Source organism: Vigna radiata, chromosome 9 (genome assembly GCF_000741045.1).
Source record: "Vigna radiata var. radiata cultivar VC1973A chromosome 9, Vradiata_ver6, whole genome shotgun sequence".
Taxonomy (NCBI): Eukaryota; Viridiplantae; Streptophyta; class Magnoliopsida; order Fabales; family Fabaceae; genus Vigna; species Vigna radiata.
This window is the reverse complement of record NC_028359.1, coordinates 20,805,938-20,878,026: the sequence shown is the minus strand read 5'-3', so window position 1 is coordinate 20,878,026 and position 72,089 is coordinate 20,805,938. Positions and strand designations below refer to the sequence as shown.

Sequence of the window (72,089 nt, the reverse complement as noted above, 5' to 3'; positions counted from 1 at the left end):
ACTAAGAAAAGAGGAGAATAAATGACTTTATGTGACAATCCAAGTTCTCTTTTTCCACATCATGATGCAAACATACATTTATTAGAACCACTTTTGCAATTGAAAATTCTAATTAGTTATTCAAATATTATTTCATAGGTTTTTTCTTTCACAAATTAGATTTATGGGTTTTTATTTTTCTAATCTACAACCATAAAATATAATTGATCATGCCTTTTACAAATAATAATATTTATTTTAATTTATTTAAAGACTGTATTGCAATTCTACTGGTTCATTGGAGAAAACAAATTCAATATATTACGTAGTTATTCAAGTCTTGATGATATATGTATCTTTTACTTTGCAATAACCGATGTCACCATGGTCTGACCAATTATAGTTATATCATAATAAATTAAATAATTTTAAATAGAAAAAACAAACAGTAAAATATATTTTAGGAGAAAATAGATAAATTCTCAAAACTATAATTTCCGTTTCACTTATTTATTTTTCAAACCAAATTTAATTATTTACAAAATTTCATTCATTTTATTCTCCCTCTACCCATTATCAATTTAATTAGAAAAAAAATCTTTTTAATAACACTTCTCTAATAACTTTTTGACAACTCATATAGGATAGTTTGTTATTGGTCCGTTTTAAATATTTAAATAACATTTTTTAACTAACATTTGAACGTGTCAATCTGTGATTGGTCAAGAATTACTTCACAATAATGTTTATGATTATTATTATTGATTGTGGAGTAATTTTTTATTAATCACAAATTGACACGTAATCAATGTTTGAATGTTGTCAAAAAAATGTTATTTAAATATCATTATCTATTTTTTAAATATAAATTCAAATATACTAATAAAGTGATAAGACATATTCCGTTGTAAAAAAGTATTATCAAAATATCACCATCCATTTAATTATTTACTCACCCATAATCGAAAGCTATATATAGTTTAATTAAAGGTAAGCGTATAATATTTTTTCTACTTAGCTGGATTTTAATATTTTAATTTAAATGTTAAGTAACCACTACCTCAATTTGTTAATAACAAAATACTTAAAAAAAATATTTTTTAATAAAATTGAATTGAATATATCCAAATTTATAAAGTATTTCAAACTTAATTAAAATAAAAATACTTAATCTCTCCTCATTGTTCTTTTGTTTCTGTAATCAATACTCTATTTTTTTTTAATTTGCATTATGTTTACCTCAAAATAATCTTCTATTAATTAAACTCCTTTTGGAGTAATTTCAAAAGTGTAATGCATCAAATAATTAATATTCTCTTAATTATTTTTAACTTATATGTACAATCATTTAGTAATCTTAGTTTCCAATTGTGCACAAGCAATATCTTTTCAAGTATTCCAACTATTATATAGTTCTTCCTTATGGAAAGTCTTTCTTTCAAATTCTCATTCAATGATACCTTCTTTTTCCTTTTCTTTCATTTTTTTTTCCTCTCTTTATTCTTCATTCAAAGTCACTGACCTTATATTTATACTATTTTGGTCACTGGTCAATGATGGCTTCATTGACTTTGTATATCAAAATATTATGGCTGGTTCTTCTTGTATCTCATTTTTCATAAATAATGTTTAAGGTAATTTTGACTTTTGCATTATAAAATTAAGAAGTTATTTTCTGTAATTTTTTTTTTATAGATTGTACAATTTAAAAGTTACTTTTTACTGTATTGTACAATTTAAAAGTCATTTTTTTATAATGTTTTTGAATTGCACAATGAAAAGATTATTTTTTACATAAAGAAAGCTTCAAGGTTAATCTAGAATTCGTTGTTGGAGATTGGAAATACCTCCATCAAATATGTTGAACTCTAAAAAAAAAATATAGGAGCAAAAAAAAAAAAGCAAGATCAAAGGGTGTTGAGGAAGGACCATGGGAGGTGTTGGAAGAAACTACGGGAGTGCAAAACGAAATCCCCAACAATATGTGTAGGCCCTTTACCATTTCGATTACTTTCTCTGGGTCCAACACAAAAATCAAACAGTATAGCACAGGAACCTGATTTAAAAGAATAAACCATGATAAAAAATAAATCAAAACGGTTGTTTTTTTTTTTTCAGAAAACCATAAGAATGTTATGATTTAATCTCCTTATAATGATTTTGTGTGCAAGGGGGTTAAGTTCAAAATAATTCATAGTTAAAGAGAGATATGTAGTAATTGATTACAGGTGATCGTATATAATAATCTTTAGTTATTTCTAGAAGAAAATAAAAAAAAATGTTTTTTTTTTTTTTATAAACTTGTGTTGAAACTCTTCCATAGAAGTTTATCTAAAATTAAAAAAAATCAATGTCTATAAAAACCAGTTTATTTTACACGTATATATTCATTTTCCTTGATTTTTTTTTCAAAAATTGTTTACGAGAAAGTATAGTAATTATTATACCTTGTTTTCGAACTGCGAAAAGTATATATTTAAATATAAAAAATAAAAAAGTGAAAGCAATGAAGATATCTTAAATGAAGCCATTTGTAATGATTGCAATGAGTTGCAAAGTCCTCATGTGAGATCTTTAATATTTTACCAAAAATGTAGAGAGTGGGGTAATTTGCAAGACGAGTAACAAATGCTTTTTATGTTGATTTTGCTTATATAATTATAATAAGAATAAATGGTTTTAACAAAGTTATAAATAAATGTTAAATTGAATAACTTAGTATCAAAATTAAAGTTTAGTCTGTAGATGATTTGGTGTTATAGTGATCTTGGATTCCTAATGTACACAAACACATAGGAAAGTTCTTGAAGATGAATTAAGGGTTTTGTTAGTAAAATGTTAAAGTTTTTGTGTTGGGATTACTTAGAATAATGAATGGAGGAGCTAAAAGGGCATGATAATGAATGGATAAAGCTTTCAAGTGGTAGTTTTTGGAGAATCCCATCAAAGTGAGATGATAGTTCAGATTGACATTTAGCAATAGGGTTTTGAAGATAGAGAGGAAGCTAATAATGTCTAAGTTGTAGTTTTCTAATCCCTTCTAATACCTCCAAATGTTCGCATCATTGTCTTAACATAATGTTTGAAGGGTGTGGGGAATCATGGGACCCATGGCCATGTGTTAGAAAGAAGATCATAACACAAAGAAATAGCTCATCCAATATATATATATATATATATATATATATATATATATATATATATATATATATAGGAAGAAAGAGGCCCATAAGATAATGTCCTAAAGCCACCAAAACTTCCATTCCCTCTTTCTCATACCCTTTCATTTTCTTCACTTTATTACCTTCGTCCACACCTAGTATTGGGATTTCATCCATCACACCTCACGTCTTTCCATCCTTCCCCTTTCTTTATGCATAACATTAATCATTTCACTTATGTCATACCTCTAATAAGACAATTCATGTTATCTATAATAATCTTTTTTTCGGTAATTATTATATTATGTATGATATAGAGGAAGGATAAGGTAGTGCTAATAGTAAATATGTTATATAGGCTGAAGAGGTTACATTCATAACCGTTCAGTAGGAGAAATGGGTGTGCGAATGATTAGATTGTAATTAGGTCAATATAGATACAACTATTATTGGTCCGCTCTAGTAATTGTATTATTGGACAAATAAGCTGGACAAATAAGTAATTAACAATTTCTTAATAATAGATTGGTTAAACATAATAATAACAAATTGGTTAAAGAAAATAATAATATATTGACGGTTGTTAACATATTAATACTATAATATCATTAGGACTGCAATAATTTAAAGTCTACAAAACACCAATAAATCTTACTTGAGCAGAGTATCTTTAGCAGGTACCTCTACTCGATGCAGACTTAAAGAACTTGAAGTAGACAGATTCAGAGGTAAGAAGACCAAACAAGTGATAGAAGAAAGATGTGTCTCTCAGCCTTATTAATTATATACAAAAACATATTAGAAGTAATTTTTTGTGATTTTTATTACTACTAATTAGATCGAACACTTATTTTTAGTCCACAAACTATTTTTTTTTTTTTAAGTTTGAGTTTCTTTCGTCTTGATACTTCTTATTGTCATTTTTATTACAGTAAGATACATTTATCTTAAACTTTTTGTTAGATTCCTATGTTAAATTCATGCTCACCACACCATTTTGTTGGATTTTTTACGTGAAACCAATAAATCATAAACATTTTTCATATAAAAAAAACCAAGACACCACTTCCAAACAATAGGTAACTTTGCTTTCTTTCTAATAAACCACTATTTAGGTTATTTCTACTCATTATAAGACTAAAGCCTTAGAATCCTAACAAGTCTAAACACCACAATTTAATTGTAACTTCACTTCATTAATGACACTTACAACAATGTTGATGCATGAAAAAGAGAAAAAGGTGATTCATGGAAAAACTATGAATTGTGACACATGGTCACAAAAGTTTGGTTCAATTGAGCCTTGATGGGGAGAGGCATAGAATATGAAATGTATGTAAAGTAAAAAAGAAGAAGAAGGAAATGTAGGAAGGGAGGGCCCAAAGGTGTGGAATTGTGGTGAAATGTCTGCAATAATATTGGCAATGGGCATTGATTGAAAGCAATTGAAAGTTGCATTAGAAGTGGCCAAAACAGCTTTTTACCCACACATTCATGCTCACTGTTAAGATACTCATATCCATTCTTCACATTATTCTCAAATATCTAAGTCTTCTTATCATACACATATTCGACATGTCAATTTCTTCACACCATCATTCACTTTCCAACTTCCTCAAATCATTCTAATCTTCCAAACTTCACTCTGTTCACAAACAGTACCCACTTTATATTCTTGGAAAATAGATACCATAATATCCCCTCTTTTCATCCTTTCTTTCAACATTTTCATTCATAAAAAGAAAATGTCTTTTTAACAACTATTTTTGACAACCGATAATGTAATAATTCGTGATTAGTCTGCTTCAAATATATAGACTAATAAAATAGTGACACATAGTCTATTGTCAAAAATTTGTTAAAAAAAATTAGGTTTAAACCTCTTTTTGATTCCTAAGTTATAAGTGGATGTTCATTTCAGTCCCCGTTTTTAAAAATATAAATCTTTGGTCCCTAAGTTATAAAAAATGTATCAAATGAGTCCTTTTTTGACTTGAAATATTGTTTTTGGTTGTTTCTTAACAACTGCTATATCTTTAGATTGCTCTTATTTGTTTTTTAATAATAACAGCACTTTAGATTTCTCTTTGTACTTTGACCATGAACATAAAAAAAGTACCCATTTGATACATTTTTTATAACTTAGAACCAAAGGCTTACATTTTTAAAAGCGGGACTAAACTGAACATCCGCTCATAACTTAAGGACCAAAAAGAGGTTTAAACAGTTATTAACATATCATGATCCATTGAAAAAAAACTCAAAACCCGTTAATATCATAACATATTCCGTTTTACCATTTCTTACAACTTTTAATCTTATGTTTAGTTTTTTAAAATCTCCTTACTTTTATGGAATTTGAACTGAATAAAAAATGTTTTAAATTCAAAAACGATAATATATATTTAAGATATAGTGATTAATTTTAACATTGTTATCACTTATTCTATTTAAAATTGATATAACTATATCACTTTTGTCATATTTAAATTTTTAAAATTCTCTTATTCTGATTACATATGAAGTATGACTATCACATTTCATAAATGATCGTATGAGATGATTGAATTTAATGAATTTGAGTCTAGAACGTCTAAAATTAATATAACTTTTGTTAAAGTTGTTTTTATTTATCACATTAATATTTTATATGAAAATTTTTCAACGAGGTCATCATTTATTCATCGTGGAATGGGTTTTAAAATAATGGATTTGTTTTTTCCTTGAGAAGAAAATTATTATTTATATAAATACAATATTTAAAAATTTGTGACATTAATTGAGGAAGATAAGTTGCATGTGTGTAGTCTACATCATATTCAAATCCAATGAATTAGGATAACATTTCATTTAAATATTTAAAGTATATATATATATATATATATATATATATATATATATATTTTAGATAGAATAACATTTTCTCTTTCTATTTATATCTTTGAACCATTTCAAACTTTTGTATACCTTTATTATCTTAATTTCTTGAACACTTCCTTTGTAATGATTATTATAACTCTATATATGGTATCATTAAGCAACATTTGTCAACCTTAGTCATAGGAGTAGCCAAACAGCAGTGCCATGATTGTATGTCCCATAATTTGCTATTAATATCTTTCCTCAAAACGAATAAAAGATATTTATGTTATACATTTTATACTTAATTATTACTATTTTATAAATTTTATGATTAAACTTTTCTGAAAGTATATTTTACTATTTTTTTTTCAATTTTCATATATTTAATTATTTTATTAAATGTTTAAAATTTTTTGAGCCTGCTTACAATCAAATAGTGACAGTTTTTTTTTTTCTTTTTTAATAGTTTAACCCATTTAATAAATATAGCAACAAATTTTCCTTAATAATCACTGACAATTCTCCTTTCACAAATTATTGGGTTAAGAATAAAATATTAATAATAATTGTTGAACTCATCATTTATTAAAAAAAACTATAGTTAATAGTGATTAAATAATTTCATTTTATTTAAAAATACTTACACCTTTGATAGAATTATAACTTAAATCAATCAAATCCTTATTCATAGAACCACTCATGCAAACCTATACCAAAATTAATATATATTTTTATGTTATTAATTTAATTTTTACACTCTTATTAGGCAAGTTAAATAATATTTTTTCTTTTATTATTTCTCTAATTAAAAAAAGTCTGTTGTAGAAAATAAAATTAAAAATAAGGTGAAGGTGAGATTTTAATCACATGTCATTTTCTAATACAGACAAAAAGGGATGAACTTTTAATCACATGTCATTTTCTAATACAGGCAAAGAGGATGATTGATTTCAATGCCTTACCTCAAACTCTCATCACATTATTCTTAAAATAGTTATATGGATGCTTTATAATTGTTTATTATTGTTGTGTATATTTAGATTAAAAAAGAAGGCTAGTTATTACTTACACTCAATCTTGTATCATATAATCTACAGTTAAAAGATTATAATTGTTTAGGTATACTTAATAAATTTCCATAGAAGTCCAAACAATAATAATTATATATATTATATATATTAAGTCTGTATTAAAATGATGGGAGAAAGTTAACTAGAAATGAAGTAGGGAAAGGTACAGGTATAGGCAATAGTATGTATGATGATGATGGTATGGTAGGCACAGTGATAACGGATTAACATCAAATCAAACGGGTGGGTGATGGTGCCAAAACGGCGTTATCTTGAAAATACCCAGTGTTGTTTCACTGTCAGATAATGCTCCTTACTAAGGTGGTCGTGTAAGATTGTTATTGGATGAATCAACAAAATGCCATAACCTTTGCATTTAATGATGCCAACGCTTCCTCCAACACCTTCTGCACACTCATTTAATGCATACCAGATACCCTCACTCTCCTCCACCACCATTTTTATACCTATTTATCTCATCATATATTATAAATAAATATTTAAAAAGTAAAAATACTTAAAAATCAATCTTAAAAACTCCACAATAATATTTTAACTAATAAATACTAACAAAACCTTTTATTTTTATGCTTCTGTTTTTTCCATTCTCTTCCGAACAAACAAAAGGTCGACCCGAGTCAATACCCGAACCACGACCCTTGCCTTGTGCTAAGGAACCTCATCCGACCCGCTTCGGATCCTTACCACCGTGCAAGGAGCTTTTTCTTTTTTTCCATGCGCGGTTCGTTCTTGACTCAAACAACCATTCGTCATTCACACGCGCTCCACCCATTACACGTTCCAATGTCTAAACCTTCAAAATCTCAACAAATGAGAAAAAAGAAAAAACACACTCACGTGACTGAGAGATGACAATGACATGATCTATCACGTGATGGTGATGGTTAACTTTCACAGTGGAGTGCAGCTTTGATTTTTTGAACGGTGCATGATATGAGATTGTTCACGGTTTCCACGGACTCTACTGTGAGTTTGGCTGTAGGAAGACTATTCACAAGGATCTGAAAAGCAACCGTTAAGAGGGACCCACTCACGCGTGCAGCACCATTATCACCACCGTTTGTTGCGGCAGTAGGCCCATTCTGTGACCCACGAGACCCAGGCCCATCGGGAACAATAGCAAATCCCGATGGCAACAGTGCCACATAAGCTGAATCACCACCGTTCATAACCACATGCATGGCCGGGATATCCACCGGCGCGTACACCACAAGTGACCCCGCCTCGTCTATGCATGTCTCCTGTAGTATAAGCATGCTGCTCTGGCTGGAGTTTATGGCCTGAAAAAAAAAAACACAAATTAAATAAAACCCAGTTCAAAGTTAAATAATATATTTAGTGTGTTGTCATTTTCCAGAGGCAGGTCAAACCTGAATCCAAATTTTTTATTTCACTTTTTTAAATTTTTGTGTTTATTTCTTTTTTTAAATAGAATAAAAAACAACGAAGTCTGAAACTGAAGTCTTATATTTTGACTTTTTTATTTTAGTGATTCATCAAAATCTGCCTCCATTGATACTTCCAAAACTTCCATCGTTGTCCTTCTCAAAGTTTCAGCAGCTCTCATCCAAAAACTAAACGACAATCAACACCATTCCCCATCCAAACACTAATGACAACAAAAACATTAACGCAACCTTTACATGCCCTAACAAAGAAATTATCGAAAAAAACATTCACACATCTAAAATCACAAAAAAAAAAAAAAAAAAACTTTGTTATGAAGATGATAGGAGTGAGAAGAAGCGTACACTGGCTCGGAGGAGAGAGACGCAGTTGCCGTGGTCTTGGCCCTTGGCGATGTGGGCCATCTCCTGCATGGGCCCGCCGTTGGAGAGTATGTCCCACTCGCTTCGGAGGCGCTCGTCCCGAAGGAAGTCAAAGAGCCTCTGCGGCGACACGGGGAGCCAAACGGAGGTGGCCGCGCTCAGCACAATCCCCGGCGGCTCGCCGGGATCATCCACGCTCTTCCTTGTCATCACCCTCACGTCCTCATCCACGTTCCCGGGGTTGAGCTTGTTCCACTTGTGCACCGTGGAGGCACACACGCCGGCACAGAAGTTGTTGGTCATTCGCTGCGCCAGCTTCACCATGCTCCGCCTTCCCCCCGCCGTTATTGCTGCACCCACCATCAAAATCATGAATCTTAACCACAAAACGTTTGTGATGTAAAAAAAGATTGATCTTTTAGTATGCCCATATCAAAATACCTGAATGGTCTCGAGAGGGTGCTGCTGAGGACATTAAGATGGCAAGACACTCGCATTGGCGTTGAAGGGTAGCCACCCAACGCTGTGCACCGAACCCCATGCCTGAGTTCAACGATGGTCTATAAACCTGGTGAATTTGGCTCTCATCGTATTCTGCGTGCTCCACCCATGTCACCTTCAAGCCACATGCAACCAACCATGTCAAAATTCATGCATGTCACAAAATATTTCAAAACCACTATTCTCTTAATTAATTAATTAAGTTCATCATGTTGACTAATTGAACATTATGCATAATAAAATAAGGTTATGTATGTATGTATGTTTGCTTAGGGCGACACTATATAAAAAAATGTGTAAAAGCAAATCTTGGAAAAGCCTGAAGACTGGGCTCAGCAACAGACATAGGTATCTCTCATGGACCTCGACAAGTACATAAAATATTGGTACTATATAAAGTCAAGATGCAGTATTTACAGGAGCAATGGGGTACTGTGAGCATCGAGATTTACAACCAAACAAAAACTCAGAGGAAACAGACAAAGTACTCAGTCTCTGATTTTTTACTCCAAGGGTCTTCTTTCAATATTATATGTAACAGCCCTATCCGATCATAGGTCTGGAACTAGGCCACATTCGATCTCGTGAATTAAATAATGCTACAAGATACTTATTATGTGGTGTCAAAGATTGGAATAGAAACATCATATGTATTCTTTATAGAATCAGAAAGTGCGTGCAAGATCATATGGCCGATTTCATACAAATGGATATCTTATTAATGTCTTCAAGATGGCATAAATTTAAGTGATGGAGATTTTTGTGAATAAATTAATGGATTGATTTGGATTTTATACCACACAGGGAATACTCTCTATTCCAAAACTAACACTGTTATCTTATGAGGAATCTATGCATAGATTAAAAAACCTTTAGTACTTCATAGATAGTTGAGATATTTATAAATTGATTATTTTGTCAAAGAGTCTATGGGATTGAAGATCAAACGTTGAAAACTCCACATTGGAATATAATTGTTAAATTGAGATCCGACTCTGCTGCAATGATATAATGTAAACTTTTGGAAAAAATGAAACGAATTTTGTGTGAAAATCATCACTGACAGAATAGTTATATAGAGAGTAGTCACTAGACTAGCCAAGTTACTTCGAAACAGGAGCTCTTAAAAAGCTTCGAAAAGCAAAGCCCCGTGATTCCTTGGCATGGTGTTTTGTTTCTCTTGAATATTCTGTACTTGGCTCCAACGACCAGTAACTTCCATGAACAAATGTGATTAAAAACCAAAGGGAAAGAAAGATACCCACTTCGGTAGTCATAATAAATTCAATAAAAAAAAAAATGAAAGCTATTAAATACTAGTTTATATTTTGGTAATAACAGTGGCTGCATGGTCAATAGTTTCTATGGAGGAATATAAATCATTTTTGCAGTCATCAAAGATTAGGATTCTGAAGAAAAACACATTATAATTTTTGTAAAATACCCTTCTTTCTTCTTACCCTTTTATGCTAAGGAGGATATAGTAGTATAATCATTACTCTTTTGTTTTCTTTGGAGTAGGGAGTAGGAGTTAGAATAGAATCATCCCACACTAAAAACTAGAAAAAGAGTGTTTCAATTTACCTTGGAGTAACCATTGGGCATGTCTTGCACAACACAACCAGAAGGAAGCCTCCTACAGTTGACAAAAGTGGATGGTGCTCCTGAACTTTCTCTGATGCTATCTATGGAAACATCCACCACTGCCCAAACCCCTTCTGCGTGCTGCTTGCAAAACCTTAGGAAATTGACCTCACGAACAGGAACCAAAGGCGAAAGAACTTGAAGTTCAGCATGCATCTGAGCACCAAATTTAAAGGGTCAGAAACCTTCACCAAGAAATTAAAAAGAACTTGAAAGAACATAAACCAAACTTACTAATTGAAGTGCTCCATTTCTTGTTCCATTTATCCCGTTAGATATCACTTCAGTAGTGGAGGTTCTTGCAATGATACAAGGAAACATCTCTGCCCATCGATTCTGTTGAGGAAAAAATGCAATTCAGTCATGCATTTCTTGGTGCATTTTCAGCATTTCACCATTTTCTAAGTTTAGGCCAAGTATTACGTACTTCACACACTATTTTCTAATTAAAATTGGAGTTTAGTGAGATGAAATTTCAATTGGCTTACCGCGTCCATGAGAGTCTCAACAAGTGCCAAACTGTTAATGATTACCATTCCATTTTCCCTAGAGGCTTCGGACACAAACCCATTTGGTCTCAAACCAATACAAGGAGTGAAGGTTCTCGCGTACTCCTCATGGTTCATGATTTCCCTCCCACCTTCAACATTCCTCACCCAAAGAGGCTCCCCAGTTTGAGCCATCTTCACCAACTCATCCATGGCAGCCAAAGCAAGCTCAAGAAACATGGACCTTTCCATGGACCTATCAAACCCACCCACAACAGAAGTTGGTCGGGTACTAGAGGGAGACACCATAGCCAAAGGGTTGTTAGACACAGACATCGACATTCCCATCCCAAAATCTTGTCCCAAAGGCAATGTAGTGCCAATGCTGATTCCACCAAACCCGTTCCCCCCAACGCCAAGCTCCAAACTTGAATTCGGTAACGAAGAAACGGGGCGACCCAGAAACTTGCCCGTGAGTGCACACACGCGATCGAGCTCGTCCTTCAACCGGGCGTTCTCAATCCGAAGATGCTGCTCCTCCAGCGAAATCTCGCCGATGATGGCAGGGCCACCGCAATTGGAGCACATGGGGTTCCTCATTGCGTCCCTGATAGACATGTTCTCCGCTCTCAGCTTGTCGTTCTCTTGCCTCAGCAAAGTGTTCTCGTGCCGCTCCAACTGGGTCTGGTACAACCGTACGTAAGAAGGCAAAAGTTTCAAACTGCATCAGAAACCTCAAAAAGGAAGAAAAGGAGTGTGAAAGTGACTTTGTGAGAGTTTGAAGCGTGCCACACCTTCATTTGGGTTCTCCGGTTTTGGAACCAAAACTTCACCTGTCGAGTTTCCAAGCACAGCCTCTTGCTAAGTTCGAGTCTTTGCTTCTCATCTGGATGAGGACACTCCTTGAACAACCTGAACCCCATTAAAAAAAAAATCAAAAAAATCACCCACCTTTCAAATCACAAATTACATACACGTACAACGTGTTTAGGAAGTAAGAAACTGTTTTGGAAACAAGGTTATAACCATTAGCCTCATAGAATTGCATGTTAGTATGTATAAGAGTGAAGAAGAAGAAGAATAGAAGGATTGAATGGTGGGATAAAAATGAAAATGAAAATACGCTTCAAGTTCTTGTATCTGCTGAGGGGTGTGTCGGTGATAGCGTTTTTTCCTCGGAGGGTTGTCGGCGGCATCTTGTTCATCGCCGGAAGCGCCGTCGATGTTGTCGCTGCCAGATCTGCTTTCATGTTCTTCTTCTCTGCTTCTTCGCAAACCGTTTGGTTCGAAGCTATTTTCGACCATTCTATTCACATCTTCTTGTCCATCTATATTGGTTTGCTGCTTTTGTTTCATTTTTTGCAAACAAGAAAGGAAAAGAAATAAGGAAACACAGTACAACATGGTACCAACACGTTAGTTTTTAAAGTAAAGTAACAAGATCTCTCACAAGTGCCAGAGATAGTCCTGGGGAGTTGAACATGGATTTGGCCAGGGTTGGAGTGGTGGTGGTCACCAGGCGTGGCTGAGAGATTGCACCAAAGGGCATTCTATCGTCTTCGTTGGTGTTGGTATGGTTGGTGGTGGTAACGTTGTTGTAAGGAATATCCAAAAGGTCGTGTCTGGCTGCGCCACTACCCGATTTGTTCTCAAGAAAACCCCCAAAACTCATCAAAGAAGCCACTTTTCTCTTCAACAGAAGTACCCCAAAAAGCCCAAGTTTTTTACCCTGAAACCCCTTGAACTCACTTCTTTTGCTTCTTCTTAAGCATCGAATTGCTTCATCAGTGAGAATTCAGGCGTCAATTAGCTACCCCAGAATTTTGAAACTCAAGAAAGACTCAGAAGATGAAGTGGGAAGGTCAGAAAGAGACTTATATACTGTGGGAGAGTGATCAAAGAAGAAACTTTCAAGGTAAGGGGAGGAAAGAATAGAGACAGAGAGATAGAGGAGACAAAAGGATAAAACCCCAATGTCTCAGCTTTCTCTCTGTAGCAGAAAGAAAAAAAAAATGCTGTCTTTTTCTTTTCTCCTATTATTTGTAGAGAAAGAAAGGAAGCCTAGAAACCCTTATGCTATTACAGCAGCCTCCTTCTTCTTTCTCTATTCCTCTCTTAGTAGTAGTGACCCTTTGAGAGTGGCACTTTGTGGCACAGACACAGTTGAATTGTAGCTTCAATCCATTGGCTTGGGGTTAAATGGAAAAAGGATATAAGAACCCTACTGTCTTTGCGTGTGTGTGCTTCATTCTCTGCATGCTTGACTCTTGTAAAGCCTAAAAGGAAAAAGACAGAAAACAAAATAAAAAAAAGAAAAAAGATGCAGTTTTTAATTAAAGTTTTAATCAAGTAACATGTTTATATTTAATCTATGAAGGCTCTTAAAAAGTGACACTCTGGTTTTAATCAAAAGCTTTGTGTTTGACTTTTGTAATAGAATAACAGTATGACACTATTATGCTAAGGAAAAGGGTGAAAGATTGAAGAAAATGAAAATGGTTATAGATTGTACAGAGAATGATGAGAGAGAGAGAGAGAGGGAAAAAGGTGAAGATAAAACGTAACGTGTGGACTATTGGAAGCCTTACAAATAGATGGATCCAAAAAGGGTCGGTTGACTCTTACTGTGATGGCTGATGGTATTTGCACAGTATCCCCAGAAAGCCTGTGAGTGACTGTGAAAATTGCAAAGTGCCTTTTTGATGAGCTTTTGTGAAGAAGAAAGTAAACCAAGTTATAGAATGATGATGATAGGGTCCTATGGTGTTTGTGTGTTTGGGCATGAGATCCATAGGATAGGACTCTTTCACAGAAATCTCAACCTTTCTTCGCAAACCGTCCTAGGGATTCTCAATAATTGGACTAAGCTTGCTTTAATCACTCCTAAGAAGACAAAAATCACACTACTTTTTACACTTTTCTCCCTTCCTTTTTCTCTTTTTTTTTTCTTTTTAATGAATCTCAAATTAATTCTCATCAAATTAAAAAATATATATTTTTTCTATAACTGTTAATGTAACTTTGAATTTCTTTCTTCTTTTTAAGTTAAAGTTTTGTTTTTTTTTTTATTTGGGTAATTATGAAAAGAATTAATGTTGTAGTTAAAGTTATGTGGCTAAATAATAAAAATGAATGAACAAAGCGTTTTAGTGATAAAAGAAATACAAAATAGAAATCGGTTTGAAAAAGTAACTTGGGATCATTAATCATGTGAGCTAAAGAATTATTTCGTTTATTTTTTTTATCTTTTTAATGAATCTCAAATTAATTCTCATCAAATTAGAAAAAATATATATATTTTCTATAACTGTTAATGTGAGTTTGAATTTCTTTCTTCTTTTTAAGTTAAAGTTTTATTTTTTTTTATTTGGGTGATTATGAAAAGAATTAATGTTGTAGTTAAAGTCATCTGGCTAAATAATAAAAATGAATGAACAAAGCCGTTTTAGTGATAAAGAAATACAAAATAGAAATCGGTTTGAAAAAGTAACTTGGGATCATTAATCATATGAGCTAAACATTTAATTGCATTTATAAACAAATTAAAGTGAACAGTTTTCAAATTACAGTTACTAAGAATACTGATTTTTGAATTGAGGAAAAATGAATTTATTTCGGATTTGAAGAAGTAATCTGGTGGCCCACCAACTCTTAAAATTTCTTAGCATCCTTTGTCCAGTGAGGCTATTAAGAAAAAAGTTAAATGGATTGAAACTTATATTTAAATTCGTTACATTAAAAAAGTTAATTTGAATTTATTTTGATTTTAATTTCTATGAGTGATATTGTTAGAATTAATTGTTATATATTTAAATTATTGTCCTTTTTTTTAATTTTATCATAATTTTGTTTTTAAAAGATGAATCAAAAGAAGAAAGGAGAAAAAAAACATTTAAATTATATTTGATCTCGACTCTTAAACAATGGATGTGGTAGAAATAGTTAATCTCAACAAACTTGGGATCAAAATTGTGGAAGGAGAAAGAAATATTTAAATTGTGTTTGACCTCTATTCCTAAGTACTCCTAAGAAATGTGAGACTATTGAGTGTGGTAGGAACATGAGTTCATTAATTGAGGTATAAGAAGAATGACCGAATGTCCTTGATGAAGGGATTAAGACCCTGAATGTTCCATTTTTTATGTCATTGTTATGATTCCAAGTCCGACAAGTAATATCATAGAGTCAATCACCATACATTTGAGGTATTGTCGACTTTAAAGCATGAAATTTCATTACGGTTGTTAGCAAAATCATGAAGCATAGAAGTTTTGATGATATCTAAATCAAGTCTCAAGTGCTCACTTTTCAAGAAGACCTTTACGAAGACTTATTTATGCGTTAAAGCTTTTGTAATAAGTAATTCATGTACATGGCTTTGTATTTTGCTTGATTCCTTGTAATTTATGCTTTAAAATTCTTTTTGAAGTAAAAAATACTCTGCAATAATCGATTATCTACTTAAAATAATCAATTATCATAAAGAGGTTTTCAAAATGTTAAAAACTCTTTTGGCCTCTAGAATAATAAATTACTAAAGATTGACAATCGATTATCCATAATCGATTATGACTTATCATAATCGATTATCACAACTAGCCGTTGGAGTTTTTGAACACGTTTTTTACCGTTGTGCATTCATTAAATGCATAATCGATTATCATATGAGAAAATGCTAACAATGAATTTTTAGATGTGTCCTTGAGTAAAGTCTTTATAAAGATATTTTAAAATTGTATTCTAACACACAACTGCACATTTTATATTGAGTAAAGTGTGACCTAGGGTTTTTGTAACTCTTGTGCTTTGGTTTTGAGAACTTGGTGTTGATAAGAGCGAGAACTTTCACTAGGAGTGTGATTGAGTGTTGTTGTTATTACTAGGTGAAGTCTGTCACCTTTGTGAAGATTCAAATGAAGTGTTCACCCTTCGTTAAACATTCAGAGGAAGTTTTCATCTCTTGTGGTCTTCAGAAGAAATGAGTATCATTTGTTGGGGTAACAAGAGAAGTGTTTCTAATCCCTTAAACTTGTTTTTTCTGTGTGATTAAAACTAGATGCAAGATCCTTATGGTTTGAACCAATATAAAATCATTTGTGCAATTTCTCTCTTCCCTTACTCTACTTTAATGGTTTAATTTATCTGTTAAGTAAAACAAAATTGAGAGAAAACTAAGAAAGGAAACCAATTCACCCTTTTTTGGTTTATTTGTTCACACTAACCATTTCATTGCACTGTTCGTTCTAACAACAGTTTTATCCTTAAGAAACATCTTAGAGGGTGGAAGGAGTATTTAATTTGCACTTAACCTTATTTCCTATTTGGGACTTTTGGGTGTAGTAAGAACCTAAACCCCCAGTTGAGATCTAAGGGAAACGATTGGTTATCCCAATGGAGGACTTAAAAGATCAAATGTTTTGTTATCAGTCCCATAATAGATGTCAAATAATTTTAAAAAATTTTGAACATATAATTTTAAGCAGATGATGAGATCCTAATGATACGTGAAATGCTCTTTATAACTGAAATTAAATCTTTTAATTTTGAGAAGAAATATTCTTTTTAAAAAAAGACTTTATGACGCTAAAATTAATACGAAAGTTAGAATATTTATAAATTAGAAAGAGTAAGAATATTTATAGAATTATATTACTTTTAAATACTTGGACCAGACAATAACAAAATTCATATATATATATATATATATATATATATATATATATATATATTATATTATATTATATTATATTATATTATATTATATTATATTATATTATATTATATTCTTTTATTTGTTTTCATTATATATTTTGAAGTCATTAATGTATCTAAGAGGAGTTTAAATCATTCATGGATTAACAATGTGAGTGACTAATTTTAGGTTTAATTAAATTTTAAGTTTATCATATGTTTTTAATTTAAATTTTATTAAGAAATATATTTAATGAATAGTTAAAAATTTTGAAATTTGTAATTGAATATTTGCTGTTTAATTTTTTTTAACAGGAAGATATGTTTTGTTACTTTTTTTAGTCATTTTTGTTATTTGTGTATTGCAACATAGTTAATATAAAATAATTTTACTTCTTTATATATATTTATGGAGAAATCTAAAGTTTTATAGTTAATTAATATAACAGGATATTATAATTAATATAGAATAATAAATTATTTGACGTATAAGTTGGATAATAATATCATAGTTGTTCTCGATAACTTTTTTATTATCACTTATAATGAAAAGATTATCGTCATCATCACTGTTAATGTCGAAAATAATATATTCTCATCCTAAATCTTTTCAATAAAAATCACTTATTGTATTATATTAATTACAACATCACTTTATATTAATTACAAATTTAACGTTTTTTTAACGCATTAAGATAAATAATAAAGATAATGAGACGAGATAATAACTACATAACTTAATTAATAAAAAAAAATACTTAATTGAAAAATAAACAAATTTTGAATACTTAATAAACAAAACAAATGAATAAAAGCTCAATTAAAAATACTCAAATTTAAATTTAAGATAAATTTAAAATTTTATTCACATTAATTCTTTTTAACCGTTTATTAATGTACATATTAATATTAATTTTTATTAAGTATTTTTGTTGAAAAAGCCATTGTGTGATGTATGAGTTTCATTTTATCATATCACTTTTTTTATTTATTAACTTTCACTCAATTAAATATATTTATAACACTCACACTTTTTAATTAATGTTTAATATTTTCAAAACTAAAATATATTACTTTTATGATCAATAAATATCTTAAATTTTTTATCATATATCATTATGTCTTATTACTATAACCTTATAACAGAGATGCCTCAGTAATGAAATGAATTGATATATAATTACCTATTCAATAAATAATAAAAGTAACTCCATCTCATTCATTGCAACGGCTTTGCTAGCCTATATGCACCATGTTCATAGAATTAAAATTCCAAAATATATGTTTTAATGAATCAAATTTTGAAATGATAAGTATTTAATTAACATTTTTATTGTAATTAATGCTGATTAAAATTAATGATACCCGCATTTATAAATATTTAATTAATATTTACATTGTAATTAATGCTTGATTTAATATTAATGATACCCACATTTATAAATATTAGTAATATTTACATTGTAGTTAATGCTTGATTTAAAGTTAATGATGCCCACATTTATTTCCGGATTTTTATTTATTTTTGTTTTTAAATTCTTCACATCTCCATTTATATAGGAGTTAGAATTTTCCTTATAATTAAATCTACTATTCCTCTTTCCATTAGTATAGATAATTTTATATAAAATAAGTTATATATAATAATAAAGATGTAGAGAATTATAGCAGAAAGATGTTTTTCTTTCTATGTTATAATGTAAGTCACAATAGTAGATTTGTAAGCCTTAATTAAATCACTGTTGTTTTCGTCATTCTTATTACTATTAGATTTTATTATAGTAGTCATAATCAATTAGTAAAAACATTATCAATCATGTTTAATAGAATTATTTTATAATTCTTTTGTGAATATTTCAAGGTTTATAATACATATATTAGCAATAGCATGACAGTGTTTAATTCTTAATTAGATCTTTGATCAGCTAAATATTTCTTAATTTTTTTCTTAATTCCTTCTATTTTCTTTTTCTTTTTCCTTTCAAACCATTCACAACACCTAGTATTGAAGTTACATAGTCTCGTAAAATACCACCGTGCATGGTATATAAATTTGTTCTAATTTAAGGTATCTATTATATAAAGTTCACGATTCTAACTTATTTTATTACTTTCTCAACATTAATTATTTTTTCTATCATTTATATCTTCAATCCAATGTCTCATTTTAATAATATACAATTATTAAAAGAGACATTACACATAAATAGTTGAAAGAATAGATAATTCTAGAAGAAAAGATACATAAGCCTATTACAATGATGTCATACATAATCATAACATCTAATATATATCATATTAGGATCTTATACCTTTAAGAGTTTTATTACATTGAGGATAAAAGTGTAATACTGATTTCTAAGACTGATGAAATATAAAGCGAAAATTGTCTACTTCTAAACTTCAACACCACTCTCATCCTACATTGGATCAACTAGAACATCTCCATGTGCTCACACCATTAAGGTGATCATCACAAACAAGAAGAAACATACACACATGCAAACAAGAAGGAAATGGTAAGTTAATGTACCAAAACCAAACACATCAATTTTATAGAAGTAAACATATAACAGATAAATCAATCAATTCTAAGACATACAATCATTCTAACACAGATAAACCAACCTTATAACCTAAATTAAGCTAAGAATCAAGAAAGAAGAACTCTTCTCACATGAAAAAACAACTTTTTTTTTGCATGATCACAAATTTTAAGAAAAATTGAGAAAAAGAGCATGAAACTTGCTCTAATGGAAATTCTGATATGACAGATAAGTAGCCTTCGACCAGTGATCGCCTAGACACTTCCTGATCATTGAACAAATGATTGAGGAGTAAGAATTTGTAAAGAGAAGTCAAAGAAATGAAAGAGAATAGTGTTTTAGAGAGATGAATGTGATTTAGATAATGAACCGAGCTTTAGAAATTTTTATTTATATTAAAAGATAAAATAATCGTCTCATTATTTTAATACACCTATCTACTCTAATACTCTATTTTCTAGGTCCTTACAATTACAATGATTCCATATATAACCATAACATCAAATATACATCATATTAGGATCTTATACCTATAAGAGTTTTATTAAATTGAAGATAAAAGTGTAATATTGATTTCCAAGACTGATGAAATATAAAGCGAAAATTGTCTACTTCTAAGCTTCAACACCACTCTCGTCCTACACTAGATCAATTAGAACATCTCCATCTGCTTATACCATTAAGGTGATCATTGCAAACAAGAAGAAACATACAGACATGTAAACAAAAAGAAAATGGTAAGCTAATGTACCAAAACCAAACACATCAATTTTGTAGAAATAAGCTTATAACACAGATAAATCAATCATTTCTAAGACATACAATCATTCACTCTAAACTTGACCATCCAGATATATATATTAATGTCAAACTATTAGGGGATATGCACTTGTGTGTGGTGAAAAAACTCATTCACATCAAACTATCACACCATCAAACTACCACACATCAAGATTAATCTGTCAAACATCTATGACCAAGAAACAACCACTAGACTAAGGACCTCATGTTACTCTTCACGACATACCCCACCCTCTCTACTTGAGACTGGATGGTTATTAAGAGTGTTAAGATCATCCCCCATTTCAAAGCCCAAACATCAATACATTACACTATAAATCACCATAATAGAATCTTTCAATGAGATCCATGAAATTACACCCACTACATATGCCATGCACATAACCGATAACACTAATCATAACCACCATATCATTTATGAAATAAAATACCAAACATACTCACATTCATCATAATCATGTTATTAACCAAGCATGGTTTCATCATTTACATAATCACATACAATAAGCATATCATAAGAGGTATAAGTAAACTTAGTTAAAATTCTAATATATTTGCTTAACCATCATATCTACTCGTTCAATTAGTAGTACCTGATAGTACACTCGCTCAGCCACCAGATATGGTTGCTTAGCTAAAAGTGTCTGACAACACACTTGTTGAACAAACAAATCTGCTCGCTTAACAAGAAAACCACCGAAACTTACAGACTTAAATTCTCCCAAAAGTCGCTTAATGAGTATATTCTTGCTCAGCGAATATCAAGTCAGCAAACCCTCTGACTTTGACTTCGCCCTGCAAGAATAAGGTTGCCCAACGAATATCAAGTCAATGAAATATCAGACTTTGACTTCGCCCAACAAGAATAAACTTGTCCAACGAGTCTGCATAATATGCAAAATAGGATTCTACAAATTTATGTCATTCCATGAGACCAATTTAACACTAACCATAGATGCTCAAAACAACAAACATCAGATTATATATAATTCAATGACTTAAATCACCTCAAATGGCATCTCAAATATACAACATATCTCTAATTCAACATACAATCACCAAGGATAATTCAACTTGTCTAACCCAACTCAACAGGTCAAATTTCATCAGTCATCTCAATTATATAAACCAACTATCATACAAACATACAATCAACAATTAAAAGTTGTCTATTAGTTAAAAATCAAGGTAGTTAGCTTCCCTTACCTTATAGAAGACCAAATCGCTATAGAAAGCCTAAAACAGTTCCACAAGTATAGGAAGTCTTATATGCTCCTACAAACCATAAAAACATGATCAAAGTACACTGTTAGGACTACTGATAAACAAATAGTCTTATAGAAGACTTAAACGTCACATGCACCCATAACATACTCGCATGCAAAGGAAGAGAAATCAGACCAAAAAAGATGAGAAAAAACAAACTCTATCTGAGAAATTAATTGGTCCAAATTGAAGAGATCGCCACCAAGATCGATCCTATAGTCTCAATTGTTTAATTAGACTAATAGAGGATGAGAACCCCTAGAAAGAAGTTAGAAAACTCTAAAAAAAGTGATTTACTAAAAAGATCGTGTGTTTTAAAGTTATGAAACTCGTTCATAACGAAACTATTTATATTAAAACCCTTTAATATTAAATAATTGAGTTTCATTATTTTTAACTAACTATTACTTCTAAAATGTCATTTTCTAGATCTTTACACTCAAAATACTTCAAATTATCCCATCCCAAAATTACCCAACTTTTTATGATTAAACAAACACTTATTGTGTCAAAAAATGTATGCTACATTAATTTCTAAATTAATGCTGATTTTTTTTTTATAAATAATAAAATTTATCGATGGATTTTATTGATAAATTTTAAAATTTGAACTATTGATAAAAGTATATCTATAGATAATGAATTCATACGTAAATTTTGTCAAAAAAAATGTCAAGGTTTTTACTTTGGACAATAACCATTTTTTATAACAATTGGTAAATTTATCAATGATTGAATTATTTTAAAATTTATTGATATTATTTTTTAAGTTGTTATTAAATTCGTCGATAATTGAATATTTTTTTAAAAATTCATCAAAAATTTCATCATTAAATTTGTTAACAAATTTTGTGTAATTTTTCTGATTTTGACAAAATATTTATTATAAAATAATTAGATATGAGTGTGAAGAAGATAAAAGAGAAGAACAAAAAGAAAGAAGAACTGGTGATGAAAACCATCATAACAAAAGTGAAAACAACACTAAGAATAATGACATCAATAAAAAATAGTAGAAATATCTTAATAACAATGAAAAGAATAAAAAAAAAGTCTAATATGCAAACGATACAAGAGAAAGGACGAATAAAATTATCATATAAAAGTAAATTGATCATAAAAGTTAATTTAAATAAAATTGGTTACAATTAAAAATGAAACATGTTTAAGTTTTTTAAAATTAATTTAAAACGTTCCGATTAATCATGTTTTGGTAAAGAAAAATATTCTCTCATCTAATTCCATTAAAATAATGTTTTATGTCTTGCATTAATTGTTCTATAAAGGTAAATTATAAAATGTTTGAAATAAATATTACAAGTGTAATTTTGAACAAAATAGTGGTTAAAATGAGAAATTATTGTAAGTTATTAATAATTGTGTAACAGAATTTAGATAAATTAAATCGTAATCAACTCATATGCATTATGCAACTTAAGTCACAGATCCAACATGAAATAAATAAATTTTACTACTTTTATTTTCAATACTTTTCTTATTCTGGTAATAAATTGAAATCTTGTCCCACTAATGGAACTTAAACATTAATTAAACATCCATAAAGAACAAACCACATTTAATTATCAAGGTAATCATGTTTCATACTATTGAATGAGAATTTATGAAGAAAAGAAGCTGTAAAATTTACATTTGAAAGGGTTGAAAATTGAGTTGCAACATAAATGGTAATAAATATAAAAACTTGAAGAAGAAAAGAAAAAAAGAAAAATAAAGAATAAAACTTGAATGCATGCACCGTCATGATGATGATGATGATCATCATCATACTGTATGTCCCACCACATTATAAAGGTTTTTCTTTTTCTTTTATCTATTAAATATCTAAAATATTATATCACAAACAATCATGCACACTGAAAATGTAGGCATGTGATCCCATCAAACTTTTTGAAATTTGATTGGTCTTTCATGTTCCGACATATTACTTGGCCCCAAAAAAAGAAGACAAAAATAGCTCTCAGAGAAACATGGCTTTCAAATTTTCTCCTTCTGTAATCCAAATCATAATGTTCTATAATATTATTATCATGCATTCTAAGTTATTCTACAAAAATATTTCATAAATTATCACATCAAAAGTCATCCACTTTTCATTATAGTACCACTAATGTTGACTAAATCTATCATCACACCTTTTCTTTCAATGACTTCTCCACACATGTTTTGTAAAGAGTAAAAATAAAAATAAAACCTAAAATCTTTTGTTTGCATATTTTTTTTTTCTTATGATTAAATTTGAATTAACATGTTTTTACAAAATTAATTTCGGATAGTAATGGGTGTTTACATATTAAAAAGGGATTTTGACTTGAGTCTGAATAGTTTTATGTGTGAACTATTATTCAAGTTAGAGATGAAAACGTATGTTTTTCATAATTTTAATTAAACTTTTAAAATTTGAGTTAAATATGTTTTTAGTCTTTATATTTTGGAACGATTTTGATTTTAGTCCCTCTTTCAAACTAAGGTATAATTTAGTCCTTCAACTATAGAAAACTCTGGTTTTAGTCATTTTTACTAAATTTATGCGTTTCTCAGTTAACATTGAAGCAAAAATGTGTCAAACAGTGTAAATAATCCAAATGCTATAATGAAACGTCCTTGAAACAACAAATAAAGTTGAAAAAATTTAGTAAAAAGGACTAAAACTAGAGTTTTCTAAAGTTGAAGGACTAAATTGTACCTTAGTTTGAAAGAGAGACTAAAACCAAAATCGCCCCAAAGTATAGGGACTAAAAACATATTTAACCCTTAAAATTTTGTTATCATGATATATATGGATTTATTTAAGAAGAAATTTGATTGGTGAATAATTTTTCTATAAGAAATTAAAATATTGTCTATGTTAAAAAAAAATAATATATATAATTTCATAAATAGTTTTTGATAAAATTAAATTAAATTTATAAAATTTACATTTTAAAATAATATAAAAATTATTTAAAATTTATCAAAATAAAATTTATTATTTATTAAATCGTTCACTATTAGATTACTTATAAATATATAAATTCATGCGTATAAAAAAGGAATATGTTGGAATCTATACATAAACTTACATTATATAATATGGTACTCATCTCATTTTATAGTTTTACAAGTTATAAACTCATTTTCTATAACTGAAATATGAACACAAAAAATTGTAAAAAAAAAAAGTATAAAAGACTAAAACATTATATTGTATTTAAAATCTTAAAAAGATGGTGAATCTTTTACATATTGATTATTTTATTGTTTTTTCTTTACTTAAAGTAAAATCTACCATTTACTTTGAATTTTTAAGAATAAAATGTATGTCATGTTTGTCTGGAATAATTAAATATAAAATTAAAATCTAAACTTTAAAGAATTAAAATTGTTATTGAATAACTAAAAATTGAGAGCCAAGTTAAATTTTTAGATTAAAAGAGATGAGATGAAAGCGACGAAATAGGCGCAGGGTAAGGGACAAGGATCACCAATAATAGCTGAATGGGACCTTTCTATTTACAGGACTGGAAAATAGAACTACAAACAAAGGCTTTTTTTGAACATCTTTTTATTATCAAATCACTCACCTCAACATACAAAACAAGTATTTACAAGTGTACAAATAATAATTTTCATGCTCTTGTGATATTTATTCCAAACTTGGGGTAGGTACCATAATTTTATTAAAAGGAAAATAGAATGAAGGACAATAATAAAAACTTTATGTTGTTTGTTGATTTCAGTCCTTTAAAATTAAAGGATTAAACTAAACGGGAAGCAAAACTATAAGTGATTTTTCAGTTGGTACATTTTAACAAAGTGTATTAAAACCAACTTTAAATCTAAGGGTATTTTAATAATTTTAAAATTTAATTTAAAATAAAAAATAAAAGGTAGTTATGAAAAATCCTGATTGGTCCACGTGTATGAGGAAAGTTATTAGCTTTTATTATATATTTTTTAAAAGGTAGTTGTTTTTTAAAATAAAATAAAAGGTAATTGTTTTCTTAACTCAGACGAGTTTTATAAACTCATACGGGTTCTATAAACCCAGACGGATTCTATAAACCCAGACGGGTTCTAAAAACCCAGACGGGTTCTATAAATCCAGACGGGTTCTATAAACCCAGAAGGGTTCTATAAAGTCGTGGAAATAAAAATTGCAAAAGATACCTTTAAGTCATGGAAAATATGTTGCCTATGGATATGATCCACCCATTTTAAAAAAACAACACAACTATAAAAATTATATTTATTTAAAAATATTATAATTAAAAATATTTCTTAAGTAGTGGAAAATAACTACCTTTCTTTTTATTTTTTATTTTAAAAAACAATTAATGAGTAAGTAACTACCTTTTTTTTTATTTTTTATTTAATTTAAATTTGGTACACTTTGCTATGAAAAATCACTTTACGTAAATTAGCAAACCCCATATATATATATATATATATATATACTACAATAAGTACATAAATTATTTTCCCTCGTCTTCAATCCGTATATATTATTTGAGTTATTTTTAAGTGTTATTAAGGTTTTTTCCCTTGGAAAAATAAAAAAAATGATATCATTTTTTTTCTATCTTGTAGTAAAATATTTATAAGATTTATATTTTTCTATTTTTATTTTTACTATTGACAGAAAACTAAATCTCACATAAACAAGAAAATAGTAATTGTCCCGTATGGACAGGACGATTATAAAGTCATCGCCACAACTAGACATGTCAGACGGTCGTGGAGAGTTGGACGCAACTAAACTAATCGAGCGTATTAAAAATCCTGAACGACCGGACAGTCAAAGATGAACGTTCGGTCTGGACTAATAATTAGGCCTTTCTATAAAGATCAAGGTAAGTGTTAATCAGAGATATTGAGTTGAGATTGAGCCGTAATTAAGATTTCACTAATCTCAGGCCCATGAAAAAAACTATAAATACAGGTTAGAGGTAGGAGGTAAATAGTTCACATTTATCACATATTTATTACCAGTGTTAAGATATTGTACGGACAACCTAGTGACTTTAGCATCAGAGATTTGACAAATACACCTCCGAACCGTAGAGTGAAGAGGAAGACAAAGAACCTAGATATCAGACAATTTTCCAAGAGAAATTGCATAGGCGTCACATCCAAAAGAGTAATTAATATTGTCTTTAATGAAATAAAAAATTAAAAAATAGATAAAGAAATGAAGGAATTACGTAATTGGTATCATTTAACACTTAATTATATATAAAAAAACCATTATTTTTCATAAAAAAAATTTCTCTCTTTAGTTTTATGAGAAATTTGTTTATCGTTTTTAAGATTTGAGTCTTTCCTAGTGGCCGATGGTAAAGAGGAAGAGATAACATACGGATAAATTTTGTGTTTAGAATAAATTTCTCTTTACTTCTTTCTCTTAGGTTGGTTAGATATTGTGTTAATTATTTGCATATCTATGAATGTATAATTACATGAGCAATTTCATAGGTAAAAATTTTACTAGCTTAGTGGTACCTTCAATTTTGGATTATGGATTTTTGTGATTTAAGCTTCAAGTCTTAAAGCATAAGCTTTGTTTAGAGTAATAAGCATTTTAAGTAAGAGAAAATCATCTTCCATGCTATTTTGATGTAGAAATGAAATGAAGTTTTGATTAGTTGGAATAGTTTCGGTTAGAAAGTTAGGGTAGCATGCATGAAATGACAACTGATGTAGTATTGTTGTCAAGGTTTTGGTTCCATAGAGCAGATAATGACTTATAATTACTTTGATAATTAATTATTATTATATTTTGAAATAGATTCTCCCTTTAAGCTAGTTTGAGAAGAAGGAAATTTCATTGCTTGCTTGTGGAAGAAATTGTGATATATATGTGTTGGAGTAAGAATATAATAAATAGATGTACTTTTGACATGAATGATTATTGTTTCTTCGTATTTAAAGATAAATAATGATTCTTTGACCCACCTAAATTTTTTACATTCATATAACACTATTCTTACTTACTTTTTACTCTGTTCTTTCTTGAAAAAATATAAAAATTTATATTTTTATGACTATTTTATTCTTATATTCTGTATCAAATGAATGTAAAAATGTGTCACGAGATACGACTATTCTTTAAAGATTATAACTTGATTTGGCAGAAACAGTAAAAAGAAATGATTAGAAGAGTGCATAATTTGTGATTAGAAAACATAATGATAAGTGTTAATTAGGACATGAAAAGGTCAAAGGAAGAAACATGAGAAGCATATGTTTATGAGGAAACTTGTGCAGTAGGTTTTTGTTTTTTCAACCATTGATGCATCAACTGCCTCTTCAGTATATGGACAACACTTTTCTAACTAACACCTTTTCATGTGCATCAGAATCACTAACAACTTGTGGAGAGTATTGCACCAATAAGTGTTACAATAATCATCAACAAAGAATAATTCAAGACCTTCTGCTTTCTTGATTTGATACTTCAACCATCTCTAACTTCTTATTTTAATTCACTTTCTTAAATTTTTTAAATAATTTCTTTGTGTTCTTCAAATCTTTGAAATTTTTTAATATTTTTAATTCAATTTTTATTAAAATAATTTATATACTAAGTATTTTAATTTTTTATATTTTTTAATTGCTTAATTTATTTTGTTAGCTAGATGACTTGCATCGTCATCTTATTTACCTTGTATCTATGTATTAAGAATATAAAGTTCTATAATGAATATAAAAATAATATTATAGTTATAAAATGATTGATGACTTTTATTTTATTGTTATCAGATGTCTTGGATAACAAAGTTCTTATGTTTTTTAATGACGCAAATTATTTATCACATTAAAATATGTATGCTAGATAACAAGACTAAATAATAATTACTGAAAAATATTATACACCGATTCAATTGAAAAATGTAAGAAAAATACTCAATAGATAAAAGAAATTCAATAAAAAGCTTCATTAAAAATAATTAAATTTATCAAAGATTTTTTTACAGTTTTTTTGTTTCTATATAGAAGGATTGGAAGAAAACAAGCCAAATAGAAGACGACTAATTAAGTTAAATTAATTCATAGTTATTTGGATTTTCTGTATTAAGTATTTGATCAATGTAGGTTTCTTTAATTTAATGATGTTTGTTTGATTTAATAAATAGGTTTAATATTGTCTCCGGTCGTGTTTAATATTTAATTAGACTGTTACAGTTTTGTTTAGCTCATTAAAAACTCTACTGTTAAAAAAGTTTCTATGTCATTATTATAAGTTAATATTTAATTAGTTCATATTTTTAAAAATTATCTACAGAAACATATTAAATTTGAAACTTTAGTCCTAATTCTCATGAAACCATATATTATTATATTATTATATAGCCACTAATAAATATCTATTTGGTAACATATATATGTCATAATTTTTTTTTTCTAAAGAAGTGTAAGAATTTTTTACGCTAAATTAATTCAAACAAATATTAATTTATTTGTTAATTAGATATTGAAATAAAGAATATGCTTACTTTTCATGATTTTATTTCAAGATTTAAATCTATATATTGAGCAAAAGAGTATTTTCAAATAATCGAATAACATTTCACTTTTTAATTCGATTTATTTGAATAATTAGTCGTTGAAATAATCTTTTATTTATAATTCAAACATAAATTTAAAATTCTTAGTTTATAATTCAAAGAAATTAGATATTTTATTTTGGAAAATTTAAAGGTGGAAGCTAAATGTGTTGAAAATTCCACATGCTGTGTTTGGTGAGTAGCAATGAATAAGTAAATGTTGTTATACCTATAGCTACCTTACTTAATTGATCTTAAATAATTTCTTAGGTTGAAGGGTATTAAAACCTTGTCAAAGCATTGCTTAATTTGTCCTAATTTTGACAGCATTTATTAACCCATTTATTCAACCAATATTAATATATGTAAAATTAAATTTATATTCTTTCAAAATTAGAGACTAGTATTTTGGATTATCTTGTTATTAATATATACTAGTCAAAATATTTATCAATTTCATTGATAATTAATTTTTTTGTTAAAACTATTTTGAGTGTCACGTTAATTTTTCTATAATAAAATGTTTTATTTCATACAGATAAGTTATTTTTATCCAGTCCTAAAAAAAGTCATTCGTGATTATCATATAAGTTATTTTCGTCCAGTCCTATAAAAAGTCATTTGTGACTATTATATATTACGAATTCTTTTGTATATGGTAAATATATGTAATTCTAAAAAAAAACATATAAAATAATTTTCATTTAATAAATAAAAAGAATTTTTTAAATTGTATATCGGGGGAAATTATCCTATATAAACTAATCGAAATTTTAAAATTATGCACTTGATATTCAACTTGCTTTTCTTCATGTGATGAGACATAGGTGTCGTTAACTGATTAATAAAAGATTTTAAACACAGATCATAACAAGTTTTAAAATATATTTATTTAATCTATTTCTTAACAATTTACAATTATTATTAATTGATAAAAAAACAAATTAGGAACAAAATATGATTCCTCGCTGAAAGAAACCAATTTTTTTTACGGAAAGAGAATTTTGTGACTGAATCGAAGTTTTTTATTTAATGATTCAATAAGCGATAAATTTAGTTTCCTCTAAATAATGTTACTAAATAAAAATTGTTTTAAATAAATTTAGTTTTTCATGAGATTAAACTATAAAAATAGTTTTTGTTCTTATTCTTTGGTAAATAATAATGAATTATATTTTCTCTGCTCCTTTTTAATTTTTAAAATATTTTTATTTATTATTAAGAAACCTTTATTTTTTTATTTATATCTTTATTCTGTAATAAAAAGAGTAAAACAAAACGCTTATAAATATTTATTAAAATAAAAGAAAACTTACTGTTGCATTTATTAATTTCAATAAAAATATATTAAATTAAACTTATAATAACGGTTAAAAGTTCTATATCAATTATATTTAAATAAATAAATAAATATATATATATATATATATATATATATATATATATATATATATATATATATATATATATATATATATATGGAGTTTGTTAATTTATGTAAAGAGATTTTTTAATTGGTACATTTTAACAAAGTGTATAAAGTTTTAGGATATAAAAAAGTCTTTATTGTATTTTAATAATTTTAAATTTTAATTTAAAATAAAAAATAAATGATAGTTATTTTTCATTCTGATTGATCCATGTTATTATTATTTTTTTCTAAAAACAGTTACTTTTTATTTTATTTTTTATTTTAAAAAATAATTATCTTTTAAAAAATATATAATAAAAAATAATAATTTCTCGTGGATCAAGAATGAGTTTTTATTTATTTTTATTTTAAATTAAATTTTAAAATTATTAAAATACTTAAATTTAAAATTAGTTTTTTTTAATAAGGATTTTTTTTAACCTAAAATCTCAGACATTGCTTTTAGTATAGGTCAAATCTTATTTATATACATCGTCGTCTCTTATTTGAGAGGTTTTTTTAAAAACGACGTTGTAATTGAGTTTTAAGTTTGAAAACAGATAATATATAGATTTGATGATTAATAGTAATAAATCATCGTTTTTCTTAGTCTCAACCGACTTCATAGTATTGCGTAGAATGGTTGTGAAACATTATAATAATGGTTATGTGATGTTATGTAATTATTTACGTAATTAATTTTATTTTTGTCATATTATTATTATTGATTATGGAATAATTTACGACTAATCACATATTGACACGTAATCAATGTTCAAATGTTGTCTAAATATTATTATCCTTTTATTTTAAGGGTATAAAAACTTAAAACTACATGTTAAATAAATAAAGATGTTAGCATGCATAAGATAAGTAATTGCAAAAGTTTTTTCTAGCATAGTACAAAGGGTATTAGTAGGAATAATTTAAGTAGCTCGTTTAAAATAATAAATTCTATTTATGCAAAGTCATCACTGGCACTGCTTTTTTCTTATAACTACTTTAAATTGAGGGGAGATATTATAGTGAATTTTAAGTCTAAAATAAATATCAATTTATTTACCACGAGTTAAAATCAGATTAAATTAGAAAAAAAAAAAGTTTTTCTAAATATGAATTAAATTAGACTTAACTTACTTATTCTGCAGTTAAATGTATTTAAGTTAAGTTAAAGGTAAATCGATTCATACTTCACTAACAGCAACCTTTTATTAATTTTATATTATTTTTTTAATTTTTTTTATTATAATTTTTTTCTACTTCTAATTATATAATTTGATAATTTTATTTTTTTTTTAAATACTATAATTTTGTTTAATAATATTTGATTAGTTTAAATATATACTATATTTGCTTAAGTTATATAGCTAATTGATAGCTTAATTTTCAACTTTTGATAAAATAGACAAATATTTTAATTGTATTATTATAAAACAATGAGTAAAAAAAATTGAAATGTAATAAATATATAAAAAAATTGAAATGTAATAAGTATATAAAAAATTGAAAGAACAAAATATCATTAACTCAAAATCCATCAATTTATGATGGATCTACTCGGATCACAAAATTTTGTCTCACAAAAATGTGAATTGAATTGAGTTGACTCAATAAGAAAGTACGCACTTACATTTAATACACTTGAATAATTGAATTTTTATTGATTTTGATATTGAAGTACTTTCTGTATATAATCTCTTAACTTGACAGATAAAGAGAATGGATGAACAACATCATCAAATGGTAGCTTAGAGAATTAAAGTTAAATATTGTACTTAGACCATTGACCTTGATTCCACGTTCAAAAATAAAAGTAAAAATATTTTTGCAGTGTCATATACAAAGGAAAAAGTTATATAATTATTTGGATATAATTTTTCTTTGTCGATAAAAAAGAATATATAAAATGGCAAAACCCTTTTAAGTGTTGTAATCCTTATTAAACCTTGTACAACTCGTGATCTTGACCAAAATAAGTATTATGTTGTTAATGAGTTGTATTAGTTCTATTTCTTAAAGTTGGAGAAGAATTGGATTCTAGACAGATAGTTTAATTTGTCCTATTTCTGTTATCTGTCCTAAATAAAATCTTAACCAAAAAATATACTTACATTTAAGATTTTTTCCTTTATTATTATATATTTTTACTCTTCTCATATTAAAACAATGTTATTATTTTTATTCAATAGATCTGTTATCGTTGATAAAAATCATTAAAATCTAGATAAAATGTGAATACAAGTATTTTTTACTTATTTCATAAAAGAATAAGGAGAAAAATTAATATTTGAAAATAGAAGTGAAATTCGAATGTTATAGGATTTGGAAGCACAATTTTTTTTATTCAAAGATTTATTGTAAAAAAATATTTAGTTTTAAGTGATTCTTAAGTGTGTGTGTGTATATATATATATATATATATATATATATATATATAACTGATGAGTTTAGGGTTACTTGTTTTCAATAATGAAAAGACATTTTTAATAAGATTGTAGTAATCACGTTAAGAAAAAAAGGAGTAAACAAATATAGAAAGAGGAGAAACAAATGCATTAGTTATAAAAAAAAAAGAGCAATTTTATTAATAAAAGTAACTTTTTACTTTAGAAAAATTAAGCATATTGCTTTGTTTTCCCTTTTAGTTTATATTAATGGTTGTGTTTTAACCCACTTTCAACCAAGTTATTTTTTTGCAAATTATGTTAATTTTTTTTTCAATTATTTATAGTGAACTAATGTTAGCGAGTTTATTTAAAATTTTAAAAAGAAAAATGTTTTTTCAACAATTTTTTTAACAACTTTGTGGTGATTTTTAATTTGTTTGTTTTAAATATTTTTATGAAAATAAATCTAAATGATGATACGTATTTTTTATTATAAAAATATCATTAAAAAAGACGGTTAAAAAATAATTCTAAAACCCTTAAGTTCTGAATATTTTGAGAAATTGTTGAGTAGTTAAAAAAAATAAATAAAATAAAAGTTATGATTAACTACCACCTAAAATCGGAAACAATAATCGACTACATTCAATAAATTCATTCGGCATTTTGAATACATTTGCAGAATTAATGAGATTTGAATGTTGAATCTTATTCAAACTTTTAATTATTATAGTGACCCTACTATCTAAGCTAATTCATAATACTTTCATTTCTAATAAGATATGTCACATGGGAAGGAAGTAATGATAAGGATGTATCAATATAACAAAATAATAATGAAATAAGCCGTAGAAATAAATTCTCTTGAAGGAATTTGTGAAAAAAATAATCATAAAAATAAATTTTAAAAGGAAAAATTTCTACCATAAGAGAAACATTTTTTTTACATTAACTAGGAAATCTGTCAATATAAGATAATAAATTATGAGTCGTCCACGTAAAAAAAATTCATTTATATTCAATAATATAAGAGATTTTTATTACATATAGAAACAATGTATACAATTAGACAAAAACAAATCAAATTAATTGTTCCTTCTCTCAAATAAGAAAAATATGACAAAATGTCAAAACAGAAATTACGAAACTTTCTCTATTTTTAAATCTCAAATTAATGGTCCAACCATTCAAAATAACCATAATTTTTTTTTCTTTAATTCTTCTTTATGCTTAAAAATCTACTGTAATCTCTCTACTTAAATCAATGAGACAAATAAAATTTATATATTTGAATTTATCCTTCAATAGGAAAGCCAAAAAAGTCAACCGGTAAACTAATTATTATATTGAAGAATAATAATTGACAGCTTGAATAATCTTAGGTTCACTTGTATAATGTTTAAGTTTATAATTATATAAATGATAAGTAAACATACAATTAATTTATATTAGTATAAAATTATATTAAATTCTTTAACATAACAAAAATTGCAAATAAAAACATCATACGTAATAAGTTGTTCAACTATTAATATTATAAATCCTAAAAACAATATTATAAATTCAATATCCATGGAAAAAAGAAAAAGACTCATAATAGAATTACTAATTTAAGAGCACTATAGGGATCATCGATCCTATACTTTGCACCAACATCTCACATTTTGCTTTCATCTTCATTACTACTCTTGCTATTCTATTAAAGAAGATGATGTATATATATATAACAACTATATATATATATATATATATATATATAGTTCCAACAGATAGAAATAAGTAGTGAATAACGTGTATTGATACAGGTAAACATATCCCTATATGTGTACGACTTGACCTTTAAGAGTGCCCTAATTTGTAGGTCATTGTTCACTACCATAAAGCCTAGCTATAATAATCCTTGCTTTATATTATGTATTTCATAAAGGGACAAAAGAAAACTAAAGATGAATAGAGATGGATCTGAGATGGTATAAACTTCAAAACTGGTATGAAATATGAACCAAAAAGATGAAGCTATGTATATATGAAGAAATTAATGGAATGGAATATGCTGACACCCTGTTGTTCTGGTTGGGAAATTGAAACCACAAAACTGAATAATGCTTATAGCACAGAAATGGGAACTCATGATAGTGAAGATATGTGAGGGCCTGCGTTGAGTTTTCCATTCAAAGAGCAACAATCCCACATGACCTTTTCAGACTCAACTTAGCCAAAAGTTCTCTGCATAGGAAATAGACAGCTTCATCATCTTTCCATGCTGTGCCTTATCTATCTTAGATTTGACTATTGTAAGAGAGAGAGAGAGAGAGTCCAATAAGCTTTGTTTATAATGCTGTAGACGAAGGACCACCAATATTTGGTTATTTAGTTTGCCCTTTTCTGCTTGCATTTATATGCATGCATGGCAATGCCGTGTTCCGGTACACATGTACTCCTTTCATTATTTTCTTTATTGAAAATTTAAGAAAGCATAATAGATCTCGTTAGGATAGACTCGAACAATAACTTTGTGTTAGAAAGTAGGTTTTAACCTAACTCAACTCCACAAAACCAGACACATCCCCTTCACGCCGAGATATAAACATCTCGTGTGTGATAATAGAAATTGGGTGGTCCAATAGTCCGACAACGGGTGAAAACAGCCCACTTAAACTTGCTAGGATAGGCTTTAACGATGATTTTGATACCATGTTAGAAAGTGGGTTTAAGCCTAACTCAACCTCACAAAACCGGCTTGTAAGGTGAGGTTTGTACCTCACTTATATATTATAAATTAGCCTTATCTTTAGTCGATGTGAGACTTCCAATACTTTGATAGTAAATTATAAAGTGGGTTTTAAGCGTAATCAATCCCACAAAACCGTTTGTAAGATGAGGTTTACACTCACTTATATATTATAATTTGACCTTATCTCTAATTGACGTGAGATTTCGAATAGAAAATTCATAAATTTGATTGCGTTTCATTGGTAATGTACTATTTTTGAATCGTGAAATGTGAGTTTGTTCAAGTTCAATTCTGTTAGTAGCATCCACCTTCATCATGCTTCCAGCCTACTCTCTCTGCCTGTTTTTGGGTGCAACAAATGCTTTTAACAAGGGCCAGCCAAATTTCTTGTGTTTTATTCTGCTTCTTGATATATGATGCAACTAAGATAGTTCAAACTCCACATCTGAATTTCTCTTCCAAACTGATATATAATTGGTATAGCTGAACTTAGGATCATTATCTATGTGATGTTGTTGGTGTCTTCTTGTAGTAATATAGTTGTGGTTTGATCCTTTATGCACACAGCATCATGTGAAAACATAATGAACGTAGACTCCTATAGCTAACATCATGCATATACCCCATTTCTTCTTCTTTCTGGAAAATCTTTATTCAAGATGTAGGTGTTTTAATGCAGAACATGTGCATCTGTCTCCTACATAATCAAATTTTTTATATAAGATTTAATTTTTAGATAAGATTTATATTCAGTTATATAAATTGAGTGGCGGCTTTGTTCACTTGAGTGGATTTGGGGGAGAGTAATTGAAAGGATTTGATGATAAATTTTTTTGTTATTTATTTGGATAGATTTAAAGGTAAGTGATAGTGCATTTAGAAGTAAATTTTTGTAACCTATCACATAAATTAAATCCTACACTAATTCTCATAAATTTTACTTTCAAATTTACTCTCACTTACCTCCAAATCTATTCAAAGTTCAAATCCTCTCAATTATTCTCCCTCAAATCTACTCCAGTGAATAAGATTTAAGTTTCCATCATAAGTAAGTTTATGAAAGGAGATAGATATTGCAGTGAATTAAATCATGTTAACAGAAAATTAACGAGGACAGTTTACCCAATTTATTTTATTTTAATTTTTTTTGCATCTTTTAATTTAAATAGATTTGAGGTGATGGAAATGTGGGGTGTGAGATTTTGATTTCTATCATGAGGTGAAAAAGAAAGAAGAAAAAATCAACACTTAAAAGAAAGATTTTATTTCTATCACGTAAGATTTTTATTTATTTTTACATTTGCGTAATATATTATTTAATTTTCTCATTTTGATGTCAATATTTGTAAATTGAGACGAGATATAGAAAAAGAACGGAACCTTGATTTATTCAATAATGTAGTAAACACAATCCATTATGTTTCTTGTTTTACACTATTAACAATTTTAACAAAAGTAATTAATGAATCCAATAATTAGGGATTTAAAAACCATTTAAAATAGTTTATATTTTCTTTAAATTAAAAAGATATAAAAATAATGATGAAAATTAAATATAACTAAAGTATCTAACATGGGAAATCACATGTTAGATAATTAATATTTTGATTTACTTTTATTTTAAACAAATTTCAATTTTAGTCTATTTAAAATTAAAATAAATTAATTAAAAAGGATTTATTTTGTTTTTAAATATTAATAAATTAAACTAAATTTATATAGAAGTATAAAATTACATATATTAAAAATTTAATTATTTTTAAACCTGCTTAAATTGATGAAATGTTATTATGAAAATAAATTTAAATATTATTTTAATTTTATAAATTAATTATTTTAAATTTTTAATTCACACGCATTCTTAAATATAAATTTATTCTAACTTATGATATTACTTAATTATTGTTTTTCTACACTCACTTTTCTCCTATTTTTTTCTTAAATAAACTAAAATCATTTTTCATTTTTTTTTTTTACTTTCACCTCCAATCCAAAAAATGGCAATGATGATCTTTTGAAAGAAGAAAAACATTATGGGAGAATGAAAAGTTGACATTCAATGTCTGAGAAGGTTGAGACACTCATAACACAGGTGACCTAAATAACCATGTCATCATTCATGTTGTGCATTACACTTTTTGTTGATTAACATTTCAAAGCATTGACACATGGAATATTGAATAGGGAAACAAAAGGTGAATCAATTTTGAAGTCATAAAATACTTTCTCCAACTTAGATATATGCAATCATATCTTCTTTTGATGCCTATCCATTTTCAAGAAGAGATCATGACAAAGAAGTAGAAAAATTCCGATTTCACAACAAAGCACTAATGCCTAATCACAAAGTTAATTATGAGACCTTTTTTCATGAGCTAATCCTTATTAAAGACGTCAAAAGTATAAACATACACACATCCATGTGTTACTTGTATTCTACACTTTCATATATAGGTTAAATTAGTGCAATATTTTGTTTAAAATGTTTATAATTCTTAAATTTTACGCCAAACTAGAATTTATTTTTAATATAAATTTTAATATATTTTATTTTTTAAATTTAAAAATAAATTAATACAATCATTTTAATTCAACCACGTTTAAAAGTTTTAAGGTGACATTTGATATTTGAGTTAAAAATATTATTTAATATGTAAAAAAGACATAATTGGATTATTATAATTATATTATTTATTCTTAAAGTTTGATGATAAACTATCTTTTAACATCACTTCTGAACTGACGTTTTTATAAGTGACGTTAATGGGACGTTGGATTTTTGTAGGTTCGATGTCGTTATAAACGTCGGTTTAGTGCAAAGCTCGATGTCTATAAAAACATCAGACATTACACTAACCGACGTTAAAGGCACCTTAGACGTCGGTTTAGTGACACGTCCGACGTTTATAAAGTCGTCAAACATTGCATTAATCGAAGTCTATGGGCACTATAGACGTCGGTCATTACATTAACCGACGTCTATGAAGTGTTGTGTTTTGATGCAGTTTTTCTCGTGTCTTTAGGTAGCGTAGTAGCACCTCCTTCCCTTGCTAGTTTCCTTGTAAGAAAAAATTGCGTCTTTTGGATTTCTCATGGCATTTCAACCCAAAGACGAACCTGGGTCATTGCCTAGGTCCACTCCGACTGCCAATGAAAAAGAATACGGTGACACCGTATTCTCATCGTTTTCTTTTTCATTGGCGGTGGGAATGGCTCTATGCAATGACCTAGGTTCGTCTTCAGGTTGGAATGCCATAAGAGATCCAAAAAACGTAAGTTTTTCTTAGGAGGAAACTAGCAAAGGGAGAAGGTGCAATACGCTACCCAAAGACACAAGAAAAACCGCACCAAAACACAACGAAAACACATTTTAATCAGTTCGAATGAAAGATAATACATCAAAGATTACTTTAATCGGATTAAAAACAAGTTTAACCATATCAAAAGAGACTGCACCTATAAATTCAATGGAGCAGAGAGAAAAGCCAAGGAAGACGATGAAGTGCGCGAAACTATTGCTTCGCAATCACTGTTTTAACAAGAAATCATATGTCGATTGCACACGAGCCTGACGTCTATAATGGAAAAGACGTCGGTGACCGCATAATTCAATGTCTTTCTGATTTAAAAATTAGTATTCGCGGGGCTTATAGACGTCGATTACTAAGGCCACTGACGTCTATATACGATTATAAACGTCAGTGTGGAGGCATCCGACGTCTATATGACTGAAAGGAATAACTTTTCACTTACCTGGCAGACATATAGATGTTAGTTATCTCCTAACTAACTAACATCTAGGTTTGACAGGTAGGGGAATAACCATTAATGTCCGCCATATAGACGTCAGATTGGCGGGATCCGACGTCTACGAGGTAGAAAAGAGTGACTTTTCACCAACCTGACAGACATATAGACGTCGGTGTTGTCCTAACTGACGTCTATATGTCTGACAGGTAGGTGAATAGCCATTCATTTCCACCATATAGATGTCGGGGCCCGTCCAACTGACGTCTATATGTTTGAAAGAAATGACTTTTCACCCATTTGTCAGACATATAGACGTCAGTTAGGACAACCCCAACGTATAAAATACTATAGACGTCGGGGCACCTCATAACTGACGTCTATATTGCCAACTTATTTATGAAAGTGTCATCGATCATCAATATACGTCGAGCTTATCCCTAATCAACGTATAAGGGGTGACGTTAAACACCGTTTTTGCACTAATAAATACTTGACATATAATACAAACCATTGAATATAATTTTTGTTAAATTAATATATTTATTGGTTAACTTCACAGTTAAACTAATATGTTGATTGTTACCCATTCAAAATATTATATAAACATTAAAAGACATTCTTAATGTAATAATATATAAAAAAAATTGTATTAACTCTTATAACCATCATCATTATAATAATACAAAAAATCAAATATCACATACTTAGCATGCATATGGAAGTACATGAATCTAAAACTTTTTTCATAACAATATTTTACATAAAGAATACAATATATTAGTTAAATTAATATAATTGTAAATTAAAATCTAAATAAGTAGTATATGTCTAGTTGGTATATGTAGTTTTAATGATGTATATCAATCAAGACTCTTAAGAAGACATTTCAACGAGAATGTGACTGTACTTTTTTAACGTTGGACTTTTGTTAAACAGTGAAGCAAAAAGTTTTTGTATGTGTTAGAAAGGAGAGACAAATCACATGCATATAGAAGAATTAATATGGCATGAGAAGCTCCTTCTTGATTTGCTGCAATGGCATAGAATGTTAAACCTAACGTGAACGTGTTGAAGAAGAAGATGACAAGAGTTAATGCTTCACCATATCTGAACTGTGTTGTGTTCCTTCTGATATTTCAAAACATAATTTCGTCATGCCTCGTGTAATACCTATGCCAACATATTTTGGGACTTGTAGAGAAACTGAATGATATAACACAAATTTATATATTAATTAAGGTCTAATTGTGTTTTCATTTTATGATAACATGATAACAATATCACATGTTATCATGTCAATTTCATCTTAATTTTTATTAAAATAAAGTGATTTTTATTTTTTTACAAAGAATAAATTAAATTTATATAAATATTATATTGATATCTATATTAAATATTTTTCAAATCATTTTTAAACTAATTATATTTAAATTATTTTTAAATTATCTATTAAATTATATGTACTTTAATGATTTAAATAGGAGTAGGGATAAATTATATATATATATATATATATATATATATATATATATGAAGATGATGGAGACAATTGAGACATGCACACACATATGCTTATCTCCATCCTTACAATCAATTGAAAATATTTCATAAATTAACTATAACTATATCTAATCAATATAACTTTAACTAATTCGAACAATTAAGCTGAATCATAAACCTCACAACGTAGTTCATATCCATTTTAACTTGAAAGTTTTTTTTTTTTTTTAAATAATTAGTCAAAAATAAAATCTAAAATAAAAAAATAAAACTATTTAGAGAAAATTGTAAAGAAACAACAATATATCATCTTCAATGTATTATACATGCTCCCTCCTCAGCAATAATTCATTTCTAAAAAAGAAATTCGTCATGTGATAATTTACTTTTAGTATTAAACATAAAAAAAAAACATTAAATATTTTGAGAAGTGATCCAACACTTATTTCACCTCACAAAAAAGATTTTTTTTAAGGAAATATGTTATAAAAGCTTAACATTATAAAAATTACTTTATGAAGATTCCATGCTCTTACAAGATAAAAAGATAGAGGCAATTATAAATATAATAAACAATAATAATAATCGCTAACAATTAGATATGAAAAACATTTGAAATAAATATTTATCTCCCAAATTTCTGTTAATAAAAAACTATTTAATTTTTAAAAGTATTTATCTAAAAAATTTACCAATAAAACTTAATTTAATAAAGTGATATCTTTATGATAATAATACTTTGATAATATTTATTTGATAACATTGTGTGATTCTATGATTGATTTATGTTAGTATTTATGATTATTATTAATATTAATTATGAAGTAATTTTGGATTTATCACATAATGACACATAGATGATATATTAAAATATTATCAAAGTATCATTATCCATATCTTTNTCATTATTATTATTTTGCAGAGAATGTAAAAAAATAAAAAATAGGAAGGTGATTAGATGCTCCCAACAGGTTCTGCATTGTTGCAGAGCTTTGAATTTGCAAGTTCCTTACACTGTGATTTCTGCAACAAAAACCAGTTGTGTGCAGTATTAAGTATGTGATATGAATTTGGATGAAAAGGGTAGAAAGTTTTATACAATAATTTGCCTTCCCTTTTTGTTTTTATGCATATGAGCTTCAACCTCCTTCTGCACTATTTTATGTGTAGCTTTCATGTACCCTACTTTTTTTTGGGATCATGTTTCCCAGATACTCTTCTCACTTCACATCAACTTATTATCATTATTCACTTTAATCACTTCACACATTTTGTTCTTATCTGCACTTCACTGTGAACAACTTCACCAATGTTCTTCGCCATTATTACAATTTACAACAATATCACTTCGTCAAATCTGTACCTCAATAGGGTTTTCTTCTTTCATGAGTTGGGACATGAAATTAAAATCAATTTCAACCATGATTTCTCTTTCTTAATTCTGCACAATCTTTTCTTAATCAGCTAGTAATGTACCACAAATCAAACACGATAGATTTATTTGAAAAATATTAGATAAATGTGATGTGAGGCGAAAGTATATAAAATATTATTAGTATTTTTAATTTAAAATCTTAAGATAATAAATTTAGGATTTTTTTTTACATGTGTATAACTTTGTTGTTTTTATTTCAAATTTAAATTTAAATTACTTTTAACAGGTCATACTTAAAAACGTTATGACATAATGTTAGCTTATTAATTTATAATAGACTAGAATTAAAATGATTTAAAAAAGGAGAACAACTTCTATTGAATGAATAGAATAAAATGAGTTAGTTTTCTAAATAATTATATTAAGTTATTGGATACGTGGTTTAACTATATATGACTTTAACTACATCTTAGAAGAAAAAAAAGTTTTACATAAAGTAAATAGCTATTACATATGTATTTTCAACTATACATGACTCTAGCTAGATCTTAGAAAAAAAATTACATAGATTATTGTTATATGTTTCTTAGTAGATGATACAAAACCATAAAAGTATGAAACTATAAAGAGATAAGAAAGCAACTCTAAAAGAGGAAGTATAACTTTTATTAAATGAATGAAATTAAATGAGTTAGGTCGAGATAATTATATAGAAACTATAGCTATGTAAAATTATATATCACTTGACCATGTGATATCTTTACACATATGAAACTAAACATTTTGAAAATGTTTAAACTAAAGAAATTATCTCTTAATAGTCAGAATCTTTTCAGTTTTGAGCATTTACTGTTACCATGTACTAATTGAGTTATACTCATTTCGAGAATGTATGTGATTGCGGATAATTGAAGCAAGGGAAAACATTTTTATAGGAAAACGTTTTTCAAAGAAGTTTTTCTGTAGAAGATGAATTAGCTTAAGCAAGTGGAGAAGACTCCTATGTGTATATACAACTTCTGTCAAAGATTAAATTTTGTGACTTTCGAATTAGAGGACAGAAAAAAATTATTACGATTTATATATATATATATATATATATATATATATATATATATATATATATATATATATATATATATATATATAAATATATATAAAAGAAACAAAGTATGTAGGATCGGATAAAATCACAAGTCAAGTAATATGGTCACAAAGAATGCTTGAAGATAAGGTTGAATCACAAGATTGATAAACTATTATCTATTACAACAACAAATCGACAATAACAATAGTAAAAAATTAAATTTATCATCAAAAAACAAAATACATAATTATTAAATATCACTTCATTCGAAATGAAAAGAAAACTAAACAAATTCAACTTGAATACTACTAAACATAAGATCAAACTGCAGATCTTTTATGAAGATGTTACCGAGAACAAGATCTAAATTCTCATAAAAATTATAATACATCACTTTAATGAAATCACCAAAAAGAACTTCAATATAATTCAATATATGTTAGTGAGTAATAAACAAGATTGACATTAAATTAATATATTACCAAAAATAAAATAAAAATATACAATTATAGTGATAATGAGTCATAGAATAAAAGTAATTATATAAAACAATATCAAAACAATATTCTTCATAATAAAAATAAAAGACAAATATAAATATTAAAAAATCTAAAACTTATCTGGAAAGTTAGCTAAATCCATATATAGCTGAAAACACATATGCAATAACCTAATATAATTATATGGAATCCTAGTCCATATTCTTTCATTTATTCAACAGAAATTGTATTCCTTCTTTTAGAGTTACTCTCCTTTCCCCTTTATGGTTCCATACTTTTGAGATTCTATATCAACGACTAAGTCGTATATAACAATAGTCTATGTAAAACTTGTTTTTTTTTCTAAAATCTACCTAAAGCCATATATAGTTGAAAACACAAATGCAATAACCTACTATAATTATTTGAGTTATAAAGATTAATTTTTTTATTTATTTCCTTTTATAAGTACTTTATATGAATAAAGCGTAAAATTGAAGAGGAAAACTATTATGAAAATCGAGATAAAATTAACATATATATTAATTTTTTTTCTTATCTTTCTTTTTTTTTTGTTTTTTTTTTCTTTCTCAAATCCATCCTTCCATTCAAGTTATAATTAAAATTCTTGATTTATGTAATTATTATAGTGAAATCCATACATAATTTTTTATTGTAAGGTAAAGTTGGATATAATTTTTTTTTATCTTATCTTCCACTATTAATTTTTATTAATTGCGAAAGGAAATAAATTGAAAAATATTACAAACTCAAACAAAATAAGTTTTTTCTAAATTGTCTTGTTCGTAAAATAATAATATTTAAAACAAAATAAGGTCAGTTTTTGTTAAATAATGTTTGAGAGTTGAGAACCAAGTAGGAAGTCAAAATTAGTCATATAGAAGATATTAATGAAATTTTTTGACTTATATAACCTCTAGTTAATAAGGGACATATAGTTGAAAGGTTCGTTTAGGTAGAGAAAATAATAATAAATTTTTAAATAATATTTTTTTAAAGTGTCTATTTATTATTGAGTGTCAAATACCTCCATCATTACAGAAAATATGTAAAGGCTGAGAAAAGGAGCTGCTTGGAAATGCACATGTGACAGCAAGTGAGGAGAGGAAACATAGCTAATATATTTAAGTGCTAATTTTAAAAAGAGCTTCTCATTTGGTCTAAAAACGTGTGTGCTCTTCAAACAGACTTCATGCCCTTACTCTTTGCATTCTCACTGGAAAAGTTTTCCCTACTAAGTCATTTGTTCCTCAATCAGGTGTAGCTTAGGAAATCTTGACGGTGTGGGCTTTCATTCAACTGACTGGTTTCCTGTTTCCTTTAACTGGTTAGTGTTTTTTCTCTTCTATGCGTCTTGAGGCTATGATCATGCAGCGGATTCAGCTTGCATGTAGCTGATTTCGTTTTCCCCAAATCTTAGTTTCAAACGTGTCCTAAAATCTGCTTTTCATCACCAAATTGCAATCTGCAGGTGATTTTAGTTTTCCTTAAGGTGAAATTTAGCGTTTGGGGGTTTTTTGTGTCTTGAACTATTCGACTGAGGTAAGGGAAGTAAGGTTTCATTCTCTGTTTAGTATAAATTGAGTTGCATGAGTAAGATTTTTCTTTTTGTTTTGGAAAATGTGAACCAAGGTGTATGTGAGATTGTGTTGGTGCTTTGTTTCTATTTGAACTGAAAAATTTGGATGAATTTATATGTTAGAACAAGTGTCGTATGATGTGTGAATCATGAAATTCTGAATTGTATGATGAGAATCTGTTATAGGCAAGGTATGATTCTGTAATTGAGTGTGTGGGTGCTATGAAGTTCTGTTATACAGGTTACCATATAAAAGGTTAAGTTGTTTATGGTGTTTTAAATTAGAATAGAGGAAGTGAGGTAATGGTTTCTGGCTGTGGGTGTCCTAGGTGCAATTGGGTAGTTTAGGCAGTGCAAACATGTCAATTTTGATTTGTTAGAAGAATTAACATGGCCCAAAACAGTCTCCAAGTGGTAAATTAGAATTTGAATCTATAAGTAAATGAAATTGAAGTATTAGATCCTAGATCAATGTATAACTACTAGAGATTGATGTTAGGATAGTGTGTAACCCTTTAGACAAGCATAATTCATCATGTATATGGAATTAGAGGTGTTAGAAACTCACCTAGAGGCCTAAGAACGAGTTTGGAAGGGTAGAGTGCTGCAAATCTGCAGAATTCGGACCTGCAGAATCTGCAGATTCGCACAGCGCACCAGGGGGGTGCGCTCAACGAATTTTGTACGTCAAATTGAGTGATTTTAATGGTTTTGACGTTCTGGGAGTTCCGGATGTCCGTTTTGGACGTTCTTTAGGTCGTTCTGGGGGTTCTTGACCCTTCCGAAATTGTTGGTGATGGTTTTAAAGTCATTTTCCTTGTCTAAGTATGAGTTCACTAGGTTTTGTATTGTTTAATTGTCCTTCTAGAACTATTATTGTCTGGTAGTGTACATGGAATGATTTCATACAATTTTTGATGACTTGTTGGGTTGGTTGTGGTCTTTTGAAGTGTAATTAATATTATAAATATATGTTGTATGCAATGTAAAAGTGAAAAGTATGGTTATTGGACATAATTTCATGATCCTCAAGGGAGGTTACATGGTGGTGCCCCATGGGTTGTTGTGATTGACCGTATGAATGGACGGAGTTCGGGATGGGGTTTATCCTGACATTCTAATGACCATCTATGCTCAATTAGAAAGTGATGAGTCATGTGGTGAGAATAGCAGGAGGTCCTAGTAGTAGGTGCTACGTGGAGGCCTATTATTCGGTAAAGGGCTTACATTTGTGTGTGGTTGGGTGAAACCCCTCGGCAATGACTTTGCAAAGCAGTAGGGCCATAACAAGTGCACAAACCCTTGGAACTCGACATTTCATACTAGTCTGGATGGTCAAATCACGCGGTCGGTCATTGGTATCAACAAAATGCATTCGGTCTTAGTATGTATTGTGTTATGGTTTTTGCATGCTGTGTGTGATTGTATAACATGATAGTTAGTTCCATTTAATGTATAATCTGATAGCATGTTTACTTGATTGCTTGTGTGCATGCTGTTATGTATATGTTAGTTTATATTTGGACTTATCTTGCATGTTTTTCAACCTAACTTACCCTTGCATTTGTATGTGTTGTATGTGTTTGTCTTCTTCCTTGCAATGATCATCCAATCCTTTGGATATGAGCAGAGGCAGAAGATGTTCCCCTAGAGCAAGCTTTGGAGCCAGAGGATCCAACCACTACCTCTTAGGACTCTTTCTATTAGACTCCTTTCTATATTTTGAAAAACTTTGTAGCTTATATGCAACACCTAGTTTATATTATTACTCTTAGATTTTTTCCATTATTTGAAAGACTTCTTATGTACTTAAAGTTTTTAATTTTATAATCCCTTTGGATGACTGTAAATATTATAACTTTTAGTACTTCCTTAAACTGTTTTACCATATTATAATGCTACGTTCTAATATATTATACTCAGCTTATAATTTTTGGATGTCACAAAATATGAGTAAAATAATAAATTTAATTAGAATAAAAAAACTATACAGAGCAAAGTAATTTAAACCAGGTTTAATTCATTGAATGAATATAATGGAAATTGATGAGATACGAATATTATAAAATGTTTATTTAAATGAGAGCTGAAAACCAAGAAGCACCAGTGATTTGTATTTTGGTTTAAATCAACTTTTTCATCATATAAAATTCTGAAACATGTTTTATAAAAAAAAAAAAATGTAAAGTAGTAAATATTTGATCATGAAAATACATATACTGGATTGTTTATAATTTCTACATTTTCTTTTATTTGTAAACAAACTAGATCACATTACGTTTGTATGAAATAACAAGAAGCACCAGTGGTCTAGTGGTAGAATAGTACCCTGCCACGGTACAGACCCGGGTTCGATTCCCGGCTGGTGCATTTCTCTGAGAGCTGTGATGAAAGATGCATATGATCGATGGGTCGATCACTGATTCATCTCAAAACCATAGATGAAAAATATGCAAACCTGAGCTCTCTCTTTTTTCCTTTTTTTTTTTTTGTTTACTTGCTGTTGCTTCAGAATCTGCAGCTAAATTGTACTAAATTAGTATAGAGTTTGGTGGATCATTGATTTTCAAGTAAATAATTCACAGCTGCTGTTACTTATCTGTCAAATTAAACAGTTGGAACAAATTTGTAGGACTATAATTCATACAATTTAAGAACATCAACATTCTTAGAAGCTTATAGACAACACTTATAGAGTTTACTTCATGACACAGATTAAGGATGTTCAATACATTAACATTAGAAGCTCAGAGAGAATATATACATACAGGAGTAGTTCATGGATATTCTATATTAATGCAATATAATATGACAGTACTCCAATAAAAAATCTTAATACTGTGTTTTTTTTGGATTCTTGTTATGTTACTTGACTTTCACATTTCTATTTAATATTAGACTTTCAATTTATATTTTATAACATGTCATGTTCTTAAAAAGAATCAAAATCATTTAAGTAATATTCTTCATTACCATGATTTGTCTACATTAATGTCTCCTCTTCTTCTTTCATCTCTGGTAGATTTTACCAATAATCTTATTCACAATAAGTTATCTAAAAAACATGTTTCGAAACTCTCTTTTTGTTTTTCCTTTTGTGGATGCAAAACAATTCTAAACAATATCTCAGATAAGAATCTATAATTATGGAATGTTATTGGTTTTGAATTAACCCTTTGGTTTTGAAATTCATTTAAGATGAATATTTAAAAACTGTATTAGAAAGTATAAATTCTTTTATATTAAAAGTAGTGGTTTATAGGATTTCATGATAGCACAGGGAACTATAAGCAAAAGAAAAAGGACAGCCAGAAGTGATGGCAGAAAAAGATAATATTGTATATGTGAAGAAGAGGAAAAAACAAGAATATATAAAGAACAATACGTAACAAAAAGAACTAGAAGATGTTATGTAGCAAAATTGAGAGCAATTAGACAGAAAGCTTATAAGCCCCCTCGAGCTCAGATATTCTGAAATCTCAGCTTGAAATGCAGAGTGTGGAAAGAAGGTGAAGGTACAGGTTTAATTAATATATCAGCAATATGTAAGGTGACTCACAACATCCTTTTCACAAACGAGATGACAATCAATTTCAATGTGCTTTGTCTACTAATGAAAAACCTGATCAAAGAAATTTGTATTGTTGTTTGATTGTCACAATAAACAAGTGCAAGAGAGATGTAGGGAAATCGAAAGTCGTGAAATAAGAAAGTGAACCACTGGAGTTCACATACGTTGTTGGTGAGAGATCAATATTCTGCCTCAGAAGAACTACTAAAAACAATTTGTTGTTTCTTGAACGCCATGAAATAAGAGAGTTACCCAGGTGGATAGTGAACTCAGTGACAGAACGCCATGTATCGAGGCAAGCGACTCAATCAGAATCGCAAAAGGCTTTAAGTTGAAGAGCAGAGAGTTGTGATGAAGAAAAATGCCAGAACCACGAGTACCTTTGAGATATCGTAAAACACGAGTTGCAGCTTGCTAATGGGTAGAATTAGGTGCAGAAGGAAACCAACTGAGATCGTTGACGACAAAGGTTATATCAGGACAAGTTGTCGTAAGGTAGATGAGTTTGCCAATAAGGTGACGATAAGAAGCTGAGGCAGCATCATTCAAAGGATGAGTAGTAGGTATAAATGATTGCTTAGGGACCATAGGAGTAGGTACGGGAGAACTGTCAAGTAGGCAGTTTCAACAAGCAAATCCAGAACATACTTTCGTTGGCTAAGGTGAATGCCTTTGGAGTTGCATGCGACCTCAAGACCGAGGAAATAAGTAAGATCACCCAGATTTTTTATGCGAAAGGTAGAACGAAGGAGGTTGGTGATGTGTTGGATTTCCTCATCATTGTTTCCAGTTATGATAATATCATCAACATATATGAGGAGCGTCGTGGTTTTATCGATATTATGTTGCAGAAAAAGAGAATGATTAGAAGGACAACATATGTAATTATGTGAAAGTAAAAAATGATGTAGCTTAGCATATCATTGTCAGTCAGCTTGCTTTAGGCCATATAAGGATTGTTGTAGTTTGCAGACTTGATTTGTGGAGGATGTTTTGAGGCTAGACAGAATCTTCATATAGACATCTTCATGAAGATCACCATGTAAAAAATCATTATTGACATCCAACTGCTTAAGAGACCAACATTGAGAGGCAGCAATGGCAAGAAGGAGACTGACAGTTGCCAGTTTAGCAACTGGTGCGAAAGTGTCCAGAAAATCTAATCCTTCAAGCTGGTTATAACCTTTGCCGACAAGGCAAGTTTTATAACAATTGAAAGAGCCATTAGAGTTGTACTTTATATTGAATATCCATCGAAAACTAATAACCATTTTGTTAGGTGGCAAAGTGGTTAACACCCAAGTGTTGTTAGCTTCTAGGGCCTCAAGCTCGGCATGCATGGAAATAACCCATTGAGGTTGTTTAAAAGCTTCAGAATAGGATTGTGGTTTAACATTAGAGGAAATAAAGAAAATCATATGCTTGAAATGAGTAGAAAGGCGTTCATAACTTAGATATTTTGAAATGGGGTAGCGAACAATGTTTTTTGTTTTGAAATCATTTAAATATGCAGGGGTTTTACGTGATCGTGATAATCTTCTTAAATTGGGAGATGTATCATTAGTGAGAACATTAGTCTGAGTAAGGTCAATAGATACATTAGGATTATCATTATTAGTAGAGAGAATGTGAGTGGTAAAAGAATTATCAATGTGAGTGAAATGTGTGAAAAGATCATCACAGTTATTAAAATAATGATTTAGCAGAGGTAATGACAAAGAGTTATCAGTTTTATGAAGATTATGATAAGGAAAGATATGCTCATGAAAAACAACATTATGAGATAAATCAATTGGATGAATTTTTTTTTTGAGATTTAGAAAGAGATAACTTTTTGTGTGATGCTTAAAGCCTAAGAAGATACCAGGGACAGCACGACCATCAAACTTTCAGTGTGCAATAATGGTGTTGGCATAACAAAGACAACCAAACATGCGTAGCATAGATAGATCATAAGGTGAACAATAAAGGCTTTCATAAGGGGTTTTATTTTGTAGGATAGGTGTGGGCATGCGGTTGATGAGAAAAACAGCATGTTGAGCTACATAACACCAAAAAAAACAATGGGAAGATGTGAGTGAAAAAGCAAAACATGAGTTATATTTAATATGTGTTGGTGTTTACGTTCAACAACATCGTTCTGCTCATGTGTTTCAACACAAGTAGTTTGATGGTTAATGTCCTTTCTTAAGAAGAGATCACGCATAATGAATTCAACACCATTGTCAATTCTTACTTTTTTGACCTTTTTATTAAATTTATTGCAAAGAAAGTTCAGAATACGAGTCTTGACAGAGGATTTATCAGTCATAGGTATGAGCCATGTAAGATGAGAGAAATTATCAATGATAGTTATGAAATATTTGAAACCATTAATAGAGGGAGTACTCGGACCCCAAATATCAATATGTATTAAATCAAGAGAACATTTTCCATGAGATGTGCTAACACTGTAAGAAAGCTTCTTTCGTTTTGCACAATGGCAAGCATCACAAGGATACTAAATATCATTTTTAATATAAGTATGTTTGGTTTGTAACCTATCATTTGGAAAGATGGCCAAGACAAGCATGCCACAAATTGTGAGTCTGAATATTACAAACAAAACTACTATAATTATTAGCAGATTTACAATCAGAAGAATAAAAATTTATATAATCTAATGTGTTGTTTAATCAAACCAATCTTCTCTTCAGTGATTGTCCTATATAATGCAACCAAAGGTTGAAAAAGTTAGTTTGCATTGAAGATTATTGATAAGTTGTGAAACAAAAATAAGATTGAAAGAAAATTCAGGAACATATAAGACACTAGAAAGATAGAATTTTTGATTGAAGTTGATAGTGTCATTATAATGAGCATATATAATTTGGCCATTGGGTAAAGTTATAGGAATATGATTAATCTTTTGATAAAAAGAAAAGGTTTTCAAAGAAATACATATGTGATCAGTTGCACCAGAATCAAGAAGCCAAATATTACCAGAATTCACTTGAATAGAAGAAACAATATTACTTGATGGAGATAGTTCCAACTTGATTAATTTGCACATTGGAACGTTTGATCTGTGATTGTTTAAACAGCTTGGCTAGAATTTGATATTGTTGTGTCATAATCTGTATGGTCTCTATAGGAGATTGATCTTGATCCAATTTTGTATTATTTTGTGTAGCAGTATTGTGGACCTGGCCAGGCTTGTTGTTATAAAACTTATTGTCCGGAGGAAAACCATGTTTCTTGAAACAAACATTAATAGTATGCCTAGTTTTATTGCAGTAAATACAAATCTTACGGTTATTATTATTAGTGGATTTGACAAGCCGGTTTTCTTGATTAGCAAAAGCCGTGGTTTTCTTGATTAGCAAAAGCCGTGTTTTCTAAAACAAGTATTTTCACTATGACCAACCCAATTACAATGTGTGCAAGTGATAGAAACATGAGTAGTGGGGTTGAGAAGAGGAGTTGGAAATAAAAGTACCATGTATTTGAATAGTAGTGTGCTTGGTCATAAGTTGTCTTTCTTGTTGAATAATAAAATAAAAGATTTTGAATATAAGAAAAATAGATCAAACAGAAAAATATAAGATTTAATATTAGTAAAATGGTCATTCAAACCTCAAAAGAGTTCATAACTCAATCTTTTCGTTTACTTTGTAAAAGAAGAAAAGAAAATAATAATATTTTTTAAGGTGTTTATTTATTATGGAGTGTCAAATGCCTCCATCGTTACTGAAAATGTGAGTGAAATAAATTAATTTAATTCGAATAATAAAACTATATAGAGCAAAGTAATTTAAACCAGGTTTAATTCAATGAAAAGGATGAGATAAAATATTATAAAATATTTATTTAAATGAGGGTTCTAAAGCTAAAAGCACCAGTGGTCTAGTGGTAGAATAGTACCCTGCCACGGTACAGACCCGGGTTCGATTCCCGGCTGGTGCATTTCCTTGAGAGCTGTGATGAAAGATTTATATGATCGATGGGTCGATCACTGATTCATCTCAAAAACATAGATGAAAAATATGCAAACCTGAGCTCTCTCTTTTTTCCTTTTTTTATTGTTTACTTGCTGTTGCTTCAGAATCTGCATTTGAAAGTGATAAAATGTCTAAACATAAAGCTTAAATATAAATGTACAAAAGTGTAAACTTAAATTAAAACAAGTGAAACTAAATTAAAAGTAACAGACATGCAGTTATAATTGACGAACAAAAGATAAAATTAGAATGGTGAGAAGACATATATAGCAAGTTCACTTTCAATGAAAAAGAATATAAGATTGAATTAGAATGGTGAAAAGACATACGTTCACAATTGAACTTACAATGATGAGAAAAATAAGATAAAACTATAGTTATGATTTATTTTGTTTTTGTCTATTTCCCAAATGATGAAATAAAAGATTTGATTCATGACATTACAAATATTCAAATAATTATATGATGACATTTTTAATCAATTTCAGTCCAATTTATTCCACTCTCTTATGTTCTGATCCATTTTCTATCATCAAACATTGACTACAATTTTCATAAGAAAAAACATTGACTATAGCTTGTAATTGGAAGAGCACAGCCTCTACTGAGAATCTTCAAAAAATGCAGTAGTAATTGGAAATTAAATGAGGTAAGAAGTCTTCATAGACATGGGAATGGGGGGTAAGTTAGATAGCCAATTAGATCAGTGATGGATATTTTCAATAAATAAACAATGATAAATAGAAGTACTGAATTACAAGTTATCCTTATGGCTATAGAGAAAATATAACACTAGCTTGTGCTTTCAATATAAAACTGCACAAAATCCTCACATCTTTTTCATTTTCTCAGATCCTAACCTTACTCTCTCTTTGTATAAACACTGAACAGGAAAGGAAACTGCATCCCTTTGATGCACAGAGAAGGTAGCCTTAAAATCCTCATCCACCAAAACGGTGAGAAGGAAATTTTACCTAAACTACGCAGCTATGTTAGTGGGATGAGCATTAGAGCCTCCACAGGGTCTTGGTTGCAACTAGAATGTTCTCCCTGCCGTGTGATTCAGGTTCTTTATTATATATAGAGGGCTTCCACTTCATTGCATGTGCAACACGAGCTACTCTTTCAATTACTTCAGGGGTATCCCTCACCACCACAGTTCCTTCTGGGCGTAAAATTCTATCCAATTCCACCATCAAATCAACAAGGTTACATCTGCAATGAAATCATGAAACAATCAATGTGAGTTCATAACTTATGTGAACAGTTGTGTCTGCAAGGATGATACAGTATGACAAATACTCTCACTTTTTTGTTTGTTAGTATCTGAAACTTAGAACTACATTTGACAGTAATTTTTTGTTTATTAAGTAGTAAAACCATGACTGTAAGCACATGCATACTTGACTTTGGTACAAAACTAAGATGAAACTAATGAGCTGCACGTGAATTAAGGTAGGAAGTTTTTGCTAACGCTTTATCCAATTATTCATGTTAACAGATATTTGAAAGCATCAATTGAAATTTAAAATTCATAAACGAAAATTCAATCACATCATCATGACCCCAAAAAGTCCCATGACCAGTATGGAAAATGTAGAAGAAGCCAGGTCTGTGAATTCAATTTGCACTTTAGAATGAAAATACCTGTTTTTGGCAGAGACAGGATCCTTTATAAGTGATTCGATGTTTGTTGCATGGATCAGATCATAGGTGCGAGGATACGTTGAGAAAGGTTCACACCTGGGAACATTAATCAAACAACTCAAATTTCAAATAAGAGTCTAAAATAAGAGGTGAGTTACTTCAGTTTTCATTTTTATAACAAAAACTAGAAGATTATCACTATTTTTTTTTAAAGAGAACTCCCTAAAATGCAAAGAATTATAAGACCAGTTAAATAATTATTCACTGTCTCGTGCTGTTCAATATTTAGCTTAAATGAGCATAATTAAAGAGCAATCTAGATCCAAGATGCTAAAACTGAACGAGAACTGGATCATGTATGTAAATTCTGATACATGCAGAGACGCATAGAAAAACACGAGATAAAATATAGAAGTAGTAAGTGCCAGAAAAAAAAAATCAAAAAAACCGCTAAACAAGTCAAACTTTAGAACAGGAATCAACTTGTAAGCAAAATAATTTCAGCGAAACAGAAGTCGAATTAAATAGTCTACGGTATGAAAAATCTGTATCACCAAGTACAATGATATTTCCCACACTAAAGTAAAATTGAAGTCAAAAACACTTGTGAAGTATATAAGGTAAGGTATTTACCATTGATTAACAAAAGTTAAATGATAAAACAAAAAGGCCTTTCAAGAGAAACGACATGAAATATGCAGCAAAAAACTCACCAATCATGATAGACTCCAATAAGGCCCCTATCAAAGATTGCATCAAGAGTTGGTGGCTTGTGAGATGGAACAACATTCATTACCCACACAGGATCAGAATTCAGTGCTGCCGCAAATCCCCCAAAAAATGCATTCATGTCCATAACATTGCGTATGGCTGGAGTCCCCAACTTTATTTTTAGAGAATTCTTATAGAATGAAACTCTTCTTACCCATCGCTTAGTGTCAGCCTCATATACATCAGCACCATTTTTTAGGATTGTGGACCTCACTGGAGGAGCATTGAGCCTTTCTGGCCATTTGGAAATAGTACCAACAGTATATTCACCTTTGACAGAAGACATCCTAGTGACGCATTTCTTCAATTTGAAGTACCTGCAAAATAAATCATCTTAATTGCGGAATCTCATTTAAACACTATGAGAAGTCAGTAAACAAATAACAACAGCATTCTGCCAAGTCATGTCCGGATGAAACAGATGCGTAGCAAGCACAAATAATGGATGTTCAACACATTATCAATGTCAACCAATGTGAAGCAAAGATAGTTAGAGGAAAAATTAACTATGAATAACCTACTGGAAATTACCATGCCAAATTTGGGTCATCTGAATCATCACACATGCCAAGACCAAATTCATTTTGGTTGGGGAGACACGTGTCCCTTGCTGGCTTTTTCCAGATCACAGTGTTACCATCTACAGCAATCAGTTCATAACACAAAGCTCTTGCCACAGCCTGAAGATCTGACCATTCTTTATCTTGCTTAGGCCACTGAACGGGGGGACCAGAAATGACTAAATATCCACCAGGGCGCAGTAATCTGTCCACTTCAATGAAATAACTTGCATCTGCAAGGCAAGGTTTCTGCATTAGGGTAGTGATGCCAATTTAGAACATTGCAAGATATGCAAAGGTCAGCTTCGATAATGAACTTACTGTAGGCTGTAAAAGGGATTAAACACCGAGAGCAATGGACCAAGTCAAAGCCAAATGCAGGAAATGGTAGTCTGCGAGTACCGAGCATGGCAACAAAAGCTGGTACTCCTCTTTCAAGTGCGAATTGTATCTGTGATTTGTGTGAGTCTCTTGGAGCAAAAGACATGGTTAATATGTTTTGAGCTAGTAAATATCCTCCAAAACTGGCAACCTGTAAAACATGAGAAACATTTTCATGCTAAATAACAACAGATTCTAGTAATAAAAGGTCTCAAGGAAACAGCAAAATAGATCCTACCCCACATCCCATATCAAGAGCAGTCCTCAGAACACCACCATTCATTGGAATGTATTGACCAAGTTTTTCAATATACTGCTCTGCTCCATCTGGAAACATCGTGCCACCTCCAGGGAATATAAAGTATGGACCTTCAATCTTCATCCATCCCTGGTGACCTTTCCTGTCAGCAATCTTGTTGTATGGCATGTTGCTATGCCATATCTACAGAAATCGCATGAGTACTTTCAGAAAGGTGGATCACTGATGACAAATATAAAAAACATTTTTCTGAAACTCACAATTGCCTATGACCAGCATGCAGACATTTTTTTTATCGTAGGTTGCTCCAAAACTTGGCTTCCAAATAATTTTACCAGCATTAAAATTATTAATTATTTTTAAAAGGTCTATGCTCAAACACCAAAATTTTACTAAGTTAAACCCAAACCAGTCACATGCCTGAAAACACTAAAAAAAGTCTCCAATCTTCCAAACGTGAAAATTATTCAGTTGTCAAACACTGACATAATAGCTCCCTTAGTAGAACTAGTGCAAGGCACCGTAAGAGAAAAAAGTATCCTTCTATTGACTGCCCTAAAGTAAAAAGGAACTTTCTATTAGAAATTTCCTGCCGTTTTATTCCACATTCTACTCAAAATATAGAGCTTTAATTGCAATGTACTTATTATAATGAACAGATTTTTACTTTTATGCTACCATTCTCATAAGATTGTTAACTTTTTGTATTATCCGTTCTATAAGTTTTTTTATGCTCACGATAGCTCTCAGTCAGGAGTTAAAGACTAAAGCTATGTTTGGATAAAAGTTAGAAACACGCTTTTTGAAATCAATGCACATTCCCCAATTACCAGATACAAAATGAAGAAGAAAAGATTATAGCTTCAAGACTGAAAATACTTTAGAACTCTAATGATTGACATCCAAATACACTAACATGTTATGTTAGAGAAATTCATTTAAGAAATTTCTATAAACAAACATCTTTTTTTTTTATACACACAATCTTAGGGATAAATACTCCACATATTTACATAACCTTCAATGATAACTCACCTCCATAGTAATTATTATAAAAATAATCAATCTTCCTAATATGGTGGAATATGTAAAATTATTTTGAACTTTATATAACCTATTTTCTCAAGCTCTTAACAAATTAGTCTCAAGATTAAGAACACTGCACATACCTTGTGCAAGCTCTCCGGCCACTGCACCGACACCTTGTACCCACGGGGCGGCGGGACGAGGCAGAGCGGCGTGTTCTCCAGCGGCGGGCAGTGCCTCTCTCGGTAGTAATTCATCTCCCTGCTCAGCTGGCTGTTCAGCCTCGGATCTTCGCACGGCATGTGGTCGGCGGTGTCGGCGGGGCAGGCCTCGATTACGTGCGGCTGCCCGGCCTCAATGGCCGCCGAAACGCGGAGGCGCCGATGCGGATCGGAAGCGGAGAGGTTCAGCGTCTGGCGGCCTGAGGCGGCGAGCGAATCCCCCAGGGAAGTGAAGACGAGGACGAAGAAGAGGAAGACGAGGCCGAAGAACGCCGCGGTGACGACGTCCAGCACACGCCACTGGCGAGGGCCACCCACGCGTTTTGAGGCAGGGAGGTTCACGTGACCCATCGGAAACCGTATTGGATGGGATCAAAACGGCATTGGGGTCTGGCGTTTTGGAGCTGGGCGCGTTGGTGAATGCAGGTGGAAATTGATGAAAGTTTGTTTGACGAGAGTGAAGAAGGGTTTACTGGAAGATGAAAGATGGAGAGTGTTTTGCATGTGTTGAGATGTGAGTGAAGCTTAAAGATCACTCTTTCACCACCGGTCGGCAACGTGGGACAGATCTCATTGCAAAACCACATCTTCCATACACTTCCCCACAATATTATCAATTAAGATTATAAATTTTTAAAACACTTTTAAATTCTAGATTTTAAAACTTATTTTAGTTCCTCGTATATAATATTTAAAGATTAATTTATTAAATTTAAGGGATTAGAAACAAAAATTTAATTTGAATAATAAGATAGATGGCCTAAATTTTAAGGATTAAAAAAATAATTAAGCTATAATTCTATTTTTATAACTATAATTTAAATTATTAAAGAAATTTACTTTTACATCATGATTTACTATTATTTTTAAATTTAAATAAATAAGTACAAATGAAGTCGTTTGATATAAGTGACAAATATTTATTGGTAGCTGAGTCTTAGAGTGAAATATTTATTCATTACACACAAACTTTAATTGAGATTTTGTACATCAACAGAGGAACAGATAAATAAAGGAAATAAATATAAAGTAGGTGTGATGAAATGGAGACACCCTTCAAGCGTGCATGCTTCAGAAACTGGAAAATCATGTGCTGCAAGATATGTCACCATTTTCTCAAATAAAAGTTAGATTAATTATACATTTAGCCCTTTGTTTATATTTAAAGTTTTGATATATTTTTAATCTCAAATTTTAAAAGTAAGATAATATATTTTTTAAATTCAATTATACTAAAAATAATTTAATGTGTTAAATATATTCCATGACATATTCTCATTCCAATGTCAAATAAAAAATAAGTTTAACATGTAAAAAATAATTAACATGATGAAATTAAAATATTTATATTTATTTATTAAATTAAAATAATTATATTTACTTATTTTTAAAATTTGAGGACCAAAATATATTAATATTTCAATAAAGAAATTAATTTTATATTAAAGTCTCAAGGCTAAAAACACATTTATCCTATAAAAAAATTTAACATCATCCAACAAGGAAGTTCATAAATCATTTAGAATTTTGTTTTTTGTGTTATGTTTTTTATTTAGCACGTTGATCTTATGTTTTGGAATTAGAAACAAAACTATTTATATATAAAGGGAAGGACAAGAAAACTGTAAGTATTGTAGATATTCCTTACTCGTCCTCGTCCACGTAATTCCAAGTTTCTACTTCATACGCATTACATAGAGGACAAACGAACATTAATGGTACATACAAAATTGTACTCACTAAAACATTTCACCGTCAAAGCTTAGCTGTGTAACTATACCATTTTAGTATATTAGTGAAAATAAACTTTTTAACGAAAGGATTAAGATTTCCATTTTATAAAAGGATATTACTCAAAAAAAATACAAAATTCCTGAGTAAACGGTTAGTTTTGCTTTCTTTTTTATAGTACGATAACTTTGCTTCAGCATTTGATGATATAAATAACAAAACCTTTCAATAAACTCATTTATTAGTAAAAATAATATACCCCAGTACGTAACAATATATATATATAACAAAACATGAAATGAGACACACTTGAACCAAATCAATAAGATTTGGCCATCTATAGTGAGTATAAAGTCCCATGATAACTGATTCCTTATATTTCCATAAAACATTAAAATAAGTAAAACTAAAAATTGGACCAAATAATACTACTCTACCAAGATTAAGAATCATCAAAGAATTAACTAGCCCCTCCAAGATAAACCCAATCAGCCAACACTACCCCTACCCTCCCACAACAGTTTTGATAGGTAAGAAAAGGGATACTTAGTTGGAAACTTCAAACTTTGCTGCCAAAATAGGCTAGTTAAAGGAGTTGAAATGACAGGTCATGAGAATGATTTTGGACCATCAAGACTCAGTCTTACGCAACGGAGTTGCCGAAAAAGAGATGCGGGGTTAAATCCAGAAAATGAATATCTTGTGACAAAATAATCGAAATTATGAAAGAGTATATACAAAAAGAGCATAATATGCCGTTAAATGTTTGCACAAACGTACGTTTTGCAACGTTGATTGAATCCAGCATGAGGTAAGGCAATCTTACCTTCACTCTAGAAACTTGCTCCATCATAGTTGACCATGCCTGTGCCCGGTGATATATATAAAACCACAACTTCATTCCATTATCATCGGTTCATAATCAAAGTTTCCTTAATGCTCTAAGATTGTAATCATGCTTGATAAGATTTGATCGCAGTAACATGGAACGAACATCACGATCAAATTCTCTTCCAGTTTCTAAAACCCTTTGGAAGGTGGCATTCCTTTGATCTGCATGCCGTGCATACAAAATTTTGTTGTGTGAATCAATTCGAGCCTGCAAAAGGTTCCACCAATAATACTGTTTAAATCCTGTTTAGACTGTTTTATTGCAAAGGTACAAAAAATAATTATAACCCCCAACCACTAAGCCGACCCTAGTGTGCTAAAGGTATAAAAAATAGAATCAGTTCCAAAGTTATTTGGCCACAGGCATATTAAAAAAGAAGCATGCAGATATGCTGATTTTTTTCATCATAAACTCAACATAATCGATGTATGGACCAACCGAGGCAAATTAAGTCAACCAGACCTGTATCTGATTATCAGTAATCAATGCTTCTAGCTCTTTCTCAAGTCCAGCAACAGTTGTCTTGAATGCATTAGCCATCATGTTCAAATCAACAGACACAAATGGGTGTGTGTACTGGATAAGGGCTTTGTGACGAATTTGATCATAAAGTGTCTCAACATGGTCATGCAAATGTATATCAAGCAATAGGTTTGCTTTGAGGTTCCCGAGGTATTCCAGACATGAAGCATAGTGGCTGTTAAAAGGAAGCAAAGAGATCGAAATAAATATATTCTCTACAAAACAACAGAAAAGACATTTGTGGACAGGAAAGTAAGCCACTGCAAAGAAACAATTTCAGCAAGATATACACATTTAAATATACATAAATATTTTAACGCAAAACAATTAAGAGTAAAATAAATATTGAAATATGTAATCATGTAATAAGCCCTTTCTCAGATTTCATCAATTCAAAAATATTGAAAATGAGAAATTAACTTGTATGCACGGCACTCCGACAGTAATCACGTTGTTATGTATGATAAGTTTATTGACTTATCTCATGGTTGAGATGATTTCTATGTAGTTGACAGTACAAATTTTATTAAATTGACAACACATGAAAATTGAATTCCTAAAATACAATGTCTTAATTTGCAGAACACAACTCAAAAGGACAACAATATGACTTGAACTATAACCAACCACTTATTAAGCCAAAAGAATAGATTTAATTGTATCAATAATCAATATAACACATAGCTAACCTCGCAACAATCAATTACCGTCTAACTGTCCAACAAATAAATGTTATAATCTCCACGCAAACCTTCCAATCCAAATTTTTAAAAATCCAGTATTTTTTTTCAGACAACTTAGCATGGCGCATGAAGAACTTCATGTACCTACCCTACCAGTGTTTTTTTGTATTTTAATTCGAATTAAGTTAACCTAAAAAATAAAAAGTGATGCCGAGTGACTAGTTCCAACTACGTGAGATAATAGAACAACAATAAGAGAATGAGAAGACCAACTTACCTCGAGTAAAAATCATTTATCAGTTCCCTTACTTCGGGTACTAGCTCTAAGAAATTGCGAAAATTGGAGTTGTCAATAACTTTGCTCTGCCAATCATTGAAAAAATAAATAAATAAAGACGACATCATCAATGTCTCTGAGAAGTCATTGATAAGAAGAAACATCATAATATATTGGAGTACTTGCCTTTAACTCTGCCCTATCAAATGTAGCAAGTGCACAAAGTCCTCCATATGTTGCAACATCTTGAGGTGCGATTACATCATTATAGTGACTTCCCAGTTCAGGTCCTGTTTCTAGAAACTGCATTAATAAATGAAAATGAGGTTCACAGTTATAAGCAATTATGTCAATAGGTTATCACACGTCAAAAATAATAAATTAATAGTTAAATCCTTAAATCCAGGTCAGGGATTTCATAGATCATGCTAGATTGGTCTAAGTGTAGACTGACTCTGACCAAAAATAGAGTTAAAAAAACAGCTAAGGAGCAAGACCTTTCGGGCAGCAAGTTTGTACTTTTTGGCCTCTAGATTAGCCAATCCAGCGGCACATCGTAGCTTTGCAACAATTATTGAGTCATGGACATCCAGTGCCTGTTCTGCCTTGCTAACATAGCTTGTAACATGAGGAAATTGACCCATCTCTATGCTGACAAGAATTGCACTCATACACATGTGAATAATGTGCTTTGATGTGGTGCAATAATCCCGAGTTCGGACATAACTTTTAAAAGCTTCCCCCAATTGACCATGAGCATAATAAAAGTCTCCAAAATCATTGTATCCCATTCTAATGCTTTCTTTAATCAAGTTTGTCTGCAAAAATGAAATTCAAGATGAACAAATTGACAGGATAAGCAAGCAATGGCAGTTTATGAAAAAGTGGCTCTAATCAAAACACCATACAAGGGAATGTCATCACAAGTGAACATAACTAAATCACAAAACCTATCTAATATCCACTTAGCTTCATATTTTTATTCATTTATACCGTTGTTTGGGAGGAGTCTAACTAGATTCTTTACCATGTCAATTATAGGGACAAAAACACATTCACGTGACAAACATAGAGTGAAGCTCCACTGGGAAACTACTTCAGGATCCACAACCATGTCAAACAGAAATGAAATGAAACAACAATTTGTTTCAACATAATATTCATTGAGACACTGGTATTGCTTCAATTTCTATCTTGGAATGTAAAAATGTACCATTTTAGTCACTCAAACAGCAATCCAAAGACAATATAATTTTTAAATCTTGCATGTTGAACACATTTCAACCAAGTCAAATGCAACCACCAAATACAAGATACTTCAGAGTTTGCTATCCAATAGCACACAACAACCGTCCTCCAAGAACAGTGAACAAGACTATTTGCACATAAAAACACACACCTCTTGAATGCTTATTGCTCATAAATAAGCACCAGAGTACAAAACCAGCTTGAAAGCAAAGCAATACATACTAATCACCAGACAAAAAGCTAATCCGTGAATGTGTACAAAACACAATAGTTGGCAGCAGAAGACCACCACAAATGTTATAATCAAACCCAAAATTTCAGCCAACGGCCAAGACAAGTGCTTGAAAGAAACAAAGCAATTCACAAAAAATAGATAAAAAAAGAAAAAAACTATTCAGTCTCCACTACAAGGTTTTAAAAAACCAGTTTAAGACCACGTTTTAGTAATCACAACATCAATGTTTGTTCGCGTAATTGCGCTATATCAACAATAGCCACGAAACTGCAACCACGATTTAAAACCTTAGCTTGCAATTGCAGCGAAGGTCGCATCATTTCCCCGTATAATTTCAAATCATAGCATTCACAAACTATAACTGTCATCAACTACACGAGCGTTTAAAGCATCCTACGATCAAAATCTAAAAACAAGTTTAGTGACACCTAAATTCCAAAAATTAATAACCTAGATTCAGATAAGCTGAAATAAATATGAGATTATATTTTAAAATAAATTACTAAATCAACCAAAGATACGAAGACAAAAGCAAAAATCAAAACGAACCCGATACGCATTGAGTTCATTCTCCAGTTTCTCCTTCTTCTGCTCCGCTCTCCGATCCACAGCCTCACACCACGCTGTGTCCATGCCATAACTCGCTCCCAACCTTCCATCGATCTTCTGCACTACCTCCCTGAACAGCTGCGTGTTTTCTCCCTTCTTAATCTCGTCGTAGGCCATGCGCAGCGCCTCGAGCTGCGTCGCCGCGTTGTTCATCTTGTCGGCGATGAAGATAAGCCGCATGATCTTCGTACGCCCCGAGTACAGCGCCGCGTACGCCTCGACATCGAGCTGGTCGCCGCTCATGATCGCGCGACGGCTCCGCTTCTCTCCATCGTCGCCCCCGCCGTTGGCATAGAATTCGTCGATCATCGGACCCGAGGTCTCGTCGTCGCCGTCCATGTCGTCGGAGCTAGGGTTAGAGCTAGGGTTTTCGGGAACAGGGGATTGTTTAAATGCGGGGGGGTTCACGGGGTAAGGGTGGGTCGCGCAGGAGTGGTTTCTACTTCCTTTGTGTCACTATCTATGTATGCACGGAGATCGCTAAGTAACGCTTTCCGTGCTATATTGTTATACTTCTTAGTACTGTCAACACAGCACGGCGTCGTTTCTTGCGTTTTCGGTGACATTGTACTAGAATAGCCAAGTATTTTATAAATAAAAATGAACTAGTTACTCCTTAATTCCAGCTTATGAAAATTTATGAGCAAATATGATTTTTTAAGTTTTTAAAATTAAACAATTTTATTCCAGCATAATATATAATCTTTTAAAAAATATTAATATACTTTTTAATAATATTAGTGTTGAAGAAGTAAAATAATAATAATAATGAAATTAAATAAATATGTAAAAGAAATGGAAGAGAAATGTGTTAAAACAAAGGATTGAGAAAAATGAATCGAAGAAAGAACATTGTTAAGACATCGGAATAAATTTGAGTAGGATAACAAAACATCAAAAGAGGATAAATCGAAGGTGGAATCCACATTGATATTATTATCAAAGTTATGTGTTAATTGTTGTTAAACATAGAATTAACATGGATATCTAATATTATGTGAGTAGTTGTTGATTGATTATATTGGTAAGTATATCAAATCACATATAACGGTAAAATTAATTATCATTTTTTTCTAGAGATTTAAATTGTTTAGTTAAATTAATGTTTTTGTATTGTATGACAAGTAGGATGTATGATGCAACCGCTCGGAAAGGGACACTGAAAAAGAATGATTTGTCGAACAGGTCATAATCCACTATGTGTCACGAAATTCGAGTGAGTGGTGCACCAATCGAACGGTCATGAAAGATAGGAAACCGAGGGGTCATCCCCCAACAACGACCATCCTTAAAATATCACTTCAAATCAAGATTACTAGTAAGTATTACTTAGTGGGTAATGAGCCATGATTGGGTCGTTATTAGGGTTTTGCTAATCTCGGACCCATTTTGAAACTTATAAATAGAGATAAAATGTAAGAAAGTAGGTGATGCATTTATTGCAAATTTAAGATTTTGTTGTGACCCTCGATCAGACTGATTATTGACTTGAGAATCGGAGTGTCTTTAACAGGTACACCCGGATGGTTCGGAGCGCAAGCAAGGAATGATCTTGACTAAAGATATTCAGAATTACCTAAGCTAACTTGGAGTAATGTATGAAAGTGCGTTTTGTGGAGATACTCGACCCTATACCCGAAACAATTTCATTAATGGTCTAAGTGAAAAGTAAAATTATCAAGTGAATTACTTTTTATTTTCTAGCACTTAATTGTATCAAAATAACAATGTAATTAATTATAAGGTGATACAACAACAAAGACAAAGATTCACTAGGATTGGATTGTTATAATATATTGTTATTGCAAAAGTTAATGCTTTGAACGTTTGGTTTAAAAACGTTAACTATGTTTCAATTTTGGAACGTTGCCACCCAACGTTCATTTTTCTTTCAGCATTCAATTTCTTTAATGCTCCAACGTTAAAAAAGTAGTGGTTTTTAATTTCTTTTATTTCTTTTGTTCTTTCCTGATTCTATAAATAGTGAGCTCCTCTTCCTTTTCCAGACACCCCAAAAATCATTTTTTCTCATTTTTCTTTTCTTTGAGTTTATTCTCTAGCTCTTTTCTCTCTTCCAAATTTATTCTGGGTTTGTTTCTATACTCTTTTAAGAGTACCTTGCTAGTTCTGAGATCCTCAGAAATATTCTGAGAAGTTCCTGTTGTATCCTGGGAGACTTGCGCACACCGCGGATAAGTCCTTAAGGACAGTGACTCTACAGGACAGTGACTCTACACGCCTCAGGAATTTTTTGTTCATGATTCTGTCAGCTTTTTACAACTTTCTTTTCTCTCAACTTTCTTTTGCAATAAGTGGGGGATTGTTGTAATAATATTATATTATTGCAAAAGAACGTTTTAGTAATATTAATATTTTTTATTAATTAACAAACAATCAAATTTTTAAGTGCTGAAACAGTCAAATTTTAAGGGTTGAAACAGTCAACTTATTTATTGCTTTTAATTTCTTTTATTTATTTTATTATTTCCTAGCTCTATAAATAGAGAGCTCTTCCCCATTCCAAAAGAGATCAAGTTGAGTCTTTCTCATTCTTCTTTCTTCTTAGTTTCATTCTCTTTTCTATCCTGGGTATAAACTCTATTAGAATTTCTTGCTAGTTTTGTAATCCTCGAATACTTTCGAGAAGTTCCTGTTGTATCCTGGGGAACTTGTGCAATACACCACGGATAAGTCCTTAAGGATAGTGATTTACACGCTTTAGGAAATTACGGTATGAGATTTTATAAGCATTTTTCCTATAATCTTTCATGAACGAAACCTAATCAAATAATCTTCACAATACAATTTCTAACATAACATTCACATCATAGTTTCACTAATCCTAATTCCTTAAAAACCAATGTTAATCCTTAATGTGAAAATACTAATCCTTACTTATTTTAACATCATAATTGCATTAATATAAAGTGTTGAGAAGGACCATAAGCTCAAAGTATATCCCTAGAGCTAAAAACCCATTATTGTTCTATCATGTTTAAGTTCTAAAAGAATTTTCAATTAATAGATACCACCAAATTACACAAATATTCTTATCTTGTAGATAAATTCACATATAGAACATAAGAATAATGGAAGAAACTATGTTGATTCAGAAAATTCTTCATATTGTTTAACCCATATATCTAATCCCAATGAAATTGAAAATTAGCTACTCCAATTCATTTAGAACAATATAAAACTTTAAACCAGTGGATTAGATGGTTGATTTGGACCAAAATTGGTTGCATGGACATCCTTCAAGCTCCCTAGAATGCTCTTTGCCCTTGCAATGTCAAATGCCACTCAAATTTTCTCATTTTCTAACTTACTAAACAAGTTCAGACTTGCATTTATGTTGGGCAAGAACCATTTCTTGTTGGGCGACTCAACATTTATTGTCGTTGAGTGAATCCTTGTTTTAACTGGTCAAGAAGGTCCTGACAACTGTTAACATATTGACAAGTGTACCAAATCGCACAAGTAATATAAATGGTAAGTTCAAGTATCGTTTCCCCAAGAGATTTGCATTGGTTTAGCTAATTACTATCACTTACTAATTTAGGAAATGAATATGAACATCAATTGATTTTAAACAAGTTAAAAACATATAAAATTGCGAATATAAAAATTATAAAACTGATATGGGTAAAGACTCATTAGGGTTGGATTTCATGAACCAAACTTTATGCAATCATCTACACAATATATTTCCAACATAATCAAGCATTCACATCATAGACATACAAGTCCCTGATCCCTTAGATGACAAGTTTTAAATCATTATGTGAAAATACTAATCCCTTATATATTCAAACACAATATTTTCATAAAGAACATTGTTTAGAATGGCCAAGTGTTTCGATCTATGTCTAGAATCAAACATGTTTGGTTGTTTTACCTACGCATCGGTTTCAAATCATTTCCTAATGATTAGAAACCACACAGATAACATGGATTTCCATCATGCACGTGAATAATAAGGATAGAACACAATATTAATGAAGGATATTGTATTGCATAGAAAGAGTTACAGAGAGTTTTGATGCATTACATCCAACTCCAATGAAATTGAGTTTAGCATCTAGAACACAAGATGGAGTTGGAATGATGAAATGAATTATGGAAGATGGGGTCCTTGCACCCTAGAAGTGTTTGAACCCGAACCTAAAGTCTATGTTGTGTCCCTTCATCAAAAACTATGAATTTGTTTCACTCTCTACACTTTTATTGACTATTCAAAAAAGTGCATACTTGTTGGGCAAGCATCTTAACTCGTTGGGCGAGTGTCAAAAAGTGTTGGCTCCCCGAGCGAGCTAGAGTGGTCTTCTTTAGTTGGGCGAGTGATACTCTCTAACTGGATGAGTAATACTCTTTAGCTAGGCGAGAACTTCTTGTGGCTAGGTAAGAAATGTTGGCAACAACTTCCTTATTCTTCTTCAATGTTCCATTTTCCTACAAAATAAACACATATAAACAATTATACTTATTTAAGAACAAATAAATACAACTTTTACATCTTCTCATGAGATTCAACACAAAAACACATGATAAAAAAGGTTGTAATAAGTGCGAATAATAGGTAATTATTACAATTATTACCGAATGGTAGAGGAATATAAGAAGCTCAAGGAGAATATGGATGATATGGCTGATGAGCACTAGAAGGTGCTCACTGAGAGGGTTGAGTTGGGCATAGCCAATAAGAGCCTCACTGTTAAGTTGGGGAAGGCAGACAATCAACTAAAGGAGTTGAACGAGTCTGTTGTCACCGATCACGAGGAAGGTTTTAACAAGGCCCTTCGTCAGGTGATTCTTCTTCTAGGGGTCGACCTAGTGGCCAAAGGTTTCGACATTATGAAGGACGTGCATGAGGAAAACTTGATTCCCCTGGAAGAAATGTTGGGTAATCTGTTTGGACGAGCTTGAAGTCGACAGGTAGATGGGTAGGAGGAAGTTTAGGTGGAGGTTGAAGGTGACCGATTGGTCAATGATGAATAACTTTTTTCCTTTTATTATTTGGGAGGGGGAGGAGGAATTTTTGTTGTCTTAAATTTTTGTTTTTTTATTTTTATTTTTTGGATATGGTCGGGCGGTAAACACTTGGTTTTGTAAAGTGTTTGTTTATCACTTAGTCGAGTTGGTAGTGGTTCCTTTCAAAACTCTCTGTTCACCAACTCTGCTATATGTGTTTGTTAGGGTCGGGCAACAATGGTTCATTTGAGAACTCGTTGTTCACCGTTTTTTCGAGTTGGCAATGGTTCTTTTCGAAACTCTTCGTTCACCAACTCTGTTATTTGTGCATTAAGATACTGCAAGTTTGATAACACGGAAATTCTTGTCGAATTAAGTTAGTGAAAATATACAGAGGCATTGCTCTGCTAAATGAAGTAAAATTTTAAAATGGGACGCGTTCCATTTGTTAGGGATAACTTTGTTGTCTAGGTAGGCTAGGCGAAAAGCTCCATTTTTCAAGTCTTCAATTATCTTAAAGGGAAGACTTGAAAAACGAAAATTCTTGTCGAATTAAGTTAGTGAAAATATACAAAGGGCATTGCTTTGCTAAATGAAGTAAAATTTTAAATGGGACGCGTTCCATTTGTTAGGGATAACTTTGTCGTCTGGGTAGGCTAGGCGAAAAGCTCCATTTTTCAAGTCTTCAATTATCTTAAAGGGACCCTCCTAGTTGGCCACCACTTTTCCATGCGCAATCGTCTGTCTTGTGTCACCGGTCTTACTCCATACTAGACCATCTTCCCTGAAGTTCCTGGGATTTACTTTGGTGTTATACATATTCTTTATTAACCTTTTAATTGCTTCTGACCGGATGACCGTGACTTCCCTTCACTCTTGCAAAGTATCTAGCTCTACTCTTAATTCCTCTTCGCTTAGCCAAACATCCTCCAATTGTCTTTGCTAGGACGATTCTCCCACCTCGACCGGAAGCATGGCGTCAGTGTCACACGTAAGGTTGAAAGGTGTCTCACTAGTTGTCCCATATGGGGTGCATCTGTATGCCCATAGGACTTCTAGTAGCTCATCCACCCAGATGTCATTCTTCTCCCCCAAACATTTTCTTAAGCTCGATGAAGATCGTTTTATTGACGACCTTGGCCTGACCATTCATTTGAGGATGTTCTACCGAGCTAGTAACTTGTTTGATTCCCAAACTCTTGTAGAACTCAACCATCCTCTTATACGCGAATTGCCTTCCATTGTCTATGATGGCCGTTTGGGAGAGTCCGAAATGACATATCAGTATCCATATAAACTTTTGTACCTGCTGAGCCATGATCATTACTAGTGAGTCCGCTTCCACCCATTTGGTGAAATAATCGATAGTTGCTAACAAAAACTTCTTTTGTGCCCGGTCGATTAGTAATGGTCTGACTCTGCCCATCCCCCATTGGATGAACGACCAAGGGGATACTATGTTTTGCAAAACGGATGGGAGGGCATGTACATTATTGGCATGCGCTTAACAAGTTGGGCAACTTTATACTAAACAATTTGCGTCTTCTTCCATGGTAGGCCAATAGTAGCTGGCTCTGGTCGCCCTGGCCTTTAATGTCCGACGTCTAGTATGGAATCCGCAAACACCATTATGGAGCTCATCTAGCACATACTAGGTCTTTGTTTCTAAGAGGCACATGAGGAAGGGTGTGGTGAAGCATCTTTTATACAACTTTCTCCCACTAAGATGAAATGGGCGATTTTACATGCATCTGCAAAACAAACTAATTGGCCGACATCTTGTTGTTCCATGAGTTTTCTAATCTCAACCCTCCAGTCACCATCGATCGCCAAGGATGTGACTAGGCACTCAACCGATGGCTTCAATAGCACCTACCGGATGATGGTGGATAATTGTCCTTTTTTCCCTTTAGTTGGACAATTTGGAAAGCATATCTACCCAGGCATTTCCCTCCCTAGGTTATTTCCACCGCTTCAAATTCTCTGATCAACGCTGAACCTTGTGAAAATATTATAAGAGGTGGTCATCTTTGACCTGAAAATCACCGTTGCTCTTACTGACTACCAACTGCAAGTCCGTCTGACACGTCAATCATTGGACACTGATATCCCTTGCCAATTCCAAACCTGCCACCAACGCTTCATACTTCGGCTGACTGTTGGAGGTCATGAATTTGAACACAAGGAGTGCTCTAACAGGAAAACCTTTGGTCCTTCTAGGACTATTCCTGCACCTCCTATGTCTATGTCGGAGGCTCCGTCAACATACAAGTTCTATTTGGGATTGGCCGCGATGTGAGGTAGTTCAACCACAAATTCTGCCAAGTGTTTCTCCTTGATGGATCCTCTAAGTTCATAACACAACCCGAATTCGAATAGTTTCACTGCCCAAGCCACCATCCATCCGGCCAAGTCAGGCTTTCTTAGAACCAACTGGATTCGTTCGACCAACTTTACATATCCTCAAGTGTCCACCCGCTTCCCCGTGAAACCTACTATTTGTTTGTTATAGGACATGATCAAATCCTCCGATAGGTTCATATGCTGAAAGGTCTTCCAATACAAAATATTGACCGAACTGCCCTAGTTGACAAGCACCTTGCTCGCCCCATACCTTGTTATTTCTGTTGTGATGACCATGGGATCATCCCGCTCTAGATCGAGTGCATGGTTCTTTGCAGATTGTCAACCAAGTGAATCGACCGGAGTACTCGCACATGCTGCTTCCTGGCTGACAACGAGGATCCCCCACCAGCAAATCTACCAAAGATCATGTTGATATGACTGTGGAGGCAGCGGTCGCCGCTTCGACTGCGGCTCCTACTCTTTCTTCTCTCGG

At 30.6% G+C, this 72,089-nt stretch overlaps 3 protein-coding genes, 1 long non-coding RNA gene and 2 other non-coding genes across 10 annotated transcripts; 3 read left to right on the top strand and 3 right to left on the bottom strand.

Annotated features, from left to right (window-relative positions):
• Positions 1-7,602: 7,602 nt before the first annotated feature.
• On the bottom strand, positions 7,603-14,254 carry LOC106774131 (homeobox-leucine zipper protein ANTHOCYANINLESS 2). Of its 4 annotated transcripts, none has more exons than XM_014660994.2 (10): positions 14,084-14,254; positions 12,946-13,771; positions 12,619-12,839; positions 12,290-12,407; positions 11,496-12,179; positions 11,242-11,343; positions 10,948-11,163; positions 9,304-9,478; positions 8,845-9,212; positions 7,603-8,373 (listed from the first exon to the last, which is right to left on the bottom strand). In XM_014660994.2, exons 2-10 carry the CDS (start codon positions 13,165-13,167, stop codon positions 7,978-7,980), a joined length of 2,502 nt encoding a protein of 833 aa, XP_014516480.1. In that variant the 5' UTR covers positions 13,168-13,771; positions 14,084-14,254; the 3' UTR covers positions 7,603-7,977. The 4 variants fall into 4 exon arrangements, with proteins under 4 accessions (XP_014516480.1, XP_014516481.1, XP_014516483.1 ...); XM_014660995.2 differs by having other exon boundaries at positions 14,121-14,251; XM_014660997.2 differs by having other exon boundaries at positions 12,619-12,836; positions 14,084-14,249.
• A 30,892-nt stretch (positions 14,255-45,146) lies between these two features.
• Positions 45,147-47,464, top strand: LOC106773947. Of its 2 annotated transcripts, XR_002669678.1 has the most exons (4): positions 45,147-45,255; positions 45,346-45,414; positions 45,559-45,629; positions 47,297-47,464. It is a non-coding gene; the product is annotated as an uncharacterized LOC106773947 (long non-coding RNA). The 2 variants fall into 2 exon arrangements; XR_001376691.2 differs by lacking the exon at positions 45,147-45,255 and having other exon boundaries at positions 45,256-45,414.
• Positions 47,465-47,965: 501 nt separating this feature from the next.
• Positions 47,966-48,036, top strand: TRNAG-GCC. The gene has a single exon. It is a non-coding gene; the product is annotated as a tRNA-Gly (tRNA).
• A 5,075-nt stretch (positions 48,037-53,111) lies between these two features.
• On the top strand, positions 53,112-53,182 carry TRNAG-GCC. Its single transcript has one exon. It is a non-coding gene; the product is annotated as a tRNA-Gly (tRNA).
• A 738-nt stretch (positions 53,183-53,920) lies between these two features.
• LOC106774335 (probable methyltransferase PMT13) lies at positions 53,921-58,692 on the bottom strand. The gene is made up of 7 exons (XM_014661291.2): positions 58,005-58,692; positions 56,815-57,018; positions 56,517-56,727; positions 56,167-56,428; positions 55,578-55,952; positions 54,865-54,960; positions 53,921-54,432 (listed from the first exon to the last, which is right to left on the bottom strand). Exons 1-7 carry the CDS (start codon positions 58,431-58,433, stop codon positions 54,225-54,227), a joined length of 1,785 nt encoding a protein of 594 aa, XP_014516777.1. The 5' UTR covers positions 58,434-58,692; the 3' UTR covers positions 53,921-54,224.
• A 1,741-nt stretch (positions 58,693-60,433) lies between these two features.
• LOC106774345 (COP9 signalosome complex subunit 1) lies at positions 60,434-64,618 on the bottom strand. The gene is made up of 6 exons (XM_014661305.2): positions 64,220-64,618; positions 62,685-63,005; positions 62,374-62,490; positions 62,188-62,273; positions 61,168-61,402; positions 60,434-60,912 (listed from the first exon to the last, which is right to left on the bottom strand). The coding sequence occupies exons 1-6, from the start codon at positions 64,616-64,618 to the stop codon at positions 60,736-60,738; spliced, it is 1,335 nt and encodes a 444-aa protein (XP_014516791.1). The 3' UTR covers positions 60,434-60,735.
• Between the last annotated feature and the right edge of the window lie 7,471 nt (positions 64,619-72,089).

Bases quoted from the DNA above. Each gene is read 5' to 3' on its own strand.
- LOC106774345 (XM_014661305.2), bottom strand. From the start codon at position 64,618: ATGGACGGCGACGACGAGACCTCGGGTCCGATGATCGACGAATTCTAT. The intron at 61,403-62,187 runs GTAAGTTGGTCT...TCCTTTTAACAG, and splicing joins ATAAATGATTTTTACTCGAG to CCACTATGCTTCATGTCTGG. The intron at 60,913-61,167 runs GTCTGGTTGACT...AACCTTTTGCAG, and splicing joins TTACTGATAATCAGATACAG to GCTCGAATTGATTCACACAA.
- LOC106774335 (XM_014661291.2), bottom strand. From the start codon at position 58,433: ATGGGTCACGTGAACCTCCCTGCCTCAAAACGCGTGGGTGGCCCTCGC. The intron at 55,953-56,166 runs GTAATTTCCAGT...TTTATTTTGCAG, and splicing joins GATGACCCAAATTTGGCATG to GTACTTCAAATTGAAGAAAT. The intron at 54,433-54,864 runs GTATTTTCATTC...ATTTCATTGCAG, and splicing joins CCTGTCTCTGCCAAAAACAG to ATGTAACCTTGTTGATTTGA.
- LOC106774131 (XM_022785970.1), bottom strand. From the start codon at position 13,167: ATGAGTTTTGGGGGTTTTCTTGAGAACAAATCGGGTAGTGGCGCAGCC. The intron at 12,180-12,289 runs GTGTGGCACGCT...CGGTTGTACCAG, and splicing joins ACCGGAGAACCCAAATGAAG to ACCCAGTTGGAGCGGCACGA. The intron at 9,213-9,303 runs GTATTTTGATAT...TGGTGGGTGCAG, and splicing joins ACCCTCTCGAGACCATTCAG to CAATAACGGCGGGGGGAAGG.